Below are 70,927 nucleotides of genomic sequence, written 5' to 3'. Positions count from 1 at the left end.
GTGCTACAGGAATTCCAGTATCGGGCTCGAAGCCCGCAACGCCTTACTTCCCCGTTAAATCCTCACTGCACGCCCGTCTCACCGCCGCTGCCCGGGAGCCACCGGGAGGAGCTGTGAACGGCGCGAGCGCGCCCACGACCGATGCGTGAGCCGCGGTAGGCCTGAAGTAAGTCAAGACTGGAATCGCCCAAGTGACATTGAGAAACGACTAAAGAAGCATTCGCGTAAAGAACTGTTTGCCTGCTTTAATAATCTGGTGGCATAGAAACAACGTTACTGGTCTTGTGATAAGTCTGCATATTGAGATAACTATTTTTACATAAAAGAGCGTATTTTCACATACCTAAGCCTGGTGTCCGTTTCTGGGGGGATTAATGGGTTTACTGTGTGTGTGATTATAATTGCTTAACCAACAACGCCTGAAGAATCGCCTTGGCTGCTCACGCCACGCACCTAGAGGGTGAGCAAGGGTCATTCCCAAAGGGGTTATCCTGTGCCCTGACCTAGAGGAGAGGGTTCCTGCTTGACACAAGGGCAACCTTGCGCCAACCAGAGACCCCCAAGTCTAACACAGGGTCCTGGTGCATTGACAGGGATTGCTGGCGGAAGCTCACAGTGCCAGAGTCCTGTTGCTTTGACAGGGATTGCTGGAGGAAGTTCACAGTGCCAGAGTCCTGTCGCTTTGACAGAGATTGCTGGAGGAAGCACACAGTGCCAGAGTACTGTTGTTTTGACAGGGATTGTTGGATGAAGCTCACAGTGCCAGAGTCCTTTGGTATTGACTGGCACTGCAGGGGGAAGCTCACAGTGCCAGAGTCCTGTCGCTTTGACAGAGATTGTTGGAGGAAGCACACAGTGCCAGAGTCCTGTTGCTTTGAAAGGGATTGCTGGAGGAAGCTGACAGTGCCAGGGTCCTGGTGCATTGACAGGGATTGCTGGAGGAAGCTCACAGTGCCAGAGTCCTGTTGCTTTGACAGGGATTGCTGGAGGAAGCTCACAGTGCCAGAGTCCTGTTGCTTTGACAGGTATTGTTGGAGGAAGCTCACAGTGCCAGAGTCCGGATGCTTTGACAGGAATTGTTGTGTGGTAAATAATTTAATTACCGGGACTTAATTTGATACAGAAACATAATAAAATAGCTCAGTAAATAAGAGGCAGAATCCGTGGTATTAGAGGTTCGGAATGGGCTTTATTCCAATGGTCGATTATAATCGGTTGCTCCAGGTTCCATTACCACGAAGGTTCAGGAAGTGAAGTACATACGTTATTGACAATCAATTACTTTTATACAATAGGCATTACAGTGAGGCCAATACAAGAGGCGTAACAATTGATAGCAAAGATAACATTTCACATGCGTAGCAAAAATAGGCGTAACTGGGAGTGATTTAAAGAACGTCATCAGATGTGATGTCATAAGAGGGCGGTTACATGAAAGAATTTCGCAATGTCAGCAGAAATACTTGACAGAAATGCGCACGCAGCAGCATGACGTGTGATTGACGTGCATCTAGGGGGTGGAGGGGACTTGACATTTAGCTCTACATGTGGCGACAGAAGTCTGGAGGGTCAAGTCAACCTAATCCCAAATCATATCTAACATCCTATGTTTAAAGAACTATGTTATCCAAAAGAGAGGTCTCTTAGAGTAGAATCTTATTCTATACTGACTGTTAGTGCGTGTACAAGCGTCTAAGTGTCTACACTAGATGCGAGGGCAGGAATCTTCCATAGTAACAGGACTATGAATTACTTGCATGAAGACAGAGAAACCGGGCCTTTGCTCGGTAGCTGGAAGAATGTTTACTTAAACTACTAGACAGGAATGCATTGGGCAGGGATCGGAGCAGATAATTTCGAAGGTGAAATACAGTTCTTGGCAGGCAGCAAGCTGATGTCAGGCTTCGTGAGCCGCGCAGGGAATGAGACAAAGTTCATGGTCACAGATGCAGGCTCGGACTGGAGCTTCAGAGACAGAAAGCAAGAAAAGCTTGATGACGGAATCAGGGCCTACTTGCCTGGACTGTAAAAATGGCATAAGTGAACCATATAAAGGCGGTGGCCTTTTGTACTTAGGAATGGAATATCCGGCCCATTCATGGCGGATCTGAAAGAGGACATGTTAACGGTGGACGCACATGTATTTGCGTCTTCATAACTGGAACTGGAGGGAACATACATGTACTTGTAACATGCACATAGAACCGTTGGGGTCCAAGATAGGGGACATAACTGACCAGAAAAATCCATATTTCCACATTCCCTCCTTGTCCCCTACTTGCCCGTCAAGAGACATCAATCTTCATTAATCCATTGATCTGTTCGTATAGCATCATTTGTTCTTCTTTCTTCTTCCGGGATTTTGAACGAAAATCTTGATGTGGAATGCACGATGTGGCACACAGACCACAGATCGCTGGTCCACATTGCAGGCATAAGCAGCAACTGAATAGTATGAGAAGGCCAATACCTAGGAAGGATAGAACTCTCCATCCCCAGGCTGATAACACGCTCCAAAACCAACCGGACCAAGTCCAGGTGCCTGGATTCTGGTGTATCTGGCTTACAATCTTATGGAGGCGGGTTATGGCTTTATATACAGATGGCGAATTTTCTGGTATGAAAATGCAACAGCTTGATCCGATGACCCTACAAGCTCCGCCCCTATCGGCCAGGATGACGTCAAGGACAAGACGATTTTGAAGCACAACAATCCGCATAGCAGACTGCTCTTCTGTTAAATTGCCTAAGGCGGAAATAGTTTCGTTCACTACTGCTTCAAGGGTTCTAGTTAATCTACGTATCAGTTTACTATTAGTAACGGTACCTATATAGGGAAAGAGACCTTTATTGAAATCTGTGTATTTTTCCCATGCTGTTTCAGTGTAATCGACTATTGGGAGATCTCTCCTTTCTCTATTGTGTACTAAATGAGTATTTCTGTGATAATCAGGAGGAGCTAGGAAAACAGGTGCTTGGCATAGAGCTTTCTTTAAGCTTTCAAAAGCTTGTGTATGTTCCTGAGTCCAAGGGAGAACAGTCGATGTGGCTGCCTCCTGTGTTGTCAACTGAATGAGTGGTTTTGCTAGAAATGCATACTGAGGGATCCACTGCCTACAATATGAAGTGAGGCCTATAAAAGCCCGCACCTCCTTTTGTGTCTTGGGTATTGGCATGTTAGCTATTAACTGAATGCGGTCGGGTGTAAGCTGCCTTCCCTCCTTGGACAGCGAGTGTCCAAGATAAACAACTCGCTGGACACAGAATTGCAGCTTAGAAGGGGACACCTTGTGCCCCTTTTCGGCTAGAAATCGTAAAACTGTCAGTGATGCTTTCTCACATTCGGGTTCACTTCTCGCGGTGATCAGCAGATCATCGACATATTGAAGCAAAGCAGTGTTGACTGGCATGTGTATACTGTCGAGTTCTCGTTTCAGTGCTTGGCTATAGATGCTGGGGCTTTCTGTAAATCCTTGAGGTGCGCGTGAGAATTTGAAGCTACGTCCATTTAAACTAAATCCGAACAAATATTGGCTTTCCGGATCTATTTGGACGCTGAAAAAGGCATTTTTGAGATCAATTACAGTAAAGAATGTTGCTTCGGAATCAATAGCTGTCAGTAATGACGAGATATCTGGAACCACAGGGAATTGTGGTACAATGCATTTGTTTAATTCGCGCAAATCAATAACCAATCGATATACTGGCGGGGCCTTCGGATCTGTTCGTTTAAGAATCGGAATTATCGGTGAATTACATACATTGGAGTCTGTGTCTACAACCACTCCTTGGGCAATGAGTTCGTCAATGATTTGCAGTAAAGCCATTACAGCATCTGGGGGTAACTTGTATTGTCGCATTCGTGGTAGTACCACTCCTGCCTTCAGTGTGACTCGATATGGTGTAATGTTCATGCAACCAACATCAGTAGGGCCTTGTACCCATAGATGTGTAGGTAAAGTCTGCAATCGGGGATCCATGTCTCTAGATACATAATTACCTTTAAAATCACGTAAAAACAATCTTACTCCTTCCGGGGAACAACATATTATAGCTCCTAGAGCTTTCAGTGTTTTTATTCCTAACAAGTTTTCTGGACATGATTTAGTAAGCAATAAATCTGTAGTTCGGGTCAAAGGTCCTATCGTAAGTGGAAGAGGCTGTGACACTTCATTAACAATAGGTTTTCCTGAAAAACCAAGGGAAATATTCTGTGAGCCTGAGAGGGGTACCCCTGGAACTTCACTACGTTTTATAGTTGTTCGACTTGCCCCTGTATCGAGTAAAAATTTTCTGTCTTGACCTAATAATTCACTATGTACATAAGGTCCTTCTTCATCTACAGGGACCTCGATAAGGGGTAAGTCAACTTCCCTCTCTAGGCTGGTTCATGCGTATCGTTGGTAATCAGGGTAGTCATACTGTGCGGTCTGGTACAGCTGTCGTGTCGTGGTTTGTGTGGCAGCAGCAGGCAACGCTGGTGCGGCTGGCACAAACTGTATAGACTGTTGTGGAGCTGGCATGGACTGTGCATGCTGCGGGGCTCCTTGTTCATTCTGATCCTGTCTAGGTGGTCGTGGTCTTTCTTTTGTATTACCTATGGCGATATTATGTTTCAAAACTGGACAATCGTGTACGTAATGACCTGGCTTTTTACAATAGTTGCATATCCCTTTTATAGGTCCTGTTGAATCACCGGAATGTGTCGTACCCTTTTTATGTCCTTCAGCTGGAACTGTCTGGGAGACTAGCATTTTCATTTTCGTGTCTTTCATGCGTCTTTGTTCATGATCTTGTTCTTCTCTAATTCTATTGTGATGATACTGTAACATTTGTAACATTTGTGATGGGGTGTTACCTTGCCAGGTACTCTCGAATTTTAATACTCTATTCTTCACTTGGGGCAAAGAATTTTCAACTAATTTTGTCACAAACAGATGTGGGTATGACTCGCTACTTGCTTTTATACCACTATTTATACCAAAACATTTTTCGAATCGGGCATAGAAATCACTAGTGTCTTCATCTTGCTTTTGTTTACAGGCTGAGATTGCACCCCAGTCTTCCTTTTTCGTGGTTAATAAACGTGGCAGTACCTGTACTAGTAAACCTGGTAGTGCTTTAGTTTTGTCCCCAAGCCCCGAACCTGGACCTCGGGCCTTTTCTTCATTTTCTAATGCTGTCCAATCTATCTTTTGGTTTCCCACTTCCCACTCTTTTTCCTTGAGTTTTTCGTAAATGCCAGCAGGCATCAATACCTTTAATATGGTCATAATGTCGGGATAGGTATACTCTCCCATGAGTAACATGTCTTTAATTTCTCGGTGGAAACCCGCTGGGTCTTTGTCATGACTGGGTACCACTTTCTTCATTTCTAACAATTCTATTTTCGATATGGGCGTATATACATATACACGTTTAAACTCATTGTCCTCGCCCTTTATTGGGTGCACTTCTCGTAAGGGATTCTGTCTGTCCATGTAATACGTGGTTCTTTCCTTGATGGGCAGTGAGACATGTTCTGGGCATATAAAAAGAATGTACTGCTTTCTTGATTCTAGTATTTCTTTAATTAACTTAGTACCTGAACCTCTCCATCTATTCGTGAGTAATTCAGTCAATATATCAGGTAAGGGACCAGGATCTGAATGTTGGCTTTTATATAGTATAAGAAGTTGTTGAATCATATAAATCCCAGCTAAACGCTGTTCATCTGGGGTGAGATTCAAAAATGTGTGTGCTACTGTATCATCATCATACTTTCCGGGACTGTCAATCCAATGAACGGCTGACCTGGCTAATTCTTGTTCATCCATAGAATCAAGAAAATGATAACCCCTTCGTTCTCGCAGTAATTTGTCAGCGACTTGGAACGAATGCTCGGGGGACCTCATATTTATTTTAGGTGTTTGAAAATTCCTGTTATTTTCTAGACATATCGGACGTATCGGGTCAGTAAGACATCTAGTATTATTACAAGATCTTCCTCTACCTACATAGGCTATAGTTTCTGACTGTCCTGTGGGCAGTCCTGATCCTTCTTCCTCGCTTTGCTCGAACTGGTCTACCGCTAATCTTTCTTCGTGTAAGCGTTCTATTTCTTTACGGATCTTTCGGCACATGGCTATTATACAATTTTGCTTATCATGTCTCCCTTCTGATATATTCTGGCTCCATCTGGTAAGAATTTGCATTGCTTCCGGGTCTACCCCCGGTCGGTCTTGATTTCTGATCACACAATTTATGAGGAAACGTAACAGTTCCCCCTGTATTTCCACTTTCTGGTATTCCATAGCTCTGTTAATACTTTCAGAATCTCGCCCTGTTTGGACAAAATGGTATATATTATCTAGATGCATAGTCATTCCTGGTAACTTCCCTAAATACACCGCGGCTCGTCTGATACGTAATGATGCCATGATCATTTCGTCCTCTTTGCCGGGCACAGGGTCATATCTACAATCTATAAGAAGTTCCTTAAGCGTACGGGCATTTATGAGTTTGGGGGTACGTGAATGTGCTGACTCTTGAAAGGTAAGTTTATTTATTCTGGGTGGCGTAGAAAAAATGTTGGTAGCACCTCCCGTAGCCCCATCTGGGGTATCGGGCGTGAAAGGATTCGTTGAACGTGATACAGCAACTATAGGTGTGGACACAGCTATGGAAGTAGCTGTAGGAGCAGATGTGGAAACAGATGTGCTTGCCGGAACTTGTGTCGGAATTTGGTGCTGTAGAGATACAGATACAGGATCTTGGCGTTGAACCTCCCCGGCCAACGGTCTATGTGGGGCGGGGTTAGCATACTCGGGAGCTGCGTCATCTAAATATGAGGAAAGAAAAACATCTTCTGCGGTTCTAGGATGCCCCTTGGGATGTACTTTTATTGGAAATAATGGGGGTGGCAAGTCTTTTGGTATCCCCGCAGTAGCCTTAGGTAATCCTTCGGCCAGAAGGGGATACATACCTTTCATAAGGGCATGTCTTTGTCTGTCTACTTGTTCTGATTTCACTCGTGCACCTTCTTCAATTAATAGATTTTCTCGGACTTCACTTGAATTCTCTTTACTCTTCTCTTCCTGTCTACGTGCTTTTTCTGTACGTCTATACGATTCTTTACGCCATAACTCAATGGCGTCTTTCTGTGATTGTCTAGCTTTCTTTTTCCATAATTCTTCCTCTACTTTCACGATGCACTCTGCATCCCAGGTCCCAGCTGCGGGCCACCTCTGACTTTCTGGTAATTCCTTAGTGTAGTCTACCCATAAATCAAGAAATAATATAGCATCTAGGCCATGTTTATGATACATGAAGTACCCTGGAGTGTCCCTAGGGGGAATAGGAACAGCTTCTTCGAGTACCCCTTTTCTAGTTGTGATCTGTCTTAATTTCGAAAAGAGCGGCATATTGAGAACTGATCTGATACTTGATCTTGAACAAACTTAATACAATAAACACGATAATGAACAGTCATTCATACCACAATATGCAGAACGTATTAACACATTTAACATTTAACATTTAAATGAGCAAACAATGATGATGACGATCTAAAGAAAACTTAATCACTTAAACATAATACTCGGCATTATCTGAATTATTCTGAATTTATATACTTGATATACTAGATATACTGCTAAACAGTACAGATACACTGCTGAAACAGTGCAGACCGGATTTGTGTACCCAAACCCGTCTGGACCGGCACAACTTATGTGCACGCCAGAACGCCTCCCCAGTAATGGTACTCACCGGGTAGCTCGGAACGGAAGGCCTCGGAAACTGAACTGAACTTGAACCGGACTGGACTCGACTCGACTCAAAAACTTCGGACACCGGACTCGACTTGGGACTTCGGAAACTGGTGGGCCTCTGTATACCTCGGATCTTGCTCTCTCAGCTAGGCTCTGGTCGGGATACTTCGCACTTCTCACCGCCTCGTCTGGGTGTTGATCGCAGCCTCAGTCGCCCCCGCTTGACCGGAGGGAGATACAGGAAATCCTGCTGGTACGCGTTATTATCCGTCCAGCTGTGGCAGGAGACCGGGCCTGCAACGCACCGCCGGCGCGTGAGATGAGAAAGTGTCCCTGTTCGGGCGCCATTCATGTGGTAAATAATTTAATTACCGGGACTTAATTTGATACAGAAACATAATAAAATAGCTCAGTAAATAAGAGGCAGAATCCGTGGTATTAGAGGTTCGGAATGGGCTTTATTCCAATGGTCGATTATAATCGGTTGCTCCAGGTTCCATTACCACGAAGGTTCAGGAAGTGAAGTACATACGTTATTGACAATCAATTACTTTTATACAATAGGCATTACAGTGAGGCCAATACAAGAGGCGTAACAATTGATAGCAAAGATAACATTTCACATGCGTAGCAAAAATAGGCGTAACTGGGAGTGATTTAAAGAACGTCATCAGATGTGATGTCATAAGAGGGCGGTTACATGAAAGAATTTCGCAATGTCAGCAGAAATACTTGACAGAAATGCGCACGCAGCAGCATGACGTGTGATTGACGTGCATCTAGGGGGTGGAGGGGACTTGACATTTAGCTCTACATGTGGCGACAGAAGTCTGGAGGGTCAAGTCAACCTAATCCCAAATCATATCTAACATCCTATGTTTAAAGAACTATGTTATCCAAAAGAGAGGTCTCTTAGAGTAGAATCTTATTCTATACTGACTGTTAGTGCGTGTACAAGCGTCTAAGTGTCTACACTAGATGCGAGGGCAGGAATCTTCCATAGTAACAGGACTATGAATTACTTGCATGAAGACAGAGAAACCGGGCCTTTGCTCGGTAGCTGGAAGAATGTTTACTTAAACTACTAGACAGGAATGCATTGGGCAGGGATCGGAGCAGATAATTTCGAAGGTGAAATACAGTTCTTGGCAGGCAGCAAGCTGATGTCAGGCTTCGTGAGCCGCGCAGGGAATGAGACAAAGTTCATGGTCACAGATGCAGGCTCGGACTGGAGCTTCAGAGACAGAAAGCAAGAAAAGCTTGATGACGGAATCAGGGCCTACTTGCCTGGACTGTAAAAATGGCATAAGTGAACCATATAAAGGCGGTGGCCTTTTGTACTTAGGAATGGAATATCCGGCCCATTCATGGCGGATCTGAAAGAGGACATGTTAACGGTGGACGCACATGTATTTGCGTCTTCATAACTGGAACTGGAGGGAACATACATGTACTTGTAACATGCACATAGAACCGTTGGGGTCCAAGATAGGGGACATAACTGACCAGAAAAATCCATATTTCCACAGTTGGATGAAGCTCACAGTGCCAGAGTCCTTTGGCATTGACTGGCACTGCAGGGGGAAGCTCACAGTGCCAGAGTCCTGTCCCTTTGACAGAGATTGCTGGAGGAAGCACACAGTGCCAGAGTCCTGTTGCTTTGACAGGGATTGCTGGAGGAATCTCACAGTGCCAGGGTCCTGTCGCTTTGACAGAGATTGCTGGAGGAAGCACACAGTGCCAGAGTCCTGTTGCTTTGAGAGGGATTGCTGGAGGAAGCGGACAGTGCCAGGGTCCTGTTGCATTGACAGGGATTGTTGGACGAAGCTCACAGTGTCAGAGTCCTGATGCATTGACAGGGATTGCTGAGGGAAGCTGGCAATGCCAGGGGTCATGTTGCGTTGATGGCAGCTACTAGAGGAAGCTCACTCTTACGGGTTTCTATTTTACTGATAGGCCCTACTGAGGAAGCTGACAGTGCCAGGTTCCTGGTGCATTGACAGGGATTGCTGGAGGAAGTTCACAGTGCCAGAGTCCTGTTGTTTTGACAGGGATTGTTGGACGAAGCTCACAGTGCCAGAGTCCTTTGGCATTGACTGGCACTGCAGGGGGAAGCTCACAGTGCCAGAGTCCTGTCGCTTTGACAGAGATTGCTGGAGGGAGCACACAGTGCCAGAGTCCTGTTGCTTTAACAGGGATTGCAGGAGGAAGCTGACAGTGCCAGGGTCCTGGTGCATTTACAGGGATTGCTGGAGGAAGCTCACAGTGCCAGAGTCCTGTTGCTTTGACAGGGATTGCTGGAGGAAGCTCACAGTGCCAGAGTCCTGTTGCTTTGACAGGGATTGCTGGAGGAAGCTGACAGTGCCACGGTCCTGATGCATTGACAGGGATTGCTGAGGGAAGCTGGCAATGCCAGGGGTCAAGTTGCGTTGATGGCAGCTGCTAGAGGAAGCTCACACTTACGGGTTTCTATTGCATTGAAAGGCCCTACTGAGGAAGCTGACAGTGCCAGGGTCCTGGTGCATTGACAGGGATTGCTGGAGGAAGCTCACAGTGCCAGAGTCCTGTTGCTTTGACGGGTATTGTTGGAGGAAGCTCACAGTGCCAGAGTCCGGATGCTTTGACAGGGATTGTTGGACGAAGCTCACAGTGCGAGAGTCCTTTGGCATTGACTGGCACTGCAAGGGGAAGCTCACAGTGCGAGAGTCCTGTCGCTTTGACAGAGATTGTTGGACAAAGCTCACAGTGTCAGAGTCCTGATACATTGACAGGGATTGCTGAGGGAAGCTGGCAGTGCCAGGGGTCATGTTGCGTTGATGGCAGCTACTAGAGGAAGCTCACACTTGCGGGTTTCTATTGCATTGATTGGTCCTACTGAGGAAGCTGACAGTGCCAGGGTCCTGGTGCATTGACAGGGATTGCTGGAGGAAGCTCACAGTGCCAGAGTCCTGTTGCTTTGACAGGGATTGCTGGAGGAAGCTCACAGTGCCAGAGTCCTGTTGCTTTGACAGGTATTGTTGGAGGAAGCTCACAGTGCCAGAGTCCGGATGCTTTGACAGGGATTGTTGGATGAAGCTCACAGTGCCAGAGTCCTTTGGCATTGACTGGCACTGCAGGGGGAAGCTCGAAGTGCCAGAGTACTGTCCCTTTGACAGAGATTGCTGGAGGAAGCACACAGTGCCAGAGTCCTGTTGCTTTGACAGGGATTGCTGGAGGAATCTCACAGTGCCAGGGTCCTGTCGCTTTGACAGGGATTGCTGGAGGAAGCTGACAGTGCCAGGGTCCTGTTGCATTGACAGGGATTGTTGGACGAAGCTCACAGTGTCAGAGTCCTGATGCATTGACAGGGATTGCAGAGGGAAGCTGGCAATGCCAGGGGTCATGTTGCGTTGATGGCAGCTACTAGAGGAAGCTCACTCTTACGGGTTTCTATTTTACTGATAGGCCCTACTGAGGAAGCTGACAGTGCCAGGGTCCTGGTGCATTGACAGGGATTGCTGGAGGAAGCTCACAGTGCCAGAGTCCTGTTGCTTTGACAGGTATTGTTGGAGGAAGTTCACAGTGCCAGAGTCTGGATGCTTTGACAGGGATTGTTGGACGAAGCTCACAGTGCCAGAGTCCTTTGGCATTGACTGGCATTGCAGGGGGAAGCTCACAGTGCCAGAGTCCTGCTGCTTTGACAGGGATTGCTGGAGGAAGCTCACAGTGCCAGAGTCCTGTCGCTTTGACAGAGATTGCTGGAGGAAGCTCACAGTGCCAGAGTCTTGTTGCTTTGACAGGGATTGCTGGAGGAAGCTGACAGTGCCAGGGTCCTGTTGCATTGACAGGGATTGCTGGAGGAAGCTGACAGTGCCAGCGTCCTGTTGCATTGGCAGGGATTGTTGGACGAAGCTCACAGTGCCAGAGTCCTGTTGCTTTGACAGGGATTGCTGCAGGAAGCTCACAGTGCCAGAGTCCTGTTGCTTTGACAGGTATTGTTGGAGGAAGCTCACAGTGCCAGAGTCCGAATGCTTTGACAGGGATTGTTGGACGAAGCTCACAGTGCCAGAGTCTTGTTGCTCTGACAGAGATTGCTGGATGAAGCACACAGTGCCAGAGTCCTGTTGCTTTGACAGGGATTGCTGGAGGAATCTGACAGTGCCAGGGTCCTGTTGCATTGACAGGGATTGCTGGAGGAAGCTCCCAGTGCCAGAGTCCTGCTGCTTTGTCAGGGACTGCTGGAGGAAGCTCGCAGTTTCGGAATCCTTTTGCATTGACAGGGATTGCTGGAGGAAGCTCGCAGTGCCAGAGTCCTGCTGCTTTGACAGGGATTGCTGGAGGAAGCTCACAGTGCCAGAGTCCTGTTGCTTTGACAGGGATTGCTGGAGGAAGCTCACGGTGCCAGAGTCCTGTTGCTTTGACAGGGATTGCAGGAGGAAGCTCACAGTGCCAGGGTCCTGGTGCATTGACAGGGATTGCTGGAGGAAGCTGACAGTGCCAGAGTCCTGTTGCTTTGACAGGGATTGCTGGAGGAAGCTGACAATGCCAGGGTCCTGTTGCATTGACAGGGATTGTTGGACGAAGCTCATAGTGTCAGAGTCCTGATGCATTGACAGGGATTGCTGAGGGAAGCTGGCAATGCCAGGGGTTATGTTGTGTTGATTGCAGCTACTAGAGAAAGCTCACACTTACGGGTTTCTATTGCACTGATAGGCCCTACTGAGGAAGCTGACAGTGCCAGGGTCCTGGTGCATTGACAGGGATTGCTGGAGGAAGCTCACAGTGCCAGAGTCCTGTTGCTTTGACAGGGATTGCTGAAGGAAGCTCACAGTGCCAGAGTCCTGTTGCTTTGACAGGTATTGTTGGAGGAAGCTCACAGAGCCAGAGTCCGGATGCTTTGACAGGGATTGTTGGACGGAACTCACAGTGCCAGAGTCCTTTGGCATTGACTGGCACTGCAGGGGGAAGCTCACAGTGCCAGAGTCCTGTCGCTTTGACAGAGATTGCTGGAGGAAGCACACAGTGCCAGAGTCCTGTTGCTTTAACAGGGATTGCAGGAGGAAGTTGACAGTGCCAGGGTCCTGGTGCATTGACAGGGATTGCTGGAGGAAGCTCACAGTGCCAGAGTCCTGTTGCTTTGACAGGGATTGCTGGAGGAAGCTCACAGTGCCAGAGTCCTGTTGCTTTGACAGGAATTGCTGGAGGAAGCTCACAGTGCCAGAGCCCTGTTGCTTTGACAGGTATTGTTGGAGGAAGCTCACAGTGCCAGAGTCCGGATGCTTTGACAGGGATTGTTGGATGAAGCTCACAGTGCCAGAGTCCTTTGGCATTGACTGGCACTGCAGGGGGAAGCTCACAGTGCCAGAGTCCTGTCCTTTGACAGAGATTGCTGGAGGAAGCACACAGTGCCAGAGTCCTGATGCATTGACAGGGATTGCTGAGGGAAGCTGGCAATGCCAGGGGTCATGTTGCGTTGATGGCAGCTACTAGAGGAAGCTCACACTTAGGGGTTTCTATTGCATTGATAGGCCCTACTGAGGAAGCTGACAGTGCCAGGGTCCTGGTGCATTGACAGGGATTGCTGGAGGAAGCTAACAGTGCCAGAGTCCTGTTGTTTTGAAAGGTATTGTTGGAGGAAGCTCACAGTGCCAGAGTCCAGATGCTTTGACAGGGATTGTTGGACGAAGCTCACAGTGCCAGAGTCCTTTGGCATTGACTGGCACTTCAGGGGGAAGCTCACAGTGCCAGAGTCCTGTCCCTTTGACAGAGATTGCTGGAGGAAGCACACAGTGCCAGAGTCCTGTTGCTTTGACAGGGATTGCTGGAGGAAGCTGACAGTGCCAGGGTCCTGGTGCATTGACAGGGATTGCTGGAGGAAGCTCACAGTGCCAGAGTCCTGTTGCTTTGACAGGGATTGCTGGAGGAAGTTCACAGTGTCAGAGTCCTGTCGCTTTGACAGAGATTGCTGGAGGAAGCACAGAGTGCCAGAGTCCTGTTGTTTTGACAGTGATTGTTGGACGAAGCTCACAGTGCCAGAGTCCTTTGGCATTGACTGGCACTGCAGGGGGAAGCTCACAGTGCCAGAGTCCTGTCGCTTTGACAGAGATTGTTGGAGGAAGCACACAGTGCCAGAGTCCTGTTGCTTTGACAGGGATTGCTGGAGGAAGCTGACAGTGCCAGGGTCCTGGTGCATTGACAGGGATTGCTGGAGGAAGCTCACAGTGCCAGAGTCCTGTTGCTTTGACAGGGATTGCTGGAGGAAGCTCACAGTGCCAGAGTCCTGTTGCTTTGACAGGTATTGTTGGAGGAAGCTCACAGTGCCAGAGTCCGGATGCTTTGACAGGGATTGTTGGATGAAGCTCACAGTGCCAGAGTCCTTTGACATTGACTGGCACTGCAGGGGGAAGCTCACAGTGCCAGAGTCCTGTCCCTTTGACAGAGATTGCTGGAGGAAGCACACAGTGCCAGAGTCCTGTTGCTTTGACAGGGATTGCTGGAGGAATCTCACAGTGCCAGGGTCCTGTTGCTTTGATAGGGATTGCTGGAGGAATCTCACAGTGCCAGGGTCCTGTCGCTTTGACAGGGATTGCTGGAGGAAGCTCACAGTGCCAGAGTCCTGTTGCTTTGACAGGGATTGCTGGAGGAAGCTGACAGTGCCAGGGTCCTGTTGCATTGACAGGGATTGCTGGAGGAAGCGGACAGTGCCAGCGTCCTGTTGCATTGGCAGGGATTGTTGGATGAAGCTCACAGTGCCAGAGTCCTGTTGCTTTGACAGGTATTGTTGGAGGAAGCTCACAGTGCCTGAGTCCGGATGCTTTGACAGGGATTGCTGGAGGAAGCACACAGTGCCAGAGTCCTGTTGCTTTGACAGGTATTGTTGGAGGAAGCTCACTGTGCCAGAGTCTTGTTGCTTTGACAGAGATTGCTGGAGGAAGCACACAGTGCCAGAGTCCTGTTGCTTTGACAGGGATTGCTGGAGGAAGCTGACAGTGCCAGGGTCCTGTTGCATTCACAGGGATTGCTGGAGGAAGCTCGCAGTGACAGAGTCCTGCTGCTTTGACAGGGATTGCTGGAGGAAGCTCGCAGTGCCAGAGTCCTGCTGCTTTGACAGGGATTGCTGAGGGAAGCTCACAGTGCCAGAGTCCTGTTGCTTTGACAGGGATTGCTGGAAGAAGCTCACAGTGCCAGAGTCCTGTTGCTTTGACAGGGATTGCAGGAGGAAGCTCACAGTGCCAGGGTCCTGGTGCATTGACAGGGATTGCTGGAGGAAGCTGACAGTGCCAGAGTCCTGTTGCTTTGACAGGGATTGCTGGAGGAAGCTGACAGTGCCAGGGTCCTGTTGCATTGACAGGGATTGTTGGACAAAGCTCATAGTGTCAGAGTCCTGATGCATTGACAGGGATTGCTGAGGGAAGCTGGCAATGCCAGGGGTCATGTTGCGTTGATGGCAGCTACTAGAGGAAGCTCACACTTACGGGTTTCTATTGCATTGATAGGCCCTACTGAGGAAGCTGACAGTGCCAGGGTCCTGGTGCATTGACAGGGATTGCTGGAGGAAGCTCACAGTGCCAGAGTCCTGTTGCTTTGACAGGGATTGCTGGAGGAAGCTCACAGTGCCAGAGTCCTGTTGCTTTGACAGGGATTGCTGGTGGAAAATCACAGTGCCAGAGTCCTGTTGCTTTGACTGGGATTGTTGGACGAAGCTCACAGTACCAGAGTCCTTTGGCATTGACTGGCACTGCAGGGGGAAGCTCACAGTGCAAGAGTCCTGTCGCTTTGACAGAGAATGCTGGAGGAAGCACACAGTGCCAGAGTCCTGTTGCTTTGACAGGGATTGCTGGAGGAAGCTGACAGTGCCACGGTCCTGTTGCATTGACAGGGATTGTTGGACGAAGCTCACAGTGTCAGAGTCCTGATGCATTGACAGGGATTGCTGAGGGAAGCTGGCAATGCCAGGGGTCATGTTGCGTTGATGGCAGCTACTAGAGGAAGCTCACACTTACGGGTTTCTATTGCACTGATAGGCCCTACTGAGGAAGCTGACAGTGCCAGGGTCCTGGTGCATTGACAGGGATTGCTGGAGGAAGCTCACAGTGCCAGAGTCCTGTTGCTTTGACAGGTATTGTCGGAGGAAGCTCACAGTGCCAGAGTCCGGATGCTTTGACAGGGATTGTTGGACGAAGCTCACAGTGCCAGAGTCCTTTGGCATTGACTGGTACTGCAGGTGGAAGCTCACAGTGCCAGAGTCCTGTCCCTTTGACAGAGATTGCTGGAGGAAGCACACAGTGCCAGAGTCCTGTTCCTTTGACAGGGATTGCTGGAGGAAGCTGACAGTGCCAGGGTCCTGGTGCATTGACAGGGATTGCTGGAGGAAGCTCACAGTGCAAGAGTCCTGTCGCTTTGACGGAGATTGCTGGAGGAAGCACAGTGCCAGAGTCCTGTTGCTTTGACAGGGATTGCTGGAGGAAGGTGACAGTGCCAGGGTCCTGTTGCATTGACAGGGATTGTTGGACGAAGCTCACAGTGTCAGAGTCCTGATGCATTGACAGGGATTGCTGAGGGAAGCTCACAGTGCCAGAGTCCTGTTGCTTTGACAGGGATTGCTGGAGGAAGCACACAGTGCCAGAGTCCTGTTGCTTTGACAGGGATTGCTGGAGGAAGCTGACAGTGCCAGGGTCCTGTTGCCTTGACAGGGATTGTTGGACGAAGCTCACAGTGTCAGAGTCGTGACGCATTGACAGGGATTGCTGAGGGAAGCTCAAAGTGCCAGAGCCCTGTTGCTTTGACAGGTATTGTTGGAGGAAGCTCACAGTGCCAGAGTCCGGATGCTTTGACAGGGATTGTTAGACAAAACTCACAGTGCCAGAGTCCTTTGGCATTGACTGGCAGTGCAGGGGGAAGCTCACAGTGCCAGAGTCCTGTCGCTTTGACAGAGATTGCTGGAGGAAGCACACAGTGCCAGAGTCCTGTTGCTTTGACAGGGATTGCTGGAGGAAGCTGACAGTGCCAGGGTCCTGTTGCTTTGACAGGGATTGTTGGACGAAGCTCACAGTGCCAGAGTCCTGATGCATTGACAGGGATTGCTGAGGGAAGCTCGCAATGCCAGGGGTCATGTTGCGTTGATGGCAGCTGCTAGAGGAAGCTCACACTTACGGGTTTCTATTGCATTGAAAGGCCCTACTGAGGAAGCTGACAGTGCCAGGGTCCTGGTGCATTGACAGGGATTGCTGGAGGAAGCTCACAGTGCCAGAGTCCTGTTGCTTTGACAGGTATTGTTGGAGGAAGCTCACAGTGCCAGAGTCCATATGCTTTGACAGGGATTGTTGGACAAAGCTCACAGTGCGAGAGTCCTTTGGCATTGACTGGCACTGCAAGGGGAAGCTCACAGTGCCAGAGTCCTGTCGCTTTGACAGATATTGTTGGACAAAGCTCACAGTGTCAGAGTCCTGATGCTTTTTTTTTTTTTTTTTTTTTTTGTTTTTAAGCTTTATTCGAGACAATTATCATAAAAGCACATAAAATCAACACAGTTATACAATAATACATTATTACGGATTAAAAATTCATTAAACATAGAGTACAGCTCATACAACATTTTGCATATAAAAACCATATTTACAAATAGTATTACATTAATCATTGTTGAGAGGAATACCTTGTTACCTGCTTCCCCCCAGGGACCGTCTTCTAATTGCCCATGCCCAACCCAGGTATTTAGCTACCCCTATGACTATCGAATCCTGAGTTGTTGTACGTAGGATTCTTAGAGCCACTGTGCTGTCTCGTGTCCCCAAGTTTTTGCATACCGGCGAGAGCCATTTTCTCCTCGGATTCACATAAGCGTGGCATACGAAAAGAAAATGGCCTATGCTCTCCTCGGCATTTTCGCATGCTGGACATAAGTTATTGGTGGATCTGTGCCAGCCAGATGTCAGTTTCTTGAGGGGGATAGATCCTGATCTTAGCTGAAATACAAGTTTCCTGTCCATTGGTACCGTGATGTTGTCCCAGTAATTTTCCAGGGCAGGAAAAAATTTTATCTCCAGGAAGCGACCAGTCATAGAGTCGGCCCTGGTGTCATTCAGCATCTTACCGCCAACCCAATCCCAGTATTGTTCTTTAAGGGTTTCTTTGCTAGGGAAGATCTCTCCCTCAGGGTTATTCCAAAGATTTGAAAACCCTAAGTTTACTAACATGGACTTCAGATGTTTTAGCCATTTTATCTTATGGAAGGTATCTTCCTTGATAATCCATTGAAAACCCTCCGCATATTGTTTTATTTCTGGAGTCGTCCAGAGACGTCTCCAGTAAAGGACTGGGCGCAATCGGGCTCTATCTACAATGGTGCGTCTACCTAACTCCAAAAACAGTGGGGTTAAGGGGGTACTCTGTGGGAGTCTTGTAATCCCTCGCATAAACTTGTTCTCTGAAGTCTGAAGAGCCGCTAAACCATCCCAGGCCCATAGCTCCGCGCCATATAATGTGGCACCCAAAACCTTCGCGTCATACACTATTAATGCGGGTTTTATGGGTTTTGTTTTGGATTTGCGGTGTTCCCCCCTTAAAGCACCAGAAAGCTGCTGGTGCTTTAAGACCACTTTATCTACATGATGCGTCCAGCCAATGCCCTCTGCGATCTGTACACCCAGGTACGTAAATTCTTTGACAATGTCTAACCTACTGCTGTTTAAGGTTACCTTAGGGTAGTTCCTGCGTCCGGGGGAAAAAGCCATTAGTTTTGTTTTTCCCACATTTACCTCTAGCCCATGCTCAGTGCAAAAAGCATCAAAAATGTTTAATGCACGTTGCAGCCCCATGGGGGTCTTAGACAAGATAAGAGTGTCGTCAGCGAACATCAGGATCGGAACCCTGGTGTCCGCTAACGATGGGGCATCAACACTAGCCTTCAGCATCCTCTCAACGATTCCGTTAATAAATAACGAGAAAAGTAAAGGGGCCATGGAACAGCCCTGTCGAACACCCCTTTCCACTGGGAAATCCTCTGTTGTCTCTCCACTTCCACCCCACTGGACTCTAGCGAAGTTGGATTCGTGCAGTCGCATAATTAATGTTAGCAGATCAGCAGGGATCCCCAACTTTTGCAAAACCAACCATAACTTAAACCGGGGGACTAGGTCGAACGCCGTCCGCAGGTCGACGAACGCGACGTACAGGCAGCCCCTTCCCAGTACAACGGTCTTCCACCTTAATATGGTAAAGCGGAAGACCTGATCGATGGTACTGGTTGCTCGCCTGAATCCCGCTTGGTATGGAGAAAGGGCGTTGTTGTCTTCAAACCAGTCCATAAGCTGGTTTGTTACCATTCTCCCAACTACTTTCTGTATGGTGGCTATTAAGCTTATGGGCCTATAGTTTGCAGGCAGTGAACGATCTCCCTTCTTGTGGATGGGGATAATGGTTGCGCCTTTCCAGAGGTCTGGGACCACTTCCCCCTTGGCTAGGGCATTCGCTACAAGGAGGGTATATCTCGCCCATCTGGTCATATCGTGTTTAAAAATATCAGGTGGAATGCCATCTGGACCTGGCGCCCTCCCACATTTCGCGGAACCAATGGCAATTTCCACTTCTCTAAGGGAGAACAAATCGTCGGTTGCATAAACCGGTGTTATACTATCAGCTGCCACGGGATGGTTAACTTCCGCGTACTGAGGTCTGAAGTAATCAACCCAAGCTTCCTCTGCTACATTGTTGTCTGGCTTCGCAGAACCGGCTCCACTACCCCACTTGATGATTTTCCAGAATGCCCTGGAGTCTTTACTATCAGAGGCCTCTTTTAGTTTGGCCCAGTGGCCTTCATCCCAATTCTTTTTTGCACGATAGATGGCCATCTTGTACAGTTCCCTATTCTTTGTCACAGCGGCGCGGTCCCTATTCCTTATGGCTTGTCCCAGGGCTAATCGAGCTGATCTACAATGACTATCAAACCACCTTCCCACTTCTTTAGATTTCTTCCCTTTCCTTTTTTTAATGAAGAAGCATGGTCTCAGGAGGTAGAATAACTTATTGTGGATTTCGGTGATTCCACTATCCCCTGGAACCACTGGAACCGCTGTTTCCATCGCGGAAATTGCACAATCAACAGCATTATTGATGTAAGTCATAGTGGCCTCGTTTGCCAGTACCTTGGGCCATTTTAACCTGCGTTCATCATTACTCATAACAGGGGTTTCATCGTATATCACTAGAGGGTTACCCGCACCAGTATTCCACCACCTATGAGTCACACAGAGGGGGTTGTGGTCACTTTCAACCCGGGGCCTAACTATCATGTCAACAACCCCTTTCCACAGTTGGAGACTGCACAAAATGTAATCGATTCGGCTCCTGTTGATGCCATTGTCAAAAGTGTAGCTGCCCTCCTTGTCCCCAGGTGTCCTCCCGTTCAGTGCTCTTAAGCCATGTTCCATACAAATTCCATTCAGTGATAAGATCTCTTTTGTCCATCTCCTTACAGGTTTTAAGCATAGAGGTGGTACTCCCCAGAGATTGTCCTCTTCGCTCTCCAAGAGGTCATTTGTACAGTCCAGAGGTTCAAAAGTCCTGTTGAGGTCCCCTACAATTATCGTTACACTTTCCTGGGACTTGGTCTCAATGGCAGTAGACAACAGCTCAATGGTGGGTAAATTGGTTACGTTGCTACCTCTCACGTAGACATTGTACAAATCTATTAGTTGACCCTTTGCTACGGAGATTCTTAATAATTGCAAATCACAATTTCCCAGGTCCAACATTTTGATGTTGACCTGCAGGTCCTGTCTAACCCAAACAGTTAAGCCTCCCTTGGGCCGCCCTCTTCCCCCTTTTGACGCTGGTATACAATAGTTCAAATAACCAAGACAGAAAAGGGGATCACAAGCCCAGGTTTCTTGGAAGCAACAGATGTCATACCCACTTATAAAATCCACCCAGGATTGGGAATCCAATTTACTTGCCAGCCCAGCGACATTCCAAGATAAAAGCGTACCAATGCTAGCATCTAGCCCATCTCGGGTGTTAGTCAATGGAAATACTTGGGCTAACATAGGGCTTTCAGTAGAATTAGTCTGCCTTTCTTGGTCATCTGTCGGATCCACTGTCGTATTGGCTGGGTATGTTATCTTGGCATTTGTATTTAGGGTTCCCAGTCTAAAACCACCTTCTTCGACCAAACCCCCCGTCTCGATGTAATTGACCAATGAGTTTGTAACAGTTGTATTACCATGAACATCACATTGCCCTTCTGGCTCGTTAGTGTTCCCTCCTAAACTGTCAGTACTGGTTTGTCAATATCCCCATCCCGGCTCCTGCCATCCTACATGAGGGTTGTAATATGTGTAAGTGGTATGATTATAACCTACAGGAGGAGGTGGTAAGGGATTGACTGGCCATGATACAGTAGGGGGAATAAGGGGTTTATTGAGTAAACTAGTCGTTACACTAGTCGGTCGGGGGTAAAAAAAGGTAAGGTCTACAATTCCGATACCTCCCTTATTTGTTCCCCATCCCTGCCTTGTTATCCATCCCGCCACCCTTGGGTCTTGGAAATTGACCACTATGCAATCCCCACCCAAGGTTTTCGATGTATATCCCATCCAATCTATTCTCCTTACCCCTATGATTAGCCCGTCGATGTCACCAGGCAGAGGACGGTTTTCCTTTAGCCAGTGCATGATCTTGTTTTTGAGCATCTGGAAAGTTTCTCTCTGTCCTGGGGGTAATGGTGGGACGTTTATAAGAACTGCTACATAGGGAAAGGAGTCTGGGGTGAGATTAATTGGTGGTTTTCTGTAGGGTTGTTTTGCCACGCGCGGTGGGATAGATTTGGGAACTTGGGGGACATATTGGGGGACAGGCTTCAGCGCCTGTTGTTTGTTATTTATTTGCGACGGTACTGAAGTTTTACCTACCAACAAACCTGTGTTAGCCCTATTCCCTCCCACCGGAATATTCTGAGCTTTCTGCGTGCTATTAGTTACGTTTGCGTTTGTTGGTACTATTCCCGCTTGGTGACGCACTGTAGCCTCAGCACTCGTTGCGATTGGTGGATTTTGTGTCGGGGGGATTGTGGGCTGTGTAGGGTGTATTACGGTCGACTGAGGTAAATCAGGGCCAACGTTTGCTCTCTCTGTTCTGTCTGAGGATTTTGTAATGGCTTTAACTGTAGGTTTGCTCAGTTTGGGAGGTAAAGGAGAGCTATTTCGGGGATTTCTTCCCTTATCCTGAATAACAGGGTTGTTTAGGACCTGAGAGTTTGTGCTTACTTCCACCCTATTCGCTTTAATCAGTGATTTTGTGGAATAAAAATTGTCTAAGGTAGTCTGTTCAAAATGGTTTAGCCTATCTACAAGCTTTGCAATTCTATCCTCAATGGGGGTGAGTAGTGATCTAAACAATTTTTCCAGTTCAGGGAGAACAATTACAAGTGATTGCTCCTTATCTTTACATGGTACAGTGGAGTCGGTACAAGGATTGTCATCTCCGTCCTGGCTGTTCAAGGAGACAAGATTAGTAGGTGTAACACTTTCTGTGCTTTGAGTTTCGTTAGTAGCTACCTCTCCTGTGTTCACGAGTTTATGTAACTTCCTGAGTTTTTGAGGGGGTTTGACCACCCTTTTACATTTTCTTACAGATGCTGGTCGTTTCCGTTTGGACCCGATTTTGGGTTGGGCCAATGTAACCTGGGCGCCAGAATCAGTGAGCGGTGCTGGTAGGATTTTGCCGCCACAAGGATTATTTAGTTCTATCACACCATCCTTGTTTGGTTTTTGGGCCTGGACCTCAAAATGGTCGTTTACAACTGGCAGGTTCACTGATGACAGAGGAGTTACCAGGGTGGGGTAAGCTAGATTTAAAAACTTATCCGTTGAATTCTTAAGTATTTCGATTGACAGCCTACGCTCTGCGCGCTTCTCTGCCAAGGTCAACTCTTTGTCTATTACCAGTGAACGATTAAAGAAAAATTTATCTAAGGGGCCAATTGCCAGTGGACCAGACTCTACAGGAGGAGTTATTTGATGGCTATTTACAGAGTTTGTTGATGTAGACGTTGCCATGTTAAACACTAAACAAATCCAACTTTTCTAAGCCACTTACTTGAGGTGATACTATATGTCACTGGTAAGGGGGGTGGCCCAGCCCGGCCTCCTTCGGCCCCGGACGGCCACAGACGGTCCCGCCCTTGTCCCGGGCTTCTCCCGCGCGCTCTCCCGCGCTGCGGGAGTACTTGTGGCTTAATAAGGAGTATGAACACAATAGGTGGAAGGGGTAGGAGGGGTCGGGGAGAGCGGCCCAGGTGTAGCTGATCAGGGCTGGCGGGTGCTCCTGGGAAATGCAGTCCCAAGGAGCTCACGCACTCGCTCGCAGCCCCGTGCAAGTACTTCCCTCGGTGTCCCCTTCAAGGCGCTGCGGTCAACACTCCTCACGCAGCGGGACCCGCGGAGCGGGTTCCGCAAGAAGTAGGCTGGCAGCAGGCGATTCCAAACGGGCAGAAACAAAAGCAGCAAGGCGTCCCACTCGCCGTCTCAGCGAGAGCAGATGATAAGGGCTCGGTGGAAGGGTAGGAGGGGTCGGGGAGAGCGGCCCAGGTGTAGCTGATCAGGGCTGGCGGGTGCTCCTGGGAAATGCAGTCCCAAGGAGCTCACGCACTCGCTCGCAGCCCCGTGCAAGTACTTCCCTCGGTGTCCCCTTCAAGGCGCTGCGGTCAACACTCCTCACGCAGCGGGACCCGCGGAGCGGGTTCCGCAAGAAGTAGGCTGGCAGCAGGCGATTCCAAACGGGCAGAAACAAAAGCAGCAAGGCGTCCCACTCGCCGTCTCAGCGAGAGCAGATGATAAGGGCTTGGTGGAAGGGTAGGAGGGGTCGGGGAGAGCGGCCCAGGTGTAGCTGATCAGGGCTGGCGGGTGCTCCTGGGAAATGCAGTCCCAAGGAGCTCACGCACTCGCTCGCAGCCCCGTGCAAGTACTTCCCTCGGTGTCCCCTTCAAGGCGCTGCGGTCAACACTCCTCACGCAGCGGGACCTGCGGAGCGGGTTCCGCAAGAAGTAGGCTGGCAGCAGGCGATTCCAAACGGGCAGAAACAAAAGCAGCAAGGCATCCCACTCGCCGTCTCAGCGAGAGCAGATGATAAGGGCTCGGTGGAAGGGTAGGAGGGGTCGGGGAGAGCGGCCCAGGTGTAGCTGATCAGGGCTGGCGGGTGCTCCTGGGAAATGCAGTCCCAAGGAGCTCACGCACTCGCTCGCAGCCCCGTGCAAGTACTTCCCTCGGTGTCCCCTTCAAGGCGCTGCGGTCAACACTCCTCACGCAGCGGGACCCGCGGAGCGGGTTCCGCAAGAAGTAGGCTGGCAGCAGGCGATTCCAAACGGGCAGAAACAAAAGCAGCAAGGCGTCCTGATGCATTGACAGGGATTGCTGAGGGAAGCTGGCAATGCCAGAGGTCATGTTGCGTTGATGGCAGCTACTAGAGGAAGCTCACACTTGCGGGTTTCTATTGCAGTGATTGGCCCTACTGAGGAAGCTGACAGTGCCAGGGTCCAGGTGCATTGACAGGGATTGCTGGAGGAAGCTCACAGTGCCAGAGTCCTGTTGCTTTGACAGGGATTGCTGGAGGAAGCTCACAGTGCCAGAGTCCTGTTGGTTTGACAGGTATTGTTGGAGGAAGCTCACAGTGCCAGGGTCCTGTCGCTTTGACAGGGATTGCAGGAGGAAGCTGACAGTGCCAGGGTCCTGTTGCATTGACAGGGATTGTTGGACGAAGCTCACAGTGTCAGAGTCCTGATGCATTGACAGGGATTGCAGAGGGAAGCTGGCAATGCCAGGGGTCATGTTGCGTTGATGGCAGCTACTAGAGGAAGCTCACTCTTACGGGTTTCTATTGTACTGATAGGCCCTACTGAGGAAGCTGACAGTGCCAGGGTCCTGGTGCATTGACAGGGATTGCTGGAGGAAGCTCACAGTGCCAGAGTCCTGTTGCTTTGACAGGTATTGTTGGAGGAAGCTCACAGTGCCAGAGTCCGGATGCTTTGACAGGGATTGTTGGACGAAGCTCACAGTGCCAGAGTCCTTTGGCATTGACTGGCACTGCAGGGGGAAGCTCACAGTGCCAGAGTCCTGCTGTTTTGACAGGGATTGCTGGAGGAAGCTCACAGTGCCAGAGTCCTGTCGCTTTGACAGAGATTGCTGGAGGAAGCTCACCGTGCCAGAGTCTTGTTGCTTTGACAGGGATTGCTGGAGGAAGCTGACAGTGCCAGGGTCCTGTTGCATTGACAGGGATTGCTGGAGGAAGCTGACAGTGCCAGCGTCCTGTTGCATTGGCAGGGATTGTTGGACGAAGCTCACAGTGCCAGAGTCCTGTTGCTTTGACAGGGATTGCTGCAGGAAGCTCACAGTGCCAGAGTCCTGTTGCTTTGACAGGTATTGTTGGAGGAAGCTCACAGTGCCAGAGTCCGAATGCTTTGACAGGGATTGTTGGACGAAGCTCACAGTGCCAGAGTCTTGTTGCTTTGACAGAGATTGCTGGATGAAGCACACAGTGCCAGAGTCCTGTTGCTTTGACAGGGATTGCTGGAGGAAGCTGACAGTGCCAGGGTCCTGTTGCATTGACAGGGATTGCTGGAGGAAGCTCCCAGTGCCAGAGTCCTGCTGCTTTGACAGGGACTGCTGGAGGAAGCTTGCAGTTTCGGAATCCTGTTGCATTGACAGGAATTGCTGGAGGAAGCTCGCAGTGCCAGAGTCCTGCTGCTTTGACAGGGATTGCTGGAGGAAACTCACAGTGGCAGAGTCCTGTTGCTTTGACAGGGATTGCTGGAGGAAGCTCACAGTGCCAGAGTCCTGTTGCTTTGACAGGGATTGCAGGAGGAAGCTCACAGTGCCAGGGTCCTGGTGCATTGACAGGGATTGCTGGAGGAAGCTGACAGTGCCAGAGTCCTGTTGCTTTGACAGGGATTGCTGGAGGAAGCTGACAGTGCCAGGGTCCTGTTGCATTGACAGGGATTGTTGGACGAAGCTCATAGTGTCAGAGTCCTGATGCATTGACAGGGATTGCTGAGGGAAGCTGGCAATGCCAGTGGTCATGTTGTGTTGATGGCAGCTACTAGAGGAAGCTCACACTTACGGGTTTCTATTGCACTGATAGGCCCTACTGAGGAAGCTGACAGTGCCAGGGTCCTGGTGCATTGACAGGGATTGCTGGAGGAAGCTCACAGTGCCAGAGTCCTGTTGCTTTGACAGGGATTGCTGGAGGAAGCTCACGGTGCCAGAGTCCTGTTGCTTTGACAGGTATTGTTGGAGGAAGCTCACAGAGCCAGAGTCTGGATGCTTTGACAGGGATTGTTGGATGAAACTCACAGTGCCAGAGTCCTTTGGCATTGACTGGCACTGCAGGGGGAAGCTCACAGTGCCAGAGTCCTGTCGCTTTGACAGAGATTGCTGGAGGAAGCACACAGTGCCAGAGTCCTGTTGCTTTAACAGGGATTGCAGGAGGAAGTTGACAGTGCCAGGGTCCTAGTGCATTGACAGGGATTGCTGGAGGAAGCTCACAGTGCCAGAGTCCTGTTGCTTTGACAGGGATTGCTGGAGGAAGCTCACAGTGCCAGAGTCCTGTTGCTTTGACAGGAATTGCAGGAGGAAGCTCACAGTGCCAGAGCCCTGTTGCTTTGACAGGTATTGTTGGAGGAAGCTCACAGTGCCAGAGTCCGGATGCTTTGACAGGGATTGTTGGATGAAGCTCACAGTGCCAGAGTCCTTTGGCATTGACTGGCACTGCAGGGGGAAGCTCACAGTGCCAGAGTCCTGTCCCTTTGACAGAGATTGCTGGAGGAAGCACACAGTGCCAGAGTCCTGATGCATTGACAGGGATTGCTGAGGGAAGCTGGCAATGCCAGGGGTCATGTTGCGTTGATGGCAGCTACTAGAGGAAGCTCACACTTAGGGGTTTCTATTGCATTGATAGGCCCTACTGAGGAAGCTGACAGTGCCAGGGTCCTGGTGCATTGACAGGGATTGCTGGAGGAAGCTAACAGTGCCAGAGTCCTGTTGTTTTGAAAGGTATTGCTGGAGGAAGCTCACAGTGCCAGAGTCCGGATGCTTTGACAGGGATTGTTGGACGAAGCTCACAGTGCCAGAGTCCTTTGGCATTGACTGGCACTTCAGGGGGAAGCTCACAGTGCCAGAGTCCTGTCCCTTTGACAGAGATTGCTGGAGGAAGCTGACAGTGCCAGGGTCCTGGTGCATTGACAGGGATTGCTGGAGGAAGCTCACAGTGCCAGAGTCCTGTTGCTTTGACAGGGATTGCTGGAGGAAGCACACAGTGCCAGAGTCCTGTTGCTTTGACAGGGATTGCTGGAGGAAGCTGACAGTGCCAGGGTCCTGTTGCCTTGACAGGGATTGTTGGACGAAGCTCACAGTGTCAGAGTCGTGATGCATTGACAGGGATTGCTAAGGGAAGCTCACAGTGCCAGAGCCCTGTTGCTTTGACAAGTATTGTTGGAGGAAGCTCACAGTGCCAGAGTCCGGATGCTTTGACAGGGATTGTTAGACGAAACTCACAGTGCCAGAGTCCTTTGGCATTGACTGACAGTGCAGGGGGAAGCTCACAGTGCCAGAGTCCTGTCGCTTTGACAGAGATTGCTGGAGGAAGCACACAGTGCCAGAGTCCTGTTGCTTTGACAGGGATTGCTGGAGGAAGCTGACAGTGCCAGGGTCCTGTTGCTTTGACAGGGATTGTTGGACGAAGCTCACAGTGCCAGAGTCCTGATGCATTGACAGGGATTGCTGAGGGAAGCTGGCAATGCCAGGGGTCATGTTGCGTTGATGGCAGCTGCTAGAGGAAGCTCACACTTGGGTTTCTATTGCATTGAAAGGCCCTACTGAGGAAGCTGACAGTGCCAGGGTCCTGGTGCATTGACAGGGATTGCTGGAGGAAGCTCACAGTGCCAGAGTCCTGTTGCTTTGACAGGGATTGCTGGAGGAAGCTCACAGTGCCAGAGTCCTGTTGCTTTGACAGGGATTGCAGGAGGAAGCTCACAGTGCCAGGGTCCTGGTGCATTGACAGGTATTGTTGGAGGAAGCTCACAGTGCCAGAGTCGGAATGCTTTGACAGGGATTGTTGGACGAAGCTCACAGTGCCAGAGTCCTTTGGCATTGACTGGCACTGCAGGGGGAAGCTCACAGTGCCAGAGTCCTATCGCTTTGACAGAGATTGCTGGAGGAAGCACACAGTGCCAGAGTCCTGATGCTTTAACAGGGATTGCTGGAGGAAGCTGACAGTGCCAGAGTCCTGATGCATTGACAGGGATTGCTGAGGGAAGCTGGCAATGCCAGGGGTCATGTTGCGTTGATGGCAGCTGCTAGAGGAAGCTCACACTTACGGGTTTCTATTGCATTGAAAGGCCCTACTGAGGAAGCTGACAGTGCCAGGGTCCTGGTGCATTGACAGGGATTGCTGGAGGAAGCTCACATTGCCAGAGTCCTGTTGCTTTGACAGGTATTGTTGGAGGAAGCTCACAGTGCCAGAGTCCATATGCTTTGACAGGGATTGTTGGACGAAGCTCACAGTGCGAGAGTCCTTTGGCATTGACTGGCACTGCAAGGGGAAGCTCACAGTGCCAGAGTCCTGTCGCTTTGACAGAAATTGTTGGACAAAGCTCACAGTGTCAGAGTCCTGATGCATTGACAGGGATTGCTGAGGGAAGCTGGCAATGCCAGAGGTCATGTTGCGTTGATGGCAGCTACTAGAGGAAGCTCACACTTGCGGGTTTCTATTGCAGTGATTGGCCCTACTGAGGAAGCTGACAGTGCCAGGGTCCTGGTGCATTGACAGGGATTGCTGGAGGAAGCTCACAGTGCCAGAGTCCTGTTGCTTTGACAGGGATTGCTGGAGGAAGCTCACAGTGCCAGAGTCCTTTGGCATTGACTGGCACTGCAGGGGGAAGCTCACAGTGCCAGAGTCCTGTCCCTTTGACAGAGATTGCTGGAGGAAGGACACAGTGCCAGAGTCCTGTTGCTTTGACAGGGATTGCTGGAGGAATCTCACAGTGCCAGGGTCCTGTCGCTTTGACAGAGATTGCTGGAGGAATCTCACAGTGCCAGGGTCCTGTCGCTTTGACAGGGATTGCTGGAGGAAGCTGACAGTGCCAGGGTCCTGATGCATTGACAGGGATTGCAGAGGGAAGCTGGCAATGCCAGGTGTCATGTTGCGTTGATGGCAGCTACTAGAGGAAGCTCACTCTTACGGGTTTCTATTGTACTGATAGGCCCTACTGAGGAAGCTGACAGTGCCAGGGTCCTGGTGCATTGACAGGGATTGCTGGAGGAAGCTCACAGTGCCAGAGTCCTGTTGCTTTGACAGGTATTGTTGGAGGAAGCTCACAGTGCCAGAGTCGGGATGCTTTGACAGGGATTGTTGGACGAAGCTCACAGTGCCAGAGTCCTTTGGCATTGACTGGCACTGCAGGGGGAAGCTCACAGTGCCAGAGTCCTATCGCTTTGACAGAGATTGCTGGAGGAAGCACACAGTGCCAGAGTCCTGTTGCTTTAACAGGGATTGCAGGAGGAAGCTGACAGTGCCAGGGTCCTGGTGCATTTACAGGGATTGCTGGAGGAAGCTCACAGTGCCAGAGTCCTGTTGCTTTGACAGGGATTGCTGGAGGAAGCTCACAGTGCCAGAGTCCTGTCGCTTTGACAGAGATTGCTGGAGGAAGCTCACAGTGCCAGAGTCCTGTCGCTTTGACAGAGATTTCTGGAGGAAGCACACAGTGCCAGAGTCCTGTTGTTTTGACAGGGATTGTTGGATGAAGCTCACAGTGCCAGAGTCCTTTGGCATTGACTGGCACTGCAGGGGGAAGCTCACAGTGCCAGAGTCCTGTCGCTTTGACAGAGATTGTTGGAGGAAGCACACAGTGCCAGAGTCCTGTTGCTTTGACAGGGATTGCTGGAGGAAGCTGACAGTTCCAGGGTCCTGGTGCATTGACAGGGATTGCTGGAGGAAACTCACAGTGCCAGAGTCCTGTTGCTTTGACAGGGATTGCTGGAGGAAGCTCACAGTGCCAGAGTCCTGTTGCTTTGACAGGTATTGTTGGAGGAAGCTCACAGTGCCAGAGTCCGGATGCTTTGACAGGGATTGTTGGATGAAGCTCACAGTGCCAGAGTCCTTTGGCATTGACTGGCACTGCAGGGGGAAGCTCACAGTGCCAGAGTCCTGTCCCTTTGACAGAGATTGCTGGAGGAAGCACACAGTGCCAGAGTCCTGTTGCTTTGACAAGGATTGCTGGAGGAATCTCACAGTGCCAGGGTCCTGTCGCTTTGACAGAGATTGCTGGAGGAAACACACAGTGCCAGAGTCCTGTTGCTTTGACAGGGATTGCTGGAGGAAGCAGACAGTGCCAGGGTCCTGTTGCATTGACAGGGATTGTTGGACGAAGCTCACAGTGTCAGAGTCCTGATGCATTGACAGGGATTGCTGAGGGAAGCTGGCAATGCCAGGGGTCATGTTGCGTTGATGGCAGCTACTACAGGAAGCTCACTCTTACGGGTTTCTATTTTACTGATAGGCCCTACTGAGGAAGCTGACAGTGCCAGGTTCCTGGTGCATTGACGGGGATTGCTGGAGGAAGTTCACAGTGCCAGAGTCCTGTTGTTTTGACAGGGATTGTTGGACGAAGCTCACAGTGCCAGAGTCCTTTGGCATTGACTGGCACTGCAGGGGGAAGCTCACAGTGCCAGAGTCCTGTCGCTTTGACAGAGATTGTTGGAGGAAGCACACAGTGCCAGAGTCCTGTTGCTTTGACAGGGATTGCTGGAGGAAGCTGACAGTGCCAGGGTCCTGGTGCATTGACAGGGATTGCTGGAGGAAGCTCACAGTGCCAGAGTCCTGTTGCTTTGACAGGTATTGTTGGAGGAAGCTCACAGTGCCAGAGTCCGGATGCTTTGACAGGGATTGTTGGACGAAGTTCACAGTGCCAGAGTCCTTTGGCATTGACTGGCACTGCAGGGGGAAGCTCACAGTGCCAGAGTCCTATCGCTTTGACAGAGATTGCTCGAGGAAGCACACAGTGCCAGAGTCCTGTTGCTTTAACAGGGATTGCAGGAGGAAGCTGACAGTGCCAGGGTCCTGGTGCATTTACAGGGATTGCTGGAGGAAGCTCACAGTGCCAGAGTCCTGTTGCTTTGACAGGGATTGCTGGAGGAAGCTCACAGTGCCAGAGTCCTGTTGCTTTGACAGGGATTGCTGGAGGAAGCTGACAGTGCCACAGTCCTGTTGCATTGACAGGGATTGTTGGACGAAGCTCACAGTGTCAGAGTCCTGATGCATTGACAGGGATTGCTGAGGGAAGCTGGCAATGCCAGGGGTCAAGTTGCGTTGATGGCAGCTGCTAGAGGAAGCTCACACTTACGGGTTTCTATTGCATTGAAAGGCCCTACTGAGGAAGCTGACAGTGCCAGGGTCCTGGTGCATTGACAGGGATAGCTGGAGGAAGCTCACAGTGCCAGAGTCCTGTTGCTTTGACAGGAATTGTTGGAGGAAGCTCACAGTGCCAGAGTCCGGATGCTTTGACAGGGATTGTTGGACGAAGCTCACAGTGCAAGAGTCCTTTGGCATTGACTGGCACTGCAAGGGGAAGCTCACAGTGCCAGAGTCCTGTCGCTTTGACAGAGATTGTTGGACAAATCTCACAGTGTCAGAGTCCTGATGCATTGACAGGGATTGCTGAGGGAAGCTGGCAGTGCCAGGGGTCAAGTTGCGTTGATGGCAGCTACTAGAGGAAGCTCACACTTGCGGGTTTCTATTGCATTGATTGGTCCTACTGAGGAAGCTGACAGTGCCAGGGTCCTGGTGCATTGACAGGGATTGCTGGAGGAAGCTCACAGTGCCAGAGTCCTGTTGCTTTGACAGGGATTGCTGGAGGAAGCTCACAGTGCCAGAGTCCTGTTGCTTAGACAGGTATTGTTGGAGGAAGCTCACAGTGCCAGAGTCCGGATGCTTTGACAGGGATTGTTGGATGAAGCTCACAGTGCCAGAGTCCTTTGGCATTGACTGGCACTGCAGGGGGAAGCTCACAGTGCCAGAGTACTGTCCCTTTGACAGAGATTGCTGGAGGAAGCACACAGTGCCAGAGTCCTGTTGCTTTGACAGGGATTGCTGGAGGAATCTCACAGTGCCAGGGTCCTGTCGCTTTGACAGGGATTGCTGGAGGAAGCTGACAGTGCCAGGGTCCTGTTGCATTGACAGGGATTGTTGGACGAAGCTCACAGTGTCAGAGTCCTGATGCATTGACAGGGATTGCAGAAGGAAGCTGGCAATGCCAGGGGTCATGTTGCGTTGATGGCAGCTACTAGAGGAAGCTCACTCTTACGGGTTTCTATTGTACTGATAGGCCCTACTGAGGAAGCTGACAGTGCCAGGGTCCTGGTGCATTGACAGGGATTGCTGGAGGAAGCTCACAGTGCCAGAGTCCTGTTGCTTTGACAGGTATTATTGGAGGAAGCTCACAGTGCCAGAGTCCGGATGCTTTGACAGGGATTGTTGGACGAAGCTCACAGTGCCAGAGTCCTTTGGCATTGACTGGCACTGCAGGGGGAAGCTCACAGTGCCAGAGTCCTGCTGCTTTGACAGGGATTGCTGGAGGAAGCTCACAGTGCCAGAGTCCTGTCGCTTTGACAGAGATTGCTGGAGGAAGCTCACAGTGCCAGAGTCTTGTTGCTTTGACAGGGATTGCTGGAGGAAGCTGACAGTGCCAGGGTCCTGTTGCATTGACAGGGATTGCTGGAGGAAGCTGACAGTGCCAGCGTCCTGTTGCATTGGCAGGGATTGTTGGACGAAGCTCACAGTGCCAGAGTCCTGTTGCTTTGACAGGGATTGCTGCAGGAAGCTCACAGTGCCAGAGTCCTGTTGCTTTGACAGGTATTGTTGGAGGAAGCTCACAGTGCCAGAGTCCGAATGCTTTGACAGGGATTGTTGGACGAAGCTCACAGTGCCAGAGTCTTGTTGCTTTGACAGAGATTGCTGGATGAAGCACACAGTGCCAGAGTCCTGTTGCTTTGACAGGGATTGCTGGAGGAAGCTGACAGTGCCAGGGTCCTGTTGCATTGACAGGGATTGCTGGAGGAAGCTCCCAGTGCCAGAGTCCTGCTGCTTTGACAGGGACTGCTGGAGGAAGCTTGCAGTTTCGGAATCCTGTTGCATTGACAGGAATTGCTGGATGAAGCTCGCAGTGCCAGAGTCCTGCTGCTTTGACAGGGATTGCTGGAGGAAGCTCACAGTGGCAGAGTCCTGTTGCTTTGACAGGGATTGCTGGAGGAAACTCACAGTGCCAGAGTCCTGTTGCTTTGACAGGGATTGCAGGAGGAAGCTCACAGTGCCAGGGTCCTGGTGCATTGACAGGGATTTCTGGAGGAAGCTGACAGTGCCAGAGTCCTGTTGCTTTGACAGGGATTGCTGGAGGAAGCTGACAGTGCCAGGGTCCTGTTGCATTGACAGGGATTGTTGGACGAAGCTCATAGTGTCAGAGTCCTGATGCATTGACAGGGATTGCTGAGGGAAGCTGGCAATGCCAGTGGTCATGTTGTGTTGATGGCAGCTACTAGAGGAAGCTCACACTTACGGGTTTCTATTGCACTGATAGGCCCTACTGAGGAAGCTGACAGTGCCAGGGTCCTGGTGCATTGACAGGGATTGCTGGAGGAAGCTCACAGTGCCAGAGTCCTGTTGCTTTGACAGGGATTGCTGGAGGAAGCTCACAGTGCCAGAGTCCTGTCGCTTTGACAGAGATTGCTGGAGGAAGCTCACAGTGCCAGAGTCTTGTTGCTTTGACAGGGATTGCTGGAGGAAGCTGACAGTGCCAGGGTCCTGTTGCATTGACAGGGATTGCTGGAGGAAGCTGACAGTGCCAGCGTCCTGTTGCATTGGCAGGGATTGTTGGACGAAGCTCACAGTGCCAGAGTCCTGTTGCTTTGACAGGGATTGCTGCAGGAAGCTCACAGTGCCAGAGTCCTGTTGCTTTGACAGGTATTGTTGGAGGAAGCTCACAGTGCCAGAGTCCGAATGCTTTGACAGGGATTGTTGGACGAAGCTCACAGTGCCAGAGTCTTGTTGCTTTGACAGAGATTGCTGGATGAAGCACACAGTGCCAGAGTCCTGTTGCTTTGACAGGGATTGCTGGAGGAAGCTGACAGTGCCAGGGTCCTGTTGCATTGACAGGGATTGCTGGAGGAAGCTCGCAGTGCCAGAGTCCTGCTGCTTTGACAGGGATTGCTGGAGGAAGCTCGCAGTTTCAGAATCCTGTTGCATTGACAGGGATTGCTGGAGGAAGCTCGCAGTGCCAGAGTCCTGCTGCTTTGACAGGGATTGCTGGAGGAAGCTCACAGTGCCAGAGTCCTGTTGCTTTGACAGGGATTGCTGGAGGAAGCTCACAGTGCCAGAGTCTTGTTGCTTTGACAGGGATTGCAGGAGGAAGCTCACAGTGCCAGGGTCCTGGTGCTTTGACAGGGATTGCTGGAGGAAGCTGACAGTGCCAGAGTCCTGTTGCTTTGACAGGGATTGCTGGAGGAAGCTGACAGTGCCAGGGTCCTGTTGCATTGACAGGGATTGTTGGACGAAGCTCATAGTGTCAGAGTCCTGATGCATTGACAGGGATTGCTGAGGGAAGCTGGCAATGCCAGGGGTCATGTTGTGTTGATGGCAGCTACTAGAGGAAGCTCACACTTACGGGTTTCTATTGCACTGATAGGCCCTACTGAGGAAGCTGACAGTGCCAGGGTCCTGGTGCATTGACAGGGATTGCTGGAGGAAGCTCACAGTGCCAGAGTCCTGTTGCTTTGAAATGGATTGCTGGAGGAATCTCACAGTGCCAGAGTCCTGTTGCTTTGACAGGTATTGTTGGAGGAAGCTCACAGAGCCAGAGTCCGGATGCTTTGACAGGGATTGTTGGACGGAACTCACAGTGCCAGAGTCCTTTGGCATTGACTGGCACTGCAGGGGGAAGCTCACAGTGCCAGAGTCCTGTCGCTTTGACAGAGATTGCTGGAGGAAGCACACAGTGCCAGAGTCCTGTTGCTTTAACAGGGATTGCAGGAGGAAGTTGACAGTGCCAGGGTCCTGGTGCATTGACAGGGATTGCTGGAGGAAGCTCACAGTGCCAGAGTCCTGTTGCTTTGACAGGGATTGCTGGAGGAAGCTCACAGTGCCAGAGTCCTGTTGCTTTGACAGGAATTGCTGGAGGAAGCTCACAGTGCCAGAGCCCTGTTGCTTTGACAGGTATTGTTGGAGGAAGCTCACAGTGCCAGAGTCCGGATGCTTTGACAGGGATTGTTGGATGAAGCTCACAGTGCCAGAGTCCTTTGGCATTGACTGGCACTGCAGGGGGAAGCTCACAGTGCCAGAGTCCTGTCCCTTTGACAGAGATTGCTGGAGGAAGCACACAGTGCCAGAGTCCTGATGCATTGACAGGGATTGCTGAGGGAAGCTGGCAATGCCAGGGGTCATGTTGCGTTGATGGCAGCTACTAGAGGAAGCTCACACTTAGGGGTTTCTATTGCATTGATAGGCCCTACTGAGGAAGCTGACAGTGCCAGGGTCCTGGTGCATTGACAGGGATTGCTGGAGGAAGCTAACAGTGCCAGAGTCCTGTTGTTTTGAAAGGTATTGTTCGATGAAGCTCACAGTGCCAGAGTCCGGATGCTTTGACAGGGATTGTTGGATGAAGCTCACAGTGCCAGAGTCCTTTGGCATTGACTGGCACTGCAGGGGGAAGCTCACAGTGCCAGAGTCCTGTCCCTTTGACAGAGATTGCTGGAGACAGCACACAGTGCCAGAGTCCTGTTGCTTTGACAGGGATTGCTGGAGGAAGCTGACAGTGCCAGGGTCCTGGTGCATTGACAGGGATTGCTGGAGGAAGCTCACAGTGCCAGAGTCCTGTTGCTTTGACAGGGATTGCTGGAGGAAGTTCACAGTGCCAGAGTCCTGTCGCTTTGACAGAGATTGCTGGAGGAAGCACAGAGTGCCAGAGTCCTGTTGTTTTGACAGGGATTGTTGGACGAAGCTCACAGTGCCAGAGTCCTTTGGCATTGACTGGCACTGCAGGGGGAAGCTCACAGTGCCAGAGTCCTGTCGCTTTGACAGAGATTGTTGGAGGAAGCACACAGTGCCAGAGTCCTGTTGCTTTGACAGGGATTGCTGGAGGAAGCTGACAGTCCCAGGGTCCTGGTGCATTGACAGGGATTGCTGGAGGAAGCTCACAGTGCCAGAGTCCTGTTGCTTTGACAGGTATTGTTGGATGAAGCTCACAGTGCCAGAGTCCGGATGCTTTGACAGGGATTGTTGGATGAAGCTCACAGTGCCAGAGTCCTTTGGCATTGACTGGCACTGCAGGGGGAAGCTCACAGTGCCAGAGTCCTGTCCCTTTGACAGAGATTGCTGGAGGAAGCACACAGTGCCAGAGTCCTGTTGCTTTGACAGGGATTGCTGGAGGACGCTGACAGTGCCAGGGTCCTGGTGCATTGACAGGGATTGCTGGAGGAAGCTCACAGTGCCAGAGTCCTGTTGCTTTGACAGGGATTGCTGGAGGAAGCTCACAGTGCCAGAGTCCTGTTGCTTTGACAGGTATTGTTGGAGGAAGCTCACAGTGCCAGAGTCTGGATGCTTTGACAGGGATTGTTGGATGAAGCTCACAGTGCCAGAGTCCTTTGGCATTGACTGGCACTGCAGGGGGAAGCTCACAGTGCCAGAGTCCTGTCCCTTTGACAGAGATTGCTGGAGGAAGCACACAGTGCCAGAGTCCTGTTGCTTTGACAGGGATTGCTGGAGGAATCTCACAGTGCCAGGGTCCTGTTGCTTTGACAGGGATTGCTGGAGGAATCTCACAGTGCCAGGGTCCTGTCGCTTTGACAGAGATTGCTGGAGGAAGCTCACAGTGCCAGAGTCTTGTTGCTTTGACAGGGATTGCTGGAGGAAGCTGACAGTGCCAGGGTCCTGTTGCATTGACAGGGATTGCTGGAGGAAGCGGACAGTGCCAGCGTCCTGTTGCATTGGCAGGGATTGTTGGATGAAGCTGACAGTGCCAGAGTCCTGTTGCTTTGACAGGGATTGCTGCAGGAAGCTCACAGTGCCAGAGTCCTGTTGCTTTGACAGGTATTGTTGGAGGAAGCTCACAGTGCCAGAGTCCGGATGCTTTGACAGGGATTGCTGGAGGAAGCACACAGTGCCAGAGTCCTGTTGCTTTGACAGGTATTGTTGGAGGAAGCTCACTGTGCCAGAGTCTTGTTGCTTTGACAGAGATTGCTGGAGGAAGCACACAGTGCCAGAGTCCTGTTGCTTTGACAGGGATTGCTGGAGGAAGCTGACAGTGCCAGGGTCCTGTTGCATTGACAGGGATTGCTGGAGGAAGCTCGCAGTGCCAGAGTCCTGCTGCTTTGACAGGGATTGCTGGAGGAAGCTCGCAGTGCCAGAGTCCTGCTGCTTTGACAGGGATTGCTGGAGGAAGCTCACAGTGCCAGAGTCCTGTTGCTTTGACAGGGATTGCTGGAGGAAGCTCACAGTGCCAGAGTCCTGTGACTTTGACAGGGATTGCAGGAGGAAGCTCACAGTGCCAGAGTCCTGTCGCTTTGAAAGAGATTGCTGGAGGAAGCACACAGTGCCAGAGTCCTGTTGTTTTGACAGGGATTGTTGGATGAATCTCACAGTGCCAGAGTCCTTTGGCATTGACTGGCACTGCAGGGGGAAGCTCACAGTGCCAGAGTCCTGTCGCTTTGACAGAGATTGTTGGAGGAAGCACACAGTGCCAGAGTCCTGTTGCTTTGCCAGGGATTGCTGGAGGAAGCTGACAGTGCCAGGGTCCTGGTGCATTGACAGGGATTGCTGGAGGAAGCTCACAGTGCCAGAGTCCTGTTGCTTTGCCAGGGATTGCTGGAGGAAGCTCACAGTGCCAGAGTCCTGTTGCTTTGACAGGTATTGTTGGAGGAAGCTCACAGTGCCAGAGTCTGGATGCTTTGACAGGGATTGTTGGATGAAGCTCACAGTGCCAGAGTCCTTTGGCATTGACTGGCACTGCAGGGGGAAGCTCACAGTGCCAGAGTCCTGTCCCTTTGACAGAGATTGCTGGAGGAGCACACAGTGCCAGAGTCCTGTTGCTTTGACAGGGATTGCTGGAGGAATCTCACAGTGCCAGGGTCCTGTCGCTTTGACAGAGATTGCTGGAGGAAGCACACAGTGCCAGAGTCCTGTTGCTTTGACAGTGATTGCTGGAGGAAGCGGACAGTGCCAGGGTCCTGATGCATTGACAGGGATTGTTGGACGAAGCTCACAGTGTCAGAGTCCTGATGCATTGACAGGGATTGCTGAGGGAAGCTGGCAATGCCAGGGGTCATGTTGCGTTGATGGCAGCTACTAGAGGAAGCTCACTCTTACGGGTTTCTATTTTACTGATAGGCCCTACTGAGGAAGCTGACAGTGCCAGGTTCCTGGTGCATTGACAGGGATTGCTGGAGGAAGTTCACAGTGCCAGAGTCCTGTTGTTTTGACAGGGATTGTTGGACGAAGCTCACAGTGCCAGAGTCCTTTGGCATTGACTGGCACTGCAGGGGGAAGCTCACAGTGCAAGAGTCCTGTCGTTTTGACAGAGAATGCTGGAGGAAGCACACAGTGCCAGAGTCCTGTTGCTTTGACAGGGATTGCTGGAGGAAGCTGACAGTGCCACGGTCCTGTTGCATTGACAGGGATTGTTGGACGAAGCTCACAGTTTCAGAGTCCTGATGCATTGACAGGGATTGCTGAGGGAAGCTGGCAATGCCAGGGGTCATGTTGCGTTGATGGCAGCTACTAGAGGAAGCTCACACTTACGGGTTTCTATTGCACTGATAGGCCCTACTGAGGAAGCTGACAGTGCCAGGGTCCTGGTGCATTGACAGGGATTGCTGGAGGAAGCTCACAGTGCCAGAGTCCTGTTGCTTTGACAGGGATTGTTGGACGAAGCTCACAGTGCCAGAGTCCTTTGGCATTGACTGGTACTGCAGGTGGAAGCTCAGAGTGCCAGAGTCCTGTCCCTTTGACAGAGATTGCTGGAGGAAGCACACAGTGCCAGAGTCCTGTTCCTTTGACAGGGATTGCTGGAGGAAGCTGACAGTGCCAGGGTCCTGGTGCATTGACAGGGATTGCTGGAGGAAGCTCACAGTGCAAGAGTCCTGTCGCTTTGACGGAGATTGCTGGAGGAAGCACAGTGCCAGAGTCCTGTTGCTTTGACAGGGATTGCTGGAGGAAGGTGACAGTGCCAGGGTCCTGTTGCATTGACAGGGATTGTTGGACGAAGCTCACAGTGTCAGAGTCCTGATGCATTGACAGGGATTGCTGAGGGAAGCTCACAGTGCCAGAGCCCTGTTGCTTTGACAGGGATTGCTGGAGGAAGTTCACAGTGCCAGAGTCCTGTTGTTTTGACAGGGATTGTTGGACGAAGCTCACAGTGCCAGAGTCCTTTGGCATTGACTGGCACTGCAGGGGGAAGCTCACAGTGCAAGAGTCCTGTCGCTTTGACAGAGAATGCTGGAGGAAGCACACAGTGCCAGAGTCCTGTTGCTTTGACAGGGATTGCTGGAGGAAGCTGACAGTGCCACGGTCCTGTTGCATTGACAGGGATTGTTGGACGAAGCTCACAGTGTCAGAGTCCTGATGCATTGACAGGGATTGCTGAGGGAAGCTGGCAATGCCAGGGGTCATGTTGCGTTGATGGCAGCTACTAGAGGAAGCTCACACTTACGGGTTTCTATTGCACTGATAGGCCCTACTGAGGAAGCTGACAGTGCCAGGGTCCTGGTGCATTGACAGGGATTGCTGGAGGAAGCTCACAGTGCCAGAGTCCTGTTGCTTTGACAGGGATTGTTGGACGAAGCTCACAGTGCCAGAGTCCTTTGGCATTGACTGGTACTGCAGGTGGAAGCTCACAGTGCCAGAGTCCTGTCCCTTTGACAGAGATTGCTGGAGGAAGCACACAGTGCCAGAGTCCTGTTCCTTTGACAGGGATTGCTGGAGGAAGCTGACAGTGCCAGGGTCCTGGTGCATTGACAGGGATTGCTGGAGGAAGCTCACAGTGCAAGAGTCCTGTCGCTTTGACGGAGATTGCTGGAGGAAGCACAGTGCCAGAGTCCTGTTGCTTTGACAGGGATTGCTGGAGGAAGGTGACAGTGCCAGGGTCCTGTTGCATTGACAGGGATTGTTGGACGAAGCTCACAGTGTCAGAGTCCTGATGCATTGACAGGGATTGCTGAGGGAAGCTGGCAATGCCAGGGGTCATGTTGCGTTGATGGCAGCTACTAGAGGAAGCTCACTCTTACGGGTTTCTATTGCATTGATAGACCATACTGAGGAAGCTGACAGTGCCAGGGTCCTGTCGCTTTGACAGAGATTGCTGGAGGAAGCACACAGTGCCAGAGTCCTGTTGCTTTGACAGGGATTGCTGGAGGAATCTCACAGTGCCAGGGTCCTGTCGCTTTGACAGAGATTGCTGGAGGAAGCACACAGTGCCAGAGTCCTGTTGCTTTGACAGGGATTGCTGGAGGAAGCTGACAGTGCCAGGGTCCTCTTGCATTGACAGGGATTGTTGGACGAAGCTCACAGTGCCAGAGTCGGGATGCTTTGACAGGGATTGTTGGACGAAGCTCACAGTGCCAGAGTCCTTTGGCATTGACTGGCACTGCAGGGGGAAGCTCACAGTGCCAGAGTCCTATCGCTTTGACAGAGATTGCTGGAGGAAGCACACAGTGCCAGAGTCCTGTTGCTTTAACAGGGATTGCAGGAGGAAGCTGACAGTGCCAGGGTCCTGGTGCATTTACAGGGATTGCTGGAGGAAGCTCACAGTGCCAGAGTCCTGTTGCTTTGACAGGGATTGCTGGAGGAAGCTCACAGTGCCAGAGTCCTGTCGCTTTGACAGAGATTGCTGGAGGAAGCTCACAGTGCCAGAGTCCTGTCGCTTTGACAGAGATTTCTGGAGGAAGCACACAGTGCCAGAGTCCTGTTGTTTTGACAGGGATTTTTGGATGAAGCTCACAGTGCCAGAGTCCTTTGGCATTGACTGGCACTGCAGGGGGAAGCTCACAGTGCCAGAGTCCTGTCGCTTTGACAGAGATTGTTGGAGGAAGCACACAGTGCCAGAGTCCTGTTGCTTTGACAGGGATTGCTGGAGGAAGCTGACAGTGCCAGGGTCCTGGTGCATTGACAGGGATTGCTGGAGGAAACTCACAGTGCCAGAGTCCTGTTGCTTTGACAGGGATTGCTGGAGGAAGCTCACAGTGCCAGAGTCCTGTTGCTTTGACAGGTATTGTTGGAGGAAGCTCACAGTGCCAGAGTCCGGATGCTTTGACAGGGATTGTTGGATGAAGCTCACAGTGCCAGAGTCCTTTGGCATTGACTGGCACTGCAGGGGGAAGCTCACAGTGCCAGAGTCCTGTCCCTTTGACAGAGATTGCTGGAGGAAGCACACAGTGCCAGAGTCCTGTTGCTTTGACAAGGATTGCTGGAGGAATCTCACAGTGCCAGGGTCCTGTCGCTTTGACAGAGATTGCTGGAGGAAGCACACAGTGCCAGAGTCCTGTTGCTTTGACAGGGATTGCTGGAGGAAGCAGACAGTGCCAGGGTCCTGTTGCATTGACAGGGATTGTTGGACGAAGCTCACAGTGTCAGAGTCCTGATGCATTGACAGGGATTGCTGAGGGAAGCTGGCAATGCCAGGGGTCATGTTGCGTTGATGGCAGCTACTACAGGAAGCTCACTCTTACGGGTTTCTATTTTACTGATAGGCCCTACTGAGGAAGCTGACAGTGCCAGGTTCCTGGTGCATTGACGGGGATTGCTGGAGGAAGTTCACAGTGCCAGAGTCCTGTTGTTTTGACAGGGATTGTTGGACGAAGCTCACAGTGCCAGAGTCCTTTGGCATTGACTGGCACTGCAGGGGGAAGCTCACAGTGCCAGAGTCCTGTCGCTTTGACAGAGATTGTTGGAGGAAGCACACAGTGCCAGAGTCCTGTTGCTTTGACAGGGATTGCTGGAGGAAGCTGACAGTGCCAGGGTCCTGGTGCATTGACAGGGATTGCTGGAGGAAGCTCACAGTGCCAGAGTCCTGTTGCTTTGACAGGTATTGTTGGAGGAAGCTCACAGTGCCAGAGTCCGGATGCTTTGACAGGGATTGTTGGACGAAGTTCACAGTGCCAGAGTCCTTTGGCATTGACTGGCACTGCAGGGGGAAGCTCACAGTGCCAGAGTCCTATCGCTTTGACAGAGATTGCTGGAGGAAGCACACAGTGCCAGAGTCCTGTTGCTTTAACAGGGATTGCAGGAGGAAGCTGACAGTGCCAGGGTCCTGGTGCATTTACAGGGATTGCTGGAGGAAGCTCACAGTGCCAGAGTCCTGTTGCTTTGACAGGGATTGCTGGAGGAAGCTCACAGTGCCAGAGTCCTGTTGCTTTGACAGGGATTGCTGGAGGAAGCTGACAGTGCCACGGTCCTGTTGCATTGACAGGGATTGTTGGACGAAGCTCACAGTGTCAGAGTCCTGATGCATTGACAGGGATTGCTGAGGGAAGCTGGCAATGCCAGGGGTCAAGTTGCGTTGATGGCAGCTGCTAGAGGAAGCTCACACTTACGGGTTTCTATTGCATTGAAAGGCCCTACTGAGGAAGCTGACAGTGCCAGGGTCCTGGTGCATTGACAGGGATAGCTGGAGGAAGCTCACAGTGCCAGAGTCCTGTTGCTTTGACAGGTATTGTTGGAGGAAGCTCACAGTGCCAGAGTCCGGATGCTTTGACAGGGATTGTTGGACGAAGCTCACAGTGCGAGAGTCCTTTGGCATTGACTGGCACTGCAAGGGGAAGCTCACAGTGCCAGAGTCCTGTCGCTTTGACAGAGATTGTTGGACAAATCTCACAGTGTCAGAGTCCTGATGCATTGACAGGGATTGCTGAGGGAAGCTGGCAGTGCCAGGGGTCAAGTTGCGTTGATGGCAGCTACTAGAGGAAGCTCACACTTGCGGGTTTCTATTGCATTGATTGGTCCTACTGAGGAAGCTGACAGTGCCAGGGTCCTGGTGCATTGACAGGGATTGCTGGAGGAAGCTCACAGTGCCAGAGTCCTGTTGCTTTGACAGGGATTGCTGGAGGAAGCTCACAGTGCCAGAGTCCTGTTGCTTAGACAGGTATTGTTGGAGGAAGCTCACAGTGCCAGAGTCCGGATGCTTTGACAGGGATTGTTGGATGAAGCTCACAGTGCCAGAGTCCTTTGGCATTGACTGGCACTGCAGGGGGAAGCTCACAGTGCCAGAGTACTGTCCCTTTGACAGAGATTGCTGGAGGAAGCACACAGTGCCAGAGTCCTGTTGCTTTGACAGGGATTGCTGGAGGAATCTCACAGTGCCAGGGTCCTGTCGCTTTGACAGGGATTGCTGGAGGAAGCAGACAGTGCCAGGGTCCTGTTGCATTGACAGGGATTGTTGGACGAAGCTCACAGTGTCAGAGTCCTGATGCATTGACAGGGATTGCAGAGGGAAGCTGGCAATGCCAGGGGTCATGTTGCGTTGATGGCAGCTACTAGAGGAAGCTCACTCTTACGGGTTTCTATTGTACTGATAGGCCCTACTGAGGAAGCTGACAGTGCCAGGGTCCTGGTGCATTGACAGGGATTGCTGGAGGAAGCTCACAGTGCCAGAGTCCTGTTGCTTTGACAGGTATTGTTGGAGGAAGCTCACAGTGCCAGAGTCCTGCTGCTTTGACAGGGATTGCTGGAGGAAGCTCACAGTGCCAGAGTCCTGTCGCTTTGACAGAGATTGCTGGAGGAAGCTCACAGTGCCAGAGTCTTGTTGCTTTGACAGGGATTGCTGGAGGAAGCTGACAGTGCCAGGGTCCTGTTGCATTGACAGGGATTGCTGGAGGAAGCTGACAGTGCCAGCGTCCTGTTGCATTGGCAGGGATTGTTGGACGAAGCTCACAGTGCCAGAGTCCTGTTGCTTTGACAGGGATTGCTGCAGGAAGCTCACAGTGCCAGAGTCCTGTTGCTTTGATAGGTATTGTTGGAGGAAGCTCACAGTGCCAGAGTCCGAATGCTTTGACAGGGATTTTTGGACGAAGCTCACAGTGCCAGAGTCTTGTTGCTTTGACAGAGATTGCTGGATGAAGCACACAGTGCCAGAGTCCTGTTGCTTTGACAGGGATTGCTGGAGGAAGCTGACAGTGCCAGGGTCCTGTTGCATTGACAGGGATTGCTGGAGGAAGCTCCCAGTGCCAGAGTCCTGCTGCTTTGACAGGGACTGCTGGAGGAAGCTTGCAGTTTCGGAATCCTGTTGCATTGACAGGAATTGCTGGAGGAAGCTCGCAGTGCCAGAGTCCTGCTGCTCTGACAGGGATTGCTGGAGGAAGCTCACAGTGGCAGAGTCCTGTTGCTTTGACTGGGATTGCTGGAGGAAGCTCACAGTGCCAGAGTCCTGTTGCTTTGACAGGGATTGCAGGAGGAAGCTCACAGTGCCAGGGTCCTGGTGCATTGACAGGGATTGCTGGAGGAAGCTGACAGTGCCAGAGTCCTGTTGCTTTGACAGGGATTGCTGGAGGAAGCTGACAGTGCCAGGGTCCTGTTGCATTGACAGGGATTGTTGGACGAAGCTCATAGTGTCAGAGTCCTGATGCATTGACAGGGATTGCTGAGGGAAGCTGGCAATGCCAGTGGTCATGTTGTGTTGATGGCAGCTACTAGAGGAAGCTCACACTTACGGGTTTCTATTGCACTGATAGGCCCTACTGAGGAAGCTGACAGTGCCAGGGTCCTGGTGCATTGACAGGGATTGCTGGAGGAAGCTCACAGTGCCAGAGTCCTGTTGCTTTGACAGGGATTGCTGGAGGAAGCTCACAGTGCCAGAGTCCTGTCGCTTTGACAGAGATTGCTGGAGGAAGCTCACAGTGCCAGAGTCTTGTTGCTTTGACAGGGATTGCTTGAGGAAGCTGACAGTGCCAGGGTCCTGTTGCATTGACAGGGATTGCTGGAGGAAGCTGACAGTGCCAGCGTCCTGTTGCATTGGCAGGGATTGTTGGACGAAGCTCACAGTGCCAGAGTCCTGTTGCTTTGACAGGGATTGCTGCAGGAAGCTCACAGTGCCAGAGTCCTGTTGCTTTGACAGGTATTGTTGGAGGAAGCTCACAGTGCCAGAGTCCGAATGCTTTGACAGGGATTGTTGGACGAAGCTCACAGTGCCAGAGTCTTGTTGCTTTGACAGAGATTGCTGGATGAAGCACACAGTGCCAGAGTCCTGTTGCTTTGACAGGGATTGCTGGAGGAAGCTGACAGTGCCAGGGTCCTGTTGCATTGACAGGGATTGCTGGAGGAAGCTCGCAGTGCCAGAGTCCTGCTGCTTTGACAGGGATTGCTGGAGGAAGCTCGCAGTTTCAGAATCCTGTTGCATTGACAGGGATTGCTGGAGGAAGCTCGCAGTGCCAGAGTCCTGCTGCTTTGACAGGGATTGCTGGACGAAGCTCACAGTGCCAGAGTCCTGTTGCTTTGACAGGGATTGCTGGAGGAAGCTCACAGTGCCAGAGTCCTGTCGCTTTGACAGAGATTGTTGGAGGAAGCACACAGTGCCAGAGTCCTGTTGCTTTGACAGGGATTGCTGGAGGAAGCTGACAGTCCCAGGGTCCTGTTGCTTTGACAGGGATTGCTGGAGGAAGCTCACAGTGCCAGAGTCCTGTTGCTTTGACAGGTATTGTTGGACGAAGCTCATAGTGTCAGAGTCCGGATGCTTTGACAGGGATTGTTGGATGAAGCTCACAGTGCCAGAGTCCTTTGGCATTGACTGGCACTGCAGGGGGAAGCTCACAGTGCCAGAGTCCTGTCCCTTTGACAGAGATTGCTGGAGGAAGCACACAGTGCCAGAGTCCTGTTGCTTTGACAGGGATTGCTGGAGGAAGCTGACAGTGCCAGGGTCCTGGTGCATTGACAGGGATTGCTGGAGGAAGCTCACAGTGCCAGAGTCCTGTTGCTTTGACAGGGATTGCTGGAGGAAGCTCACAGTGCCAGAGTCCTGTTGCTTTGACAGGTATTGTTGGAGGAAGCTCACAGTGCCAGAGTCCGGATGCTTTGACAGGGATTGTTGGATGAAGCTCACAGTGCCAGAGTCCTTTGGCATTGACTGGCACTGCAGGGGGAAGCTCACAGTGCCAGAGTCCTGTCCCTTTGACAGAGATTGCTGGAGGAAGCACACAGTGCCAGAGTCCTGTTGCTTTGACAGGGATTGCTGGGGGAATCTCACAGTGCCAGGGTCCTGTTGCTTTGACAGGGATTGCTGGAGGAATCTCACAGTGCCAGGGTCCTGTCGCTTTGACAGAGATTGCTGGAGGAAGCTCACAGTGCCAGAGTCTTGTTGCTTTGACAGGGATTGCTGGAGGAAGCTGACAGTGCCAGGGTCCTGTTGCATTGACAGGGATTGCTGGAGGAAGCGGACAGTGCCAGCGTCCTGTTGCATTGGCAGGGATTGTTGGATGAAGCTGACAGTGCCAGAGTCCTGTTGCTTTGACAGGGATTGCTGCAGGAAGCTCACAGTGCCAGAGTCCTGTTGCTTTGACAGGTATTGTTGGAGGAAGCTCACAGTGCCAGAGTCCGGATGCTTTGACAGGGATTGCTGGAGGAAGCACACAGTGCCAGAGTCCTGTTGCTTTGACAGGTATTGTTGGAGGAAGCTCACTGTGCCAGAGTCTTGTTGCTTTGACAGAGATTGCTGGAGGAAGCACACAGTGCCAGAGTCCTGTTGCTTTGACAGGGATTGCTGGAGGAAGCTGACAGTGCCAGGGTCCTGTTGCATTGACAGGGATTGCTGGAGGAAGCTCGCAGTGCCAGAGTCCTGCTGCTTTGACAGGGATTGCTGGAGGAAGCTCGCAGTTTCAGAATCCTGTTGCATTGACAGGGATTGCTGGAGGAAGCTCGCAGTGCCAGAGTCCTGCTGCTTTGACAGGGATTGCTGGACGAAGCTCACAGTGCCAGAGTCCTGTTGCTTTGACAGGGATTGCTGGAGGAAGCTCACAGTGCCAGAGTCCTGTCGCTTTGACAGAGATTGTTGGAGGAAGCACACAGTGCCAGAGTCCTGTTGCTTTGACAGGGATTGCTGGAGGAAGCTGACAGTCCCAGGGTCCTGTTGCTTTGACAGGGATTGCTGGAGGAAGCTCACAGTGCCAGAGTCCTGTTGCTTTGACAGGTATTGTTGGACGAAGCTCATAGTGTCAGAGTCCGGATGCTTTGACAGGGATTGCTGGAGGAAGCTGACAGTGCCAGGGTCCTGTTGCTTTGACAGGGATTGTTGGACGAAGCTCACAGTGCCAGAGTCCTGATGCATTGACAGGGATTGCTGAGGGAAGCTGGCAATGCCAGGGGTCATGTTGCGTTGATGGCAGCTGCTAGAGGAAGCTCACACTTGGGTTTCTATTGCATTGAAAGGCCCTACTGAGGAAGCTGACAGTGCCAGGGTCCTGGTGCATTGACAGGGATTGCTGGAGGAAGCTCACAGTGCCAGAGTCCTGTTGCTTTGACAGGGATTGCTGGAGGAAGCTCACAGTGCCAGAGTCCTGTTGCTTTGACAGGGATTGCAGGAGGAAGCTCACAGTGCCAGGGTCCTGGTGCATTGACAGGTATTGTTGGAGGAAGCTCACAGTGCCAGAGTCGGAATGCTTTGACAGGGATTGTTGGACGAAGCTCACAGTGCCAGAGTCCTTTGGCATTGACTGGCACTGCAGGGGGAAGCTCACAGTGCCAGAGTCCTATCGCTTTGACAGAGATTGCTGGAGGAAGCACACAGTGCCAGAGTCCTGATGCTTTAACAGGGATTGCTGGAGGAAGCTGACAGTGCCAGAGTCCTGATGCATTGACAGGGATTGCTGAGGGAAGCTGGCAATGCCAGGGGTCATGTTGCGTTGATGGCAGCTGCTAGAGGAAGCTCACACTTACGGGTTTCTATTGCATTGAAAGGCCCTACTGAGGAAGCTGACAGTGCCAGGGTCCTGGTGCATTGACAGGGATTGCTGGAGGAAGCTCACATTGCCAGAGTCCTGTTGCTTTGACAGGTATTGTTGGAGGAAGCTCACAGTGCCAGAGTCCATATGCTTTGACAGGGATTGTTGGACGAAGCTCACAGTGCGAGAGTCCTTTGGCATTGACTGGCACTGCAAGGGGAAGCTCACAGTGCCAGAGTCCTGTCGCTTTGACAGAAATTGTTGGACAAAGCTCACAGTGTCAGAGTCCTGATGCATTGACAGGGATTGCTGAGGGAAGCTGGCAATGCCAGAGGTCATGTTGCGTTGATGGCAGCTACTAGAGGAAGCTCACACTTGCGGGTTTCTATTGCAGTGATTGGCCCTACTGAGGAAGCTGACAGTGCCAGGGTCCTGGTGCATTGACAGGGATTGCTGGAGGAAGCTCACAGTGCCAGAGTCCTGTTGCTTTGACAGGGATTGCTGGAGGAAGCTCACAGTGCCAGAGTCCTTTGGCATTGACTGGCACTGCAGGGGGAAGCTCACAGTGCCAGAGTCCTGTCCCTTTGACAGAGATTGCTGGAGGAAGGACACAGTGCCAGAGTCCTGTTGCTTTGACAGGGATTGCTGGAGGAATCTCACAGTGCCAGGGTCCTGTCGCTTTGACAGAGATTGCTGGAGGAATCTCACAGTGCCAGGGTCCTGTCGCTTTGACAGGGATTGCTGGAGGAAGCTGACAGTGCCAGGGTCCTGATGCATTGACAGGGATTGCAGAGGGAAGCTGGCAATGCCAGGTGTCATGTTGCGTTGATGGCAGCTACTAGAGGAAGCTCACTCTTACGGGTTTCTATTGTACTAATAGGCCCTACTGAGGAAGCTGACAGTGCCAGGGTCCTGGTGCATTGACAGGGATTGCTGGAGGAAGCTCACAGTGCCAGAGTCCTGTTGCTTTGACAGGTATTGTTGGAGGAAGCTCACAGTGCCAGAGTCGGGATGCTTTGACAGGGATTGTTGGACGAAGCTCACAGTGCCAGAGTCCTTTGGCATTGACTGGCACTGCAGGGGGAAGCTCACAGTGCCAGAGTCCTATCGCTTTGACAGAGATTGCTGGAGGAAGCACACAGTGCCAGAGTCCTGTTGCTTTAACAGGGATTGCAGGAGGAAGCTGACAGTGCCAGGGTCCTGGTGCATTTACAGGGATTGCTGGAGGAAGCTCACAGTGCCAGAGTCCTGTTGCTTTGACAGGAATTGCTGGAGGAAGCTCACAGTGCCAGAGTCCTGTCGCTTTGACAGAGATTGCTGGAGGAAGCTCACAGTGCCAGAGTCCTGTCGCTTTGACAGAGATTTCTGGAGGAAGCACACAGTGCCAGAGTCCTGTTGTTTTGACAGGGATTGTTGGATGAAGCTCACAGTGCCAGAGTCCTTTGGCATTGACTGGCACTGCAGGGGGAAGCTCACAGTGCCAGAGTCCTGTCGCTTTGACAGAGATTGTTGGAGGAAGCACACAGTGCCAGAGTCCTGTTGCTTTGACAGGGATTGCTGGAGGAAGCTGACAGTTCCAGGGTCCTGGTGCATTGACAGGGATTGCTGGAGGAAACTCACAGTGCCAGAGTCCTGTTGCTTTGACAGGGATTGCTGGAGGAAGCTCACAGTGCCAGAGTCCTGTTGCTTTGACAGGTATTGTTGGAGGAAGCTCACAGTGCCAGAGTCCGGATGCTTTGACAGGGATTGTTGGATGAAGCTCACAGTGCCAGAGTCCTTTGGCATTGACTGGCACTGCAGGGGGAAGCTCACAGTGCCAGAGTCCTGTCCCTTTGACAGAGATTGCTGGAGGAAGCACACAGTGCCAGAGTCCTGTTGCTTTGACAAGGATTGCTGGAGGAATCTCACAGTGCCAGGGTCCTGTCGCTTTGACAGAGATTGCTGGAGGAAACACACAGTGCCAGAGTCCTGTTGCTTTGACAGGGATTGCTGGAGGAAGCAGACAGTGCCAGGGTCCTGTTGCATTGACAGGGATTGTTGGACGAAGCTCACAGTGTCAGAGTCCTGATGCATTGACAGGGATTGCTGAGGGAAGCTGGCAATGCCAGGGGTCATGTTGCGTTGATGGCAGCTACTACAGGAAGCTCACTCTTACGGGTTTCTATTTTACTGATAGGCCCTACTGAGGAAGCTGACAGTGCCAGGTTCCTGGTGCATTGACGGGGATTGCTGGAGGAAGTTCACAGTGCCAGAGTCCTGTTGTTTTGACAGGGATTGTTGGACGAAGCTCACAGTGCCAGAGTCCTTTGGCATTGACTGGCACTGCAGGGGGAAGCTCACAGTGCCAGAGTCCTGTCGCTTTGACAGAGATTGTTGGAGGAAGCACACAGTGCCAGAGTCCTGTTGCTTTGACAGGGATTGCTGGAGGAAGCTGACAGTGCCAGGGTCCTGGTGCATTGACAGGGATTGCTGGAGGAAGCTCACAGTGCCAGAGTCCTGTTGCTTTGACAGGTATTGTTGGAGGAAGCTCACAGTGCCAGAGTCCGGATGCTTTGACAGGGATTGTTGGACGAAGTTCACAGTGCCAGAGTCCTTTGGCATTGACTGGCACTGCAGGGGGAAGCTCACAGTGCCAGAGTCCTATCGCTTTGACAGAGATTGCTCGAGGAAGCACACAGTGCCAGAGTCCTGTTGCTTTAACAGGGATTGCAGGAGGAAGCTGACAGTGCCAGGGTCCTGGTGCATTTACAGGGATTGCTGGAGGAAGCTCACAGTGCCAGAGTCCTGTTGCTTTGACAGGGATTGCTGGAGGAAGCTCACAGTGCCAGAGTCCTGTTGCTTTGACAGGGATTGCTGGAGGAAGCTGACAGTGCCACAGTCCTGTTGCATTGACAGGGATTGTTGGACGAAGCTCACAGTGTCAGAGTCCTGATGCATTGACAGGGATTGCTGAGGGAAGCTGGCAATGCCAGGGGTCAAGTTGCGTTGATGGCAGCTGCTAGAGGAAGCTCACACTTACGGGTTTCTATTGCATTGAAAGGCCCTACTGAGGAAGCTGACAGTGCCAGGGTCCTGGTGCATTGACAGGGATAGCTGGAGGAAGCTCACAGTGCCAGAGTCCTGTTGCTTTGACAGGAATTGTTGGAGGAAGCTCACAGTGCCAGAGTCCGGATGCTTTGACAGGGATTGTTGGACGAAGCTCACAGTGCAAGAGTCCTTTGGCATTGACTGGCACTGCAAGGGGAAGCTCACAGTGCCAGAGTCCTGTCGCTTTGACAGAGATTGTTGGACAAATCTCACAGTGTCAGAGTCCTGATGCATTGACAGGGATTGCTGAGGGAAGCTGGCAGTGCCAGGGGTCAAGTTGCGTTGATGGCAGCTACTAGAGGAAGCTCACACTTGCGGGTTTCTATTGCATTGATTGGTCCTACTGAGGAAGCTGACAGTGCCAGGGTCCTGGTGCATTGACAGGGATTGCTGGAGGAAGCTCACAGTGCCAGAGTCCTGTTGCTTTGACAGGGATTGCTGGAGGAAGCTCACAGTGCCAGAGTCCTGTTGCTTAGACAGGTATTGTTGGAGGAAGCTCACAGTGCCAGAGTCCGGATGCTTTGACAGGGATTGTTGGATGAAGCTCACAGTGCCAGAGTCCTTTGGCATTGACTGGCACTGCAGGGGGAAGCTCACAGTGCCAGAGTACTGTCCCTTTGACAGAGATTGCTGGAGGAAGCACACAGTGCCAGAGTCCTGTTGCTTTGACAGGGATTGCTGGAGGAATCTCACAGTGCCAGGGTCCTGTCGCTTTGACAGGGATTGCTGGAGGAAGCTGACAGTGCCAGGGTCCTGTTGCATTGACAGGGATTGTTGGACGAAGCTCACAGTGTCAGAGTCCTGATGCATTGACAGGGATTGCAGAGGGAAGCTGGCAATGCCAGGGGTCATGTTGCGTTGATGGCAGCTACTAGAGGAAGCTCACTCTTACGGGTTTCTATTGTACTGATAGGCCCTACTGAGGAAGCTGACAGTGCCAGGGTCCTGGTGCATTGACAGGGATTGCTGGAGGAAGCTCACAGTGCCAGAGTCCTGTTGCTTTGACAGGTATTATTGGAGGAAGCTCACAGTGCCAGAGTCCGGATGCTTTGACAGGGATTGTTGGACGAAGCTCACAGTGCCAGAGTCCTTTGGCATTGACTGGCACTGCAGGGGGAAGCTCACAGTGCCAGAGTCCTGCTGCTTTGACAGGGATTGCTGGAGGAAGCTCACAGTGCCAGAGTCCTGTCGCTTTGACAGAGATTGCTGGAGGAAGCTCACAGTGCCAGAGTCTTGTTGCTTTGACAGGGATTGCTGGAGGAAGCTGACAGTGCCAGGGTCCTGTTGCATTGACAGGGATTGCTGGAGGAAGCTGACAGTGCCAGCGTCCTGTTGCATTGGCAGGGATTGTTGGACGAAGCTCACAGTGCCAGAGTCCTGTTGCTTTGACAGGGATTGCTGCAGGAAGCTCACAGTGCCAGAGTCCTGTTGCTTTGACAGGTATTGTTGGAGGAAGCTCACAGTGCCAGAGTCCGAATGCTTTGACAGGGATTGTTGGACGAAGCTCACAGTGCCAGAGTCTTGTTGCTTTGACAGAGATTGCTGGATGAAGCACACAGTGCCAGAGTCCTGTTGCTTTGACAGGGATTGCTGGAGGAAGCTGACAGTGCCAGGGTCCTGTTGCATTGACAGGGATTGCTGGAGGAAGCTCCCAGTGCCAGAGTCCTGCTGCTTTGACAGGGACTGCTGGAGGAAGCTTGCAGTTTCGGAATCCTGTTGCATTGACAGGAATTGCTGGATGAAGCTCGCAGTGCCAGAGTCCTGCTGCTTTGACAGGGATTGCTGGAGGAAGCTCACAGTGGCAGAGTCCTGTTGCTTTGACAGGGATTGCTGGAGGAAACTCACAGTGCCAGAGTCCTGTTGCTTTGACAGGGATTGCAGGAGGAAGCTCACAGTGCCAGGGTCCTGGTGCATTGACAGGGATTTCTGGAGGAAGCTGACAGTGCCAGAGTCCTGTTGCTTTGACAGGGATTGCTGGAGGAAGCTGACAGTGCCAGGGTCCTGTTGCATTGACAGGGATTGTTGGACGAAGCTCATAGTGTCAGAGTCCTGATGCATTGACAGGGATTGCTGAGGGAAGCTGGCAATGCCAGTGGTCATGTTGTGTTGATGGCAGCTACTAGAGGAAGCTCACACTTACGGGTTTCTATTGCACTGATAGGCCCTACTGAGGAAGCTGACAGTGCCAGGGTCCTGGTGCATTGACAGGGATTGCTGGAGGAAGCTCACAGTGCCAGAGTCCTGTTGCTTTGACAGGGATTGCTGGAGGAAGCTCACAGTGCCAGAGTCCTGTCGCTTTGACAGAGATTGCTGGATGAAGCACACAGTGCCAGAGTCCTGTTGCTTTGACAGGGATTGCTGGAGGAAGCTGACAGTGCCAGGGTCCTGTTGCATTGACAGGGATTGCTGGAGGAAGCTCGCAGTGCCAGAGTCCTGCTGCTTTGACAGGGATTGCTGGAGGAAGCTCGCAGTTTCAGAATCCTGTTGCATTGACAGGGATTGCTGGAGGAAGCTCGCAGTGCCAGAGTCCTGCTGCTTTGACAGGGATTGCTGGAGGAAGCTCACAGTGCCAGAGTCCTGTTGCTTTGACAGGGATTGCTGGAGGAAGCTCACAGTGCCAGAGTCTTGTTGCTTTGACAGGGATTGCAGGAGGAAGCTCACAGTGCCAGGGTCCTGGTGCTTTGACAGGGATTGCTGGAGGAAGCTGACAGTGCCAGAGTCCTGTTGCTTTGACAGGGATTGCTGGAGGAAGCTGACAGTGCCAGGGTCCTGTTGCATTGACAGGGATTGTTGGACGAAGCTCATAGTGTCAGAGTCCTGATGCATTGACAGGGATTGCTGAGGGAAGCTGGCAATGCCAGGGGTCATGTTGTGTTGATGGCAGCTACTAGAGGAAGCTCACACTTACGGGTTTCTATTGCACTGATAGGCCCTACTGAGGAAGCTGACAGTGCCAGGGTCCTGGTGCATTGACAGGGATTGCTGGAGGAAGCTCACAGTGCCAGAGTCCTGTTGCTTTGAAATGGATTGCTGGAGGAATCTCACAGTGCCAGAGTCCTGTTGCTTTGACAGGTATTGTTGGAGGAAGCTCACAGAGCCAGAGTCCGGATGCTTTGACAGGGATTGTTGGACGGAACTCACAGTGCCAGAGTCCTTTGGCATTGACTGGCACTGCAGGGGGAAGCTCACAGTGCCAGAGTCCTGTCGCTTTGACAGAGATTGCTGGAGGAAGCACACAGTGCCAGAGTCCTGTTGCTTTAACAGGGATTGCAGGAGGAAGTTGACAGTGCCAGGGTCCTGGTGCATTGACAGGGATTGCTGGAGGAAGCTCACAGTGCCAGAGTCCTGTTGCTTTGACAGGGATTGCTGGAGGAAGCTCACAGTGCCAGAGTCCTGTTGCTTTGACAGGAATTGCTGGAGGAAGCTCACAGTGCCAGAGCCCTGTTGCTTTGACAGGTATTGTTGGAGGAAGCTCACAGTGCCAGAGTCCGGATGCTTTGACAGGGATTGTTGGATGAAGCTCACAGTGCCAGAGTCCTTTGGCATTGACTGGCACTGCAGGGGGAAGCTCACAGTGCCAGAGTCCTGTCCCTTTGACAGAGATTGCTGGAGGAAGCACACAGTGCCAGAGTCCTGATGCATTGACAGGGATTGCTGAGGGAAGCTGGCAATGCCAGGGGTCATGTTGCGTTGATGGCAGCTACTAGAGGAAGCTCACACTTAGGGGTTTCTATTGCATTGATAGGCCCTACTGAGGAAGCTGACAGTGCCAGGGTCCTGGTGCATTGACAGGGATTGCTGGAGGAAGCTAACAGTGCCAGAGTCCTGTTGTTTTGAAAGGTATTGTTGGATGAAGCTCACAGTGCCAGAGTCCGGATGCTTTGACAGGGATTGTTGGATGAAGCTCACAGTGCCAGAGTCCTTTGGCATTGACTGGCACTGCAGGGGGAAGCTCACAGTGCCAGAGTCCTGTCCCTTTGACAGAGATTGCTGGAGACAGCACACAGTGCCAGAGTCCTGTTGCTTTGACAGGGATTGCTGGAGGAAGCTGACAGTGCCAGGGTCCTGGTGCATTGACAGGGATTGCTGGAGGAAGCTCACAGTGCCAGAGTCCTGTTGCTTTGACAGGGATTGCTGGAGGAAGTTCACAGTGCCAGAGTCCTGTCGCTTTGACAGAGATTGCTGGAGGAAGCACAGAGTGCCAGAGTCCTGTTGTTTTGACAGGGATTGTTGGACGAAGCTCACAGTGCCAGAGTCCTTTGGCATTGACTGGCACTGCAGGGGGAAGCTCACAGTGCCAGAGTCCTGTCGCTTTGACAGAGATTGTTGGAGGAAGCACACAGTGCCAGAGTCCTGTTGCTTTGACAGGGATTGCTGGAGGAAGCTGACAGTCCCAGGGTCCTGGTGCATTGACAGGGATTGCTGGAGGAAGCTCACAGTGCCAGAGTCCTGTTGCTTTGACAGGTATTGTTGGATGAAGCTCACAGTGCCAGAGTCCGGATGCTTTGACAGGGATTGTTGGATGAAGCTCACAGTGCCAGAGTCCTTTGGCATTGACTGGCACTGCAGGGGGAAGCTCACAGTGCCAGAGTCCTGTCCCTTTGACAGAGATTGCTGGAGGAAGCACACAGTGCCAGAGTCCTGTTGCTTTGACAGGGATTGCTGGAGGACGCTGACAGTGCCAGGGTCCTGGTGCATTGACAGGGATTGCTGGAGGAAGCTCACAGTGCCAGAGTCCTGTTGCTTTGACAGGGATTGCTGGAGGAAGCTCACAGTGCCAGAGTCCTGTTGCTTTGACAGGTATTGTTGGAGGAAGCTCACAGTGCCAGAGTCTGGATGCTTTGACAGGGATTGTTGGATGAAGCTCACAGTGCCAGAGTCCTTTGGCATTGACTGGCACTGCAGGGGGAAGCTCACAGTGCCAGAGTCCTGTCCCTTTGACAGAGATTGCTGGAGGAAGCACACAGTGCCAGAGTCCTGTTGCTTTGACAGGGATTGCTGGAGGAATCTCACAGTGCCAGGGTCCTGTTGCTTTGACAGGGATTGCTGGAGGAATCTCACAGTGCCAGGGTCCTGTCGCTTTGACAGAGATTGCTGGAGGAAGCTCACAGTGCCAGAGTCTTGTTGCTTTGACAGGGATTGCTGGAGGAAGCTGACAGTGCCAGGGTCCTGTTGCATTGACAGGGATTGCTGGAGGAAGCGGACAGTGCCAGCGTCCTGTTGCATTGGCAGGGATTGTTGGATGAAGCTGACAGTGCCAGAGTCCTGTTGCTTTGACAGGGATTGCTGCAGGAAGCTCACAGTGCCAGAGTCCTGTTGCTTTGACAGGTATTGTTGGAGGAAGCTCACAGTGCCAGAGTCCGGATGCTTTGACAGGGATTGCTGGAGGAAGCACACAGTGCCAGAGTCCTGTTGCTTTGACAGGTATTGTTGGAGGAAGCTCACTGTGCCAGAGTCTTGTTGCTTTGACAGAGATTGCTGGAGGAAGCACACAGTGCCAGAGTCCTGTTGCTTTGACAGGGATTGCTGGAGGAAGCTGACAGTGCCAGGGTCCTGTTGCATTGACAGGGATTGCTGGAGGAAGCTCGCAGTGCCAGAGTCCTGCTGCTTTGACAGGGATTGCTGGAGGAAGCTCGCAGTGCCAGAGTCCTGCTGCTTTGACAGGGATTGCTGGAGGAAGCTCACAGTGCCAGAGTCCTGTTGCTTTGACAGGGATTGCTGGAGGAAGCTCACAGTGCCAGAGTCCTGTGACTTTGACAGGGATTGCAGGAGGAAGCTCACAGTGCCAGAGTCCTGTCGCTTTGAAAGAGATTGCTGGAGGAAGCACACAGTGCCAGAGTCCTGTTGTTTTGACAGGGATTGTTGGATGAAGCTCACAGTGCCAGAGTCCTTTGGCATTGACTGGCACTGCAGGGGGAAGCTCACAGTGCCAGAGTCCTGTCGCTTTGACAGAGATTGTTGGAGGAAGCACACAGTGCCAGAGTCCTGTTGCTTTGACAGGGATTGCTGGAGGAAGCTGACAGTGCCAGGGTCCTGGTGCATTGACAGGGATTGCTGGAGGAAGCTCACAGTGCCAGAGTCCTGTTGCTTTGCCAGGGATTGCTGGAGGAAGCTCACAGTGCCAGAGTCCTGTTGCTTTGACAGGTATTGTTGGAGGAAGCTCACAGTGCCAGAGTCTGGATGCTTTGACAGGGATTGTTGGATGAAGCTCACAGTGCCAGAGTCCTTTGGCATTGACTGGCACTGCAGGGGGAAGCTCACAGTGCCAGAGTCCTGTCCCTTTGACAGAGATTGCTGGAGGAGCACACAGTGCCAGAGTCCTGTTGCTTTGACAGGGATTGCTGGAGGAATCTCACAGTGCCAGGGTCCTGTCGCTTTGACAGAGATTGCTGGAGGAAGCACACAGTGCCAGAGTCCTGTTGCTTTGACAGTGATTGCTGGAGGAAGCGGACAGTGCCAGGGTCCTGATGCATTGACAGGGATTGTTGGACGAAGCTCACAGTGTCAGAGTCCTGATGCATTGACAGGGATTGCTGAGGGAAGCTGGCAATGCCAGGGGTCATGTTGCGTTGATGGCAGCTACTAGAGGAAGCTCACTCTTACGGGTTTCTATTTTACTGATAGGCCCTACTGAGGAAGCTGACAGTGCCAGGTTCCTGGTGCATTGACAGGGATTGCTGGAGGAAGTTCACAGTGCCAGAGTCCTGTTGTTTTGACAGGGATTGTTGGACGAAGCTCACAGTGCCAGAGTCCTTTGGCATTGACTGGCACTGCAGGGGGAAGCTCACAGTGCAAGAGTCCTGTCGCTTTGACAGAGAATGCTGGAGGAAGCACACAGTGCCAGAGTCCTGTTGCTTTGACAGGGATTGCTGGAGGAAGCTGACAGTGCCACGGTCCTGTTGCATTGACAGGGATTGTTGGACGAAGCTCACAGTTTCAGAGTCCTGATGCATTGACAGGGATTGCTGAGGGAAGCTGGCAATGCCAGGGGTCATGTTGCGTTGATGGCAGCTACTAGAGGAAGCTCACACTTACGGGTTTCTATTGCACTGATAGGCCCTACTGAGGAAGCTGACAGTGCCAGGGTCCTGGTGCATTGACAGGGATTGCTGGAGGAAGCTCACAGTGCCAGAGTCCTGTTGCTTTGACAGGGATTGTTGGACGAAGCTCACAGTGCCAGAGTCCTTTGGCATTGACTGGTACTGCAGGTGGAAGCTCAGAGTGCCAGAGTCCTGTCCCTTTGACAGAGATTGCTGGAGGAAGCACACAGTGCCAGAGTCCTGTTCCTTTGACAGGGATTGCTGGAGGAAGCTGACAGTGCCAGGGTCCTGGTGCATTGACAGGGATTGCTGGAGGAAGCTCACAGTGCAAGAGTCCTGTCGCTTTGACGGAGATTGCTGGAGGAAGCACAGTGCCAGAGTCCTGTTGCTTTGACAGGGATTGCTGGAGGAAGGTGACAGTGCCAGGGTCCTGTTGCATTGACAGGGATTGTTGGACGAAGCTCACAGTGTCAGAGTCCTGATGCATTGACAGGGATTGCTGAGGGAAGCTCACAGTGCCAGAGCCCTGTTGCTTTGACAGGGATTGCTGGAGGAAGTTCACAGTGCCAGAGTCCTGTTGTTTTGACAGGGATTGTTGGACGAAGCTCACAGTGCCAGAGTCCTTTGGCATTGACTGGCACTGCAGGGGGAAGCTCACAGTGCAAGAGTCCTGTCGCTTTGACAGAGAATGCTGGAGGAAGCACACAGTGCCAGAGTCCTGTTGCTTTGACAGGGATTGCTGGAGGAAGCTGACAGTGCCACGGTCCTGTTGCATTGACAGGGATTGTTGGACGAAGCTCACAGTGTCAGAGTCCTGATGCATTGACAGGGATTGCTGAGGGAAGCTGGCAATGCCAGGGGTCATGTTGCGTTGATGGCAGCTACTAGAGGAAGCTCACACTTACGGGTTTCTATTGCACTGATAGGCCCTACTGAGGAAGCTGACAGTGCCAGGGTCCTGGTGCATTGACAGGGATTGCTGGAGGAAGCTCACAGTGCCAGAGTCCTGTTGCTTTGACAGGGATTGTTGGACGAAGCTCACAGTGCCAGAGTCCTTTGGCATTGACTGGTACTGCAGGTGGAAGCTCACAGTGCCAGAGTCCTGTCCCTTTGACAGAGATTGCTGGAGGAAGCACACAGTGCCAGAGTCCTGTTCCTTTGACAGGGATTGCTGGAGGAAGCTGACAGTGCCAGGGTCCTGGTGCATTGACAGGGATTGCTGGAGGAAGCTCACAGTGCAAGAGTCCTGTCGCTTTGACGGAGATTGCTGGAGGAAGCACAGTGCCAGAGTCCTGTTGCTTTGACAGGGATTGCTGGAGGAAGGTGACAGTGCCAGGGTCCTGTTGCATTGACAGGGATTGTTGGACGAAGCTCACAGTGTCAGAGTCCTGATGCATTGACAGGGATTGCTGAGGGAAGCTGGCAATGCCAGGGGTCATGTTGCGTTGATGGCAGCTACTAGAGGAAGCTCACTCTTACGGGTTTCTATTGCATTGATAGACCATACTGAGGAAGCTGACAGTGCCAGGGTCCTGTCGCTTTGACAGAGATTGCTGGAGGAAGCACACAGTGCCAGAGTCCTGTTGCTTTGACAGGGATTGCTGGAGGAATCTCACAGTGCCAGGGTCCTGTCGCTTTGACAGAGATTGCTGGAGGAAGCACACAGTGCCAGAGTCCTGTTGCTTTGACAGGGATTGCTGGAGGAAGCTGACAGTGCCAGGGTCCTCTTGCATTGACAGGGATTGTTGGACGAAGCTCACAGTGCCAGAGTCGGGATGCTTTGACAGGGATTGTTGGACGAAGCTCACAGTGCCAGAGTCCTTTGGCATTGACTGGCACTGCAGGGGGAAGCTCACAGTGCCAGAGTCCTATCGCTTTGACAGAGATTGCTGGAGGAAGCACACAGTGCCAGAGTCCTGTTGCTTTAACAGGGATTGCAGGAGGAAGCTGACAGTGCCAGGGTCCTGGTGCATTTACAGGGATTGCAGGGAGGAAGCTCACAGTGCCAGAGTCCTGTTGCTTTGACAGGGATTGCTGGAGGAAGCTCACAGTGCCAGAGTCCTGTCGCTTTGACAGAGATTGCTGGAGGAAGCTCACAGTGCCAGAGTCCTGTCGCTTTGACAGAGATTTCTGGAGGAAGCACACAGTGCCAGAGTCCTGTTGTTTTGACAGGGATTTTTGGATGAAGCTCACAGTGCCAGAGTCCTTTGGCATTGACTGGCACTGCAGGGGGAAGCTCACAGTGCCAGAGTCCTGTCCCTTTGACAGAGATTGCTGGAGGAAGCACACAGTGCCAGAGTCCTGTTGCTTTGACAAGGATTGCTGGAGGAATCTCACAGTGCCAGGGTCCTGTCGCTTTGACAGAGATTGCTGGAGGAAGCACACAGTGCCAGAGTCCTGTTGCTTTGACAGGGATTGCTGGAGGAAGCAGACAGTGCCAGGGTCCTGTTGCATTGACAGGGATTGTTGGACGAAGCTCACAGTGTCAGAGTCCTGATGCATTGACAGGGATTGCTGAGGGAAGCTGGCAATGCCAGGGGTCATGTTGCGTTGATGGCAGCTACTACAGGAAGCTCACTCTTACGGGTTTCTATTTTACTGATAGGCCCTACTGAGGAAGCTGACAGTGCCAGGTTCCTGGTGCATTGACGGGGATTGCTGGAGGAAGTTCACAGTGCCAGAGTCCTGTTGTTTTGACAGGGATTGTTGGACGAAGCTCACAGTGCCAGAGTCCTTTGGCATTGACTGGCACTGCAGGGGGAAGCTCACAGTGCCAGAGTCCTGTCGCTTTGACAGAGATTGTTGGAGGAAGCACACAGTGCCAGAGTCCTGTTGCTTTGACAGGGATTGCTGGAGGAAGCTGACAGTGCCAGGGTCCTGGTGCATTGACAGGGATTGCTGGAGGAAGCTCACAGTGCCAGAGTCCTGTTGCTTTGACAGGTATTGTTGGAGGAAGCTCACAGTGCCAGAGTCCGGATGCTTTGACAGGGATTGTTGGACGAAGTTCACAGTGCCAGAGTCCTTTGGCATTGACTGGCACTGCAGGGGGAAGCTCACAGTGCCAGAGTCCTATCGCTTTGACAGAGATTGCTGGAGGAAGCACACAGTGCCAGAGTCCTGTTGCTTTAACAGGGATTGCAGGAGGAAGCTGACAGTGCCAGGGTCCTGGTGCATTTACAGGGATTGCTGGAGGAAGCTCACAGTGCCAGAGTCCTGTTGCTTTGACAGGGATTGCTGGAGGAAGCTCACAGTGCCAGAGTCCTGTTGCTTTGACAGGGATTGCTGGAGGAAGCTGACAGTGCCACGGTCCTGTTGCATTGACAGGGATTGTTGGACGAAGCTCACAGTGTCAGAGTCCTGATGCATTGACAGGGATTGCTGAGGGAAGCTGGCAATGCCAGGGGTCAAGTTGCGTTGATGGCAGCTGCTAGAGGAAGCTCACACTTACGGGTTTCTATTGCATTGAAAGGCCCTACTGAGGAAGCTGACAGTGCCAGGGTCCTGGTGCATTGACAGGGATAGCTGGAGGAAGCTCACAGTGCCAGAGTCCTGTTGCTTTGACAGGTATTGTTGGAGGAAGCTCACAGTGCCAGAGTCCGGATGCTTTGACAGGGATTGTTGGACGAAGCTCACAGTGCGAGAGTCCTTTGGCATTGACTGGCACTGCAAGGGGAAGCTCACAGTGCCAGAGTCCTGTCGCTTTGACAGAGATTGTTGGACAAATCTCACAGTGTCAGAGTCCTGATGCATTGACAGGGATTGCTGAGGGAAGCTGGCAGTGCCAGGGGTCAAGTTGCGTTGATGGCAGCTACTAGAGGAAGCTCACACTTGCGGGTTTCTATTGCATTGATTGGTCCTACTGAGGAAGCTGACAGTGCCAGGGTCCTGGTGCATTGACAGGGATTGCTGGAGGAAGCTCACAGTGCCAGAGTCCTGTTGCTTTGACAGGGATTGCTGGAGGAAGCTCACAGTGCCAGAGTCCTGTTGCTTAGACAGGTATTGTTGGAGGAAGCTCACAGTGCCAGAGTCCGGATGCTTTGACAGGGATTGTTGGATGAAGCTCACAGTGCCAGAGTCCTTTGGCATTGACTGGCACTGCAGGGGGAAGCTCACAGTGCCAGAGTACTGTCCCTTTGACAGAGATTGCTGGAGGAAGCACACAGTGCCAGAGTCCTGTTGCTTTGACAGGGATTGCTGGAGGAATCTCACAGTGCCAGGGTCCTGTCGCTTTGACAGGGATTGCTGGAGGAAGCAGACAGTGCCAGGGTCCTGTTGCATTGACAGGGATTGTTGGACGAAGCTCACAGTGTCAGAGTCCTGATGCATTGACAGGGATTGCAGAGGGAAGCTGGCAATGCCAGGGGTCATGTTGCGTTGATGGCAGCTACTAGAGGAAGCTCACTCTTACGGGTTTCTATTGTACTGATAGGCCCTACTGAGGAAGCTGACAGTGCCAGGGTCCTGGTGCATTGACAGGGATTGCTGGAGGAAGCTCACAGTGCCAGAGTCCTGTTGCTTTGACAGGTATTGTTGGAGGAAGCTCACAGTGCCAGAGTCCTGCTGCTTTGACAGGGATTGCTGGAGGAAGCTCACAGTGCCAGAGTCCTGTCGCTTTGACAGAGATTGCTGGAGGAAGCTCACAGTGCCAGAGTCTTGTTGCTTTGACAGGGATTGCTGGAGGAAGCTGACAGTGCCAGGGTCCTGTTGCATTGACAGGGATTGCTGGAGGAAGCTGACAGTGCCAGCGTCCTGTTGCATTGGCAGGGATTGTTGGACGAAGCTCACAGTGCCAGAGTCCTGTTGCTTTGACAGGGATTGCTGCAGGAAGCTCACAGTGCCAGAGTCCTGTTGCTTTGATAGGTATTGTTGGAGGAAGCTCACAGTGCCAGAGTCCGAATGCTTTGACAGGGATTTTTGGACGAAGCTCACAGTGCCAGAGTCTTGTTGCTTTGACAGAGATTGCTGGATGAAGCACACAGTGCCAGAGTCCTGTTGCTTTGACAGGGATTGCTGGAGGAAGCTGACAGTGCCAGGGTCCTGTTGCATTGACAGGGATTGCTGGAGGAAGCTCCCAGTGCCAGAGTCCTGCTGCTTTGACAGGGACTGCTGGAGGAAGCTTGCAGTTTCGGAATCCTGTTGCATTGACAGGAATTGCTGGAGGAAGCTCGCAGTGCCAGAGTCCTGCTGCTCTGACAGGGATTGCTGGAGGAAGCTCACAGTGGCAGAGTCCTGTTGCTTTGACTGGGATTGCTGGAGGAAGCTCACAGTGCCAGAGTCCTGTTGCTTTGACAGGGATTGCAGGAGGAAGCTCACAGTGCCAGGGTCCTGGTGCATTGACAGGGATTGCTGGAGGAAGCTGACAGTGCCAGAGTCCTGTTGCTTTGACAGGGATTGCTGGAGGAAGCTGACAGTGCCAGGGTCCTGTTGCATTGACAGGGATTGTTGGACGAAGCTCATAGTGTCAGAGTCCTGATGCATTGACAGGGATTGCTGAGGGAAGCTGGCAATGCCAGTGGTCATGTTGTGTTGATGGCAGCTACTAGAGGAAGCTCACACTTACGGGTTTCTATTGCACTGATAGGCCCTACTGAGGAAGCTGACAGTGCCAGGGTCCTGGTGCATTGACAGGGATTGCTGGAGGAAGCTCACAGTGCCAGAGTCCTGTTGCTTTGACAGGGATTGCTGGAGGAAGCTCACAGTGCCAGAGTCCTGTCGCTTTGACAGAGATTGCTGGAGGAAGCTCACAGTGCCAGAGTCTTGTTGCTTTGACAGGGATTGCTTGAGGAAGCTGACAGTGCCAGGGTCCTGTTGCATTGACAGGGATTGCTGGAGGAAGCTGACAGTGCCAGCGTCCTGTTGCATTGGCAGGGATTGTTGGACGAAGCTCACAGTGCCAGAGTCCTGTTGCTTTGACAGGGATTGCTGCAGGAAGCTCACAGTGCCAGAGTCCTGTTGCTTTGACAGGTATTGTTGGAGGAAGCTCACAGTGCCAGAGTCCGAATGCTTTGACAGGGATTGTTGGACGAAGCTCACAGTGCCAGAGTCTTGTTGCTTTGACAGAGATTGCTGGATGAAGCACACAGTGCCAGAGTCCTGTTGCTTTGACAGGGATTGCTGGAGGAAGCTGACAGTGCCAGGGTCCTGTTGCATTGACAGGGATTGCTGGAGGAAGCTCGCAGTGCCAGAGTCCTGCTGCTTTGACAGGGATTGCTGGAGGAAGCTCGCAGTTTCAGAATCCTGTTGCATTGACAGGGATTGCTGGAGGAAGCTCGCAGTGCCAGAGTCCTGCTGCTTTGACAGGGATTGCTGGACGAAGCTCACAGTGCCAGAGTCCTGTTGCTTTGACAGGGATTGCTGGAGGAAGCTCACAGTGCCAGAGTCCTGTCGCTTTGACAGAGATTGTTGGAGGAAGCACACAGTGCCAGAGTCCTGTTGCTTTGACAGGGATTGCTGGAGGAAGCTGACAGTCCCAGGGTCCTGTTGCTTTGACAGGGATTGCTGGAGGAAGCTCACAGTGCCAGAGTCCTGTTGCTTTGACAGGTATTGTTGGACGAAGCTCATAGTGTCAGAGTCCGGATGCTTTGACAGGGATTGTTGGATGAAGCTCACAGTGCCAGAGTCCTTTGGCATTGACTGGCACTGCAGGGGGAAGCTCACAGTGCCAGAGTCCTGTCCCTTTGACAGAGATTGCTGGAGGAAGCACACAGTGCCAGAGTCCTGTTGCTTTGACAGGGATTGCTGGAGGAAGCTGACAGTGCCAGGGTCCTGGTGCATTGACAGGGATTGCTGGAGGAAGCTCACAGTGCCAGAGTCCTGTTGCTTTGACAGGGATTGCTGGAGGAAGCTCACAGTGCCAGAGTCCTGTTGCTTTGACAGGTATTGTTGGAGGAAGCTCACAGTGCCAGAGTCCGGATGCTTTGACAGGGATTGTTGGATGAAGCTCACAGTGCCAGAGTCCTTTGGCATTGACTGGCACTGCAGGGGGAAGCTCACAGTGCCAGAGTCCTGTCCCTTTGACAGAGATTGCTGGAGGAAGCACACAGTGCCAGAGTCCTGTTGCTTTGACAGGGATTGCTGGAGGAATCTCACAGTGCCAGGGTCCTGTCGCTTTGACAGAGATTGCTGGAGGAAGCACACAGTGCCAGAGTCCTGTTGCTTTGACAGGGATTGCTGGAGGAAGCTGACAGTGCCAGGGTCCTCTTGCATTGACAGGGATTGTTGGACGAAGCTCACAGTGTCAGAGTCCTGATGCATTGACAGGGATTGCTGAGGGAAGCTGGCAATGCCAGGGGTCATGTTGCGTTGATGGCAGCTACTAGAGGAAGCTCACTCTTACGGGTGTCTATTGTACTGATAGGCCCTACAGAGGAAGCTGACAGTGCCAGGGTCCTGGTGCATTGACAGGGATTGCTGGAGGAAGCTCACAGTGCCAGAGTCCTGTTGCTTTGACAGGTATTGTTGGAGGAAGCTCACAGTGCCAGAGTCCGGACGCTTTGACAGGGATTGTTGGACGAAGCTCACAGTGCCAGAGTCCTTTGGCATTGACTGGCACTGCAGGGGGAAGCTCACAGTGCCAGAGTCCTATCGCTTTGACAGAGATTGCTGGAGGAAGCACACAGTGCCAGAGTCCTGTTGCTTTAACAGGGATTGCAGGAGGAAGCTGACAGTGCCAGGGTCCTGGTGCATTTACAGGGATTGCTGGAGGAAGCTCACAGTGCCAGAGTCCTGTTGCTTTGACAGGGATTGCTGGAGGAAGCTCACAGTGCCAGAGTCCTGTCGCTTTGACAGAGATTGCTGGAGGAAGCTCACAGTGCCAGAGTCTTGTTGCTTTGACAGGGATTGCTGGAGGAAGCTGACAGTGCCAGGGTCCTGTTGCATTGACAGGGATTTCTGGAGGAAGCTGACAGGGCCAGCGTCCTGTTGCATTGGCAGGGATTGTTGGACGAAGCTCACAGTGCCAGAGTCTTGTTGCTTTGACAGAGATTGCTGGAGGAAGCACACAGTGCCAGAGTCCTGTCCCTTTGACAGAGATTGCTGGAGGAAGCACACAGTGCCAGAGTCCTGTTGCTTTGACAGGGATTGCTGGGGGAATCTCACAGTGCCAGGGTCCTGTTGCTTTGACAGGGATTGCTGGAGGAATCTCACAGTGCCAGGGTCCTGTCGCTTTGACAGAGATTGCTGGAGGAAGCTCACAGTGCCAGAGTCTTGTTGCTTTGACAGGGATTGCTGGAGGAAGCTGACAGTGCCAGGGTCCTGTTGCATTGACAGGGATTGCTGGAGGAAGCGGACAGTGCCAGCGTCCTGTTGCATTGGCAGGGATTGTTGGATGAAGCTGACAGTGCCAGAGTCCTGTTGCTTTGACAGGGATTGCTGCAGGAAGCTCACAGTGCCAGAGTCCTGTTGCTTTGACAGGTATTGTTGGAGGAAGCTCACAGTGCCAGAGTCCGGATGCTTTGACAGGGATTGCTGGAGGAAGCACACAGTGCCAGAGTCCTGTTGCTTTGACAGGTATTGTTGGAGGAAGCTCACTGTGCCAGAGTCTTGTTGCTTTGACAGAGATTGCTGGAGGAAGCACACAGTGCCAGAGTCCTGTTGCTTTGACAGGGATTGCTGGAGGAAGCTGACAGTGCCAGGGTCCTGTTGCATTGACAGGGATTGCTGGAGGAAGCTCGCAGTGCCAGAGTCCTGCTGCTTTGACAGGGATTGCTGGAGGAAGCTCGCAGGCCAGAGTCCTGCTGCTTTGACAGGGATTGCTGGAGGAAGCTCACAGTGCCAGAGTCCTGTTGCTTTGACAGGGATTGCTGGAGGAAGCTCACAGTGCCAGAGTCCTGTTGCTTTGACAGGGATTGCAGGAGGAAGCTCACAGTGCCAGAGTCCTGTCGCTTTGACAGAGATTGCTGGAGGAAGCACACAGTGCCAGAGTCCTGTTGTTTTGACAGGGATTGTTGGATAAATCTCACAGTGCCAGAGTCCTTTGGCATTGACTGGCACTGCAGGGGGAAGCTCACAGTGCCAGAGTCCTGTCGCTTTGACAGAGATTGTTGGAGGAAGCACACAGTGCCAGAGTCCTGTTGCTTTGACAGGGATTGCTGGAGGAAGCTGACAGTGCCAGGGTCCTGGTGCATTGACAGGGATTGCTGGAGGAAGCTCACAGTGCCAGAGTCCTGTTGCTTTGCCAGGGATTGCTGGAGGAAGCTCACAGTGCCAGAGTCCTGTTGCTTTGACAGGTATTGTTGGAGGAAGCTCACAGTGCCAGAGTCTGGATGCTTTGACAGGGATTGTTGGATGAAGCTCACAGTGCCAGAGTCCTTTGGCATTGACTGGCACTGCAGGGGGAAGCTCACAGTGCCAGAGTCCTGTCCCTTTGACAGAGATTGCTGGAGGAGCACACAGTGCCAGAGTCCTGTTGCTTTGACAGGGATTGCTGGAGGAATCTCACAGTGCCAGGGTCCTGTCGCTTTGACAGAGATTGCTGGAGGAAGCACACAGTGCCAGAGTCCTGTTGCTTTGACAGTGATTGCTGGAGGAAGCGGACAGTGCCAGGGTCCTGATGCATTGACAGGGATTGTTGGACGAAGCTCACAGTGTCAGAGTCCTGATGCATTGACAGGGATTGCTGAGGGAAGCTGGCAATGCCAGGGGTCATGTTGCGTTGATGGCAGCTACTAGAGGAAGCTCACTCTTACGGGTTTCTATTTTACTGATAGGCCCTACTGAGGAAGCTGAGAGTGCCAGGTTCCTGGTGCATTGACAGGGATTGCTGGAGGAAGTTCACAGTGCCAGAGTCCTGTTGTTTTGACAGGGATTGTTGGACGAAGCTCACAGTGCCAGAGTCCTTTGGCATTGACTGGCACTGCAGGGGGAAGCTCACAGTGCAAGAGTCCTGTCGCTTTGACAGAGAATGCTGGAGGAAGCACACAGTGCCAGAGTCCTGTTGCTTTGACAGGGATTGCTGGAGGAAGCTGACAGTGCCACGGTCCTGTTGCATTGACAGGGATTGTTGGACGAAGCTCACAGTGTCAGAGTCCTGATGCATTGACAGGGATTGCTGAGGGAAGCTGGCAATGCCAGGGGTCATGTTGCATTGATGGCAGCTACTAGAGGAAGCTCACACTTACGGGTTTCTATTGCACTGATAGGCCCTACTGAGGAAGCTGACAGTGCCAGGGTCCTGGTGCATTGACAGGGATTGCTGGAGGAAGCTCACAGTACCAGAGTCCTGTTGCTTTGACAGGTATTGTCGGAGGAAGCTCACAGTGCCAGAGTCCGGATGCTTTGACAGGGATTGTTGGACGAAGCTCACATTGCCAGAGTCCTTTGGCATTGACTGGTACTGCAGGTGGAAGCTCACAGTGCCAGAGTCCTGTCCCTTTGACAGAGATTGCTGGAGGAAGCACACAGTGCCAGGGTCCTGGTGCATTGACAGGGATTGCTGGAGGAAGCTCACAGTGCAAGAGTCCTGTCGCTTTGACGGAGATTGCTGGAGGAAGCACAGTGCCAGAGTCCTGTTGCTTTGACAGGGATTGCTGGAGGAAGGTGACAGTGCCAGGGTCCTGTTGCATTGACAGGGATTGTTGGACGAAGCTCACAGTGTCAGAGTCCTGATGCATTGACAGGGATTGCTGAGGGAAGCTCACAGTGCCAGAGTCCTGTTGCTTTGACAGGGATTGCTGGAGGAAGCACACAGTGCCAGAGTCCTGTTGCTTTGACAGGGATTGCTGGAGGAAGCTGACAGTGCCAGGGTCCTGTTTCCTTGACAGGGATTGTTGGACGAAGCTCACAGTGTCAGAGTCGTGATGCATTGACAGGGATTGCTGAGGGAAGCTCACAGTGCCAGAGCCCTGTTGCTTTGACAGGTATTGTTGGAGGAAGCTCACAGTGCCAGAGTCCGGATGCTTTGACAGGGATTGTTAGACGAAACTCACAGTGCCAGAGTCCTTTGGCATTGACTGGCAGTGCAGGGGGAAGCTCACAGTGCCAGAGTCCTGTCGCTTTGACAGAGATTGCTGGAGGAAGCACACAGTGCCAGAGTCCTGTTGCTTTGACAGGGATTGCTGGAGGAAGCTGACAGTGCCAGGGTCCTGTTGCTTTGACAGGGATTGTTGGACGAAGCTCACAGTGCCAGAGTCCTGATGCATTGACAGGGATTGCTGAGGGAAGCTGGCAATGCCAGGGGTCATGTTGCCTTGATGGCAGCTGCTAGAGGAAGCTCACACTTACGGGTTTCTATTACATTGAAAGGCCCTACTGAGGAAGCTGACAGTGCCAGGGTCCTGGTGCATTGACAGGGATTGCTGGAGGAAGCTCACAGTGCCAGAATCCTGTTGCTTTGACAGGTATTGTTGGAGGAAGCTCACAGTGCCAGAGTCCATATGCTTTGACAGGGATTGTTGGATGAAGCTCACAGTGCGAGAGTCCTTTGGCATTGACTGGCACTGCAAGGGGAAGCTCACAGTGCCAGAGTCCTGTCGCTTTGACAGAGATTGTTGGACAAAGCTCACAGTGTCAGAGTCCTGATGCATTGACAGGGATTGCTGAGGGAAGCTGGCAATGCCAGAGGTCATGTTGCGTTGATGGCAGCTACTAGAGGAAGCTCACACTTGCGGGTTTCTATTGCAGTGATTGGCCCTACTGAGGAAGCTGACAGTGCCAGGGTCCTGGTGCATTGACAGGGATTGCTGGAGGAAGCTCACAGTGACAGAGTCCTGTTGCTTTGACAGGGATTGCTGGAGGAAGCTCACAGTGCCAGAGTCCTGTTGCTTTGACAGGTATTGTTGGAGGAAGCTCACAGTGCCAGAGTCCGGATGCTTTGACAGGGATTGTTGGATGAAGCTCACAGTGCCAGAGTCCTTTGGCATTGACTGGCACTGCAGGGGGAAGCTCACAGTGCCAGAGTCCTGTCCCTTTGACAGAGATTGCTGGAGGAAGCACACAGTGCCAGAGTCCTGTTGCTTTGACAGGGATTGCTGGAGGAATCTCACAGTGCCAGGGTCCTGTCGCTTTGACAGAGATTGCTGGAGGAAGCACACAGTGCCAGAGTCCTGTTGCTTTGACAGGGATTGCTGGAGGAAGCTGACAGTGCCAGGGTCCTCTTGCATTGACAGGGATTGTTGGACGAAGCTCACAGTGTCAGAGTCCTGATGCATTGACAGGGATTGCTGAGGGAAGCTGGCAATGCCAGGGGTCATGTTGCGTTGATGGCAGCTACTAGAGGAAGCTCACTCTTACGGGTGTCTATTGTACTGATAGGCCCTACTGAGGAAGCTGACAGTGCCAGGGTCCTGGTGCATTGACAGGGATTGCTGGAGGAAGCTCACAGTGCCAGAGTCCTGTTGCTTTGACAGGTATTGTTGGAGGAAGCTCACAGTGCCAGAGTCCGGACGCTTTGACAGGGATTGTTGGACGAAGCTCACAGTGCCAGAGTCCTTTGGCATTGACTGGCACTGCAGGGGGAAGCTCACAGTGCCAGAGTCCTATCGCTTTGACAGAGATTGCTGGAGGAAGCACACAGTGCCAGAGTCCTGTTGCTTTGACAGGGATTGCTGGAGGAATCTCACAGTGCCAGGGTCCTGTTGCTTTGACAGGGATTGCTGGAGGAATCTCACAGTGCCAGGGTCCTGTCGCTTTGACAGAGATTGCTGGAGAAAGCTCACAGTGCCAGAGTCTTGTTGCTTTGACAGGGATTGCTGGAGGAAGCTGACCGTGCCAGGGTCCTGCTGCTTTGACAGGGATTGCTGGAGGAAGCTCGCAGTTTCGGAATCCTGTTGCATTGACAGGGATTGCTGGAGGAAGCTCACAGTGCCAGAGTCCTGTTGCTTTGACAGGGATTGCAGGAGGAAGCTCACAGTGCCAGGGTCCTGGTGCATTGACAGGGATTGCTGGAGGAAGCTGACAGTACCAGAGTCCTGTTGCTTTGACAGGGATTGCTGGAGGAAGCTGACAGTGCCACGGTCCTGTTGCATTGACAGGGATTGTTGGACGAAGCTCACAGTGTCAGAGTCCTGATGCATTGACAGGGATTGCTGAGGGAAGCTGGCAATGCCAGGGGTCATGTTGCATTGATGGCAGCTACTAGAGGAAGCTCACACTTACGGGTTTCTATTGCATTGATAGGCCCTACTGAGGA

Source organism: Triturus cristatus, chromosome 1_1 (assembly GCF_964204655.1).
Source record: "Triturus cristatus chromosome 1_1, aTriCri1.1, whole genome shotgun sequence".
Classification (NCBI taxonomy): Eukaryota; Metazoa; Chordata; class Amphibia; order Caudata; family Salamandridae; genus Triturus; species Triturus cristatus.
The sequence above is the reverse complement of the archived record's forward strand: the minus strand, read 5'-3'. Positions refer to the sequence as shown.